This window comes from Mercenaria mercenaria, chromosome 7 (assembly GCF_021730395.1).
Source record: "Mercenaria mercenaria strain notata chromosome 7, MADL_Memer_1, whole genome shotgun sequence".
NCBI classification, from domain to species: Eukaryota; Metazoa; Mollusca; class Bivalvia; order Venerida; family Veneridae; genus Mercenaria; species Mercenaria mercenaria.
Window position 1 is genome coordinate 28,177,435 of NC_069367.1, and position 60,948 is coordinate 28,238,382.

Here is a 60,948-nt window from a genome sequence, read left to right on the forward strand (position 1 = left end):
CAGTTAGAAAGATGTATTTCCTCGCAAAAGCATCAATGTCATCAAAGGAAGCAGTTAACATATAGTTCATATTATGTGCCAGTATCTGTCAGATATGTTCTCATATATCACAGAACAGTTTTGATCACATTACATCCACATAAAGTTCTATTTGAATCGTGGAGTTACAAATATCAAAGATGGATGAAAATGTTAAATTGTGCTCTTAAAATGTGTGAATAGAATCATAATTAAAACAACAGATTTTACTAACCTGAAAGGTATTCACATTTTACTTCAAACTAATGTGTGCAATACGAGATTGATATTTGTGCTTTTTAACCTTTATCATGCTGGATGCTATTTATTTTGCCTGCACTGTTCGCCATTCAATCTGTATCTTTTTGGTATGCAGTGATACACCCCTTTTAACAATCATTGGTACTGTCCAAATTGAAATATGGACAAGTTCATTAAAGAAATTTAGTAGGGAAAGGGTTAAGAGAGTCAATTTTCTGTTTGAGGCTTGATGAAGTGTCAAATATTAAAAGAAATTTTCTGGAAACAGATTACGCACATTTCCGACCATAAATTGTCCAAAATAAACGTGCAAAAATGTTATTTTAACCTTTTCTGTAGAGCACTTTAGTTTATTTGTTGACAATTCTTGGTATTACCTTGAAATGCTACTCCAGTCCAGGCATAATTTCAGGCAGTAAAAGAATCAAGGTGAACGACATTCCGTTTCCTACGATCATTGCCATCTTTCCCGATGTAGCACCAACGCATATATGCTAATATGAGGCATAGGTTGAACCAGGCCCCATCAAAAATAATATAGTTTTCCAAGAACGGTACACATTTTCTGATACCGCCTCCAGAAACTTGCCAATTGTTTGTTGATATGTGCAGTCTGGAACTGATAAATCCTGCGTTTTTTCCTAATGTTACATGGTTAAACTTTTCCAGAGAAACTGTACTTGGCTGACATCTGTCTTTATGTTCGTAAACTGACTTTTGGTATCATGAGAGCAATGGACTCAATAACTGCAGGTGTTGCCGTAGCAGGTCGTTCTCTTATACTTCATGAATTCCACCGATACTGTTCTTATCATGACAGATATGTGGTAATCCGATTGCAGACATTTTATATCTGAGCTTATTTACCATATTTTTCATTCTCTTATATAAAAGATTGATATCACTATGCTCTTTAATTTGTCAACTAATTTCGCTGATTAAAACCAAGTCTTTTTTAACGAATGCACATGTATCTGCAAGATATTGTAATACTGAAAACAATATAAATTACAAATGTTGAAATTCTCCTGCATTTCACTCAGAAAGTTGAATTTCAAAGTGATATAAATTGAATAACTTTCATTTTAGTAAAACACTGCTTTTAAAGGGTGTCCTAGCGATTGTTACTTCAAACTGATAAAATATTACAGATAAGTTTGTTTTTAATGTTCCTGTCTTCTGACAAGTAACAAGAATCTAGTCTAAATGAAATCTACAGTAAAAAAAGGAAATAAGTCCCTGGACGCAATCGACACACCAAGACATCACAAAATAAAGACACTTCCAAGTCGTGCTCAAACGAATAAACGTTTAATTGTTTACAAATATAGCTCTGTACTGTCATGATATAAATAGTTAATAAATGTATTCATTAACAAAACAAAAAGATAATATCAAACTTATAACGTTTAAATTTCAAACATCTTTGTTTTCAAATGATTCGCATGGGATATAACCAACTAATTTTCAAAATAATTCATACCAATCTATCAAATGGTTCAGCAAGTGGCAAATATGGATTTTTAGCTATAAGTTGTTATACATCTCTTAATGACCCTTTTAAGCTTCCTCGCCTCAAAACTGTATATATAGAGTGGGGATGGCTTCTCTAATACTAACTTGCTCCGGTCAGAAAAAGAGTTCAACCAGAGAAGGGTTTAGAATTAGACAGAAATCTAAACGGTTTGATTTACTTGACGTTTATACAGACTAATGAAACATAATTTAACGTAATTAACATTACTCTATTTTAGAATGAACTATAACGTGTAAAACATTGCTTTCATTAGAATGTCAATAAGTTTTGCATAGAGAGGGAGTGGTGAAACTTTTCTAATCCTAACTTGATCCGGACAGAAAATCTAATCAGTTTGATTTACTTGACGTTTATATCCATGTACTTGTGAACAGACTAATGAAACAAATTAAAAAAAAAAACAAGAAACAAAAAACATTAATTTTATTTTAGAGTGAACCATAAATTCGTAGAATGTAGCTTTGTCGTATATATTTGACGTGTCCGATTATTCTTTAATTTCTAATACAAGACTGTATTGGTTCCCTCACATATTGCAAAGTAGAGTTCCTAAGTGGCTGACTTGCTCCTACAGGTGGCATATCTTCCACAGTTTCCAATAATAGCAATTCAAATTCAGGTCTTGTACATCTCCCAACATCCAAACTTCGTCTCAACACACCATCTGTAATGCAAAAGGAGCTTTTACACGGCATAAATATAACGCATTCAACCATATGTTATTTTTCTAGACTTGTTAGTTTTAAATCTTCAAATACTTTTTGTATGATGAAAATTTTACGACAAGAAAAAGAACAGTTATCGATGTTGCTCACTACAGACCTGGAGCCGTCATTCTACGCATGTCACAAAATCATCATCGTCGGAGCGCACGGCAAATAAACGCAAATTATTGCATGTCCGCTTGCATTTAGTGTATAATATGCATAATATACTGACTAAAGGTTAGGATAAGGATTGCCATGACTTTAAAGATACTAGACAATTGCTTGAATCCGGTATATACCGGAATCTGTAATTTATCACAGGCGCTCCAGGTCTTTTTTTTAGTAATAGTTCTTAGTTATACCTACCACCAAATTCCTCAACCGTAAACCCACTGTATCCGAGTATAGGTGCAAGTGCTGTGGAATTGTGACCAGTCACTTCACTTAGAATGCGATCAAAGTTTCTATTTTGACGACCAATGTCCCATTGTGGAGGTGGTCTTCCGGAAAACAGGTGCAAAGTAACACGCAAATAACATTCACCATCTGCTGTAAATATAAAGTAAAATGAAACTTGAATTTTCAAAAACCAATGCCCTTACACTTTTTGTTGTATTAACGTTGTATGTTTACGTGGTTTTACAATTGATTTAGAAATGACGAATTTTCTTTTATCTAGATACTGTTAAATCAGTATCGACCATAACGAAACATTGCAGCTTGTTTCCAATAGTTGCATATAGATTCGGCAACGTCATTCCCATCTTTAAGAGGTTCCTCAAAATCACGAGCCGAACTAAGGAACCATGGTGCGAAATCCGGCAACTGACAGTATTCACAGTATATATGATAAATAATATTTGGGCAATTTTAATAATTGGTTTTCAAAACATTATTTGTATTTTGAAAAACTTGTCAAATGTACCAGCTTTGTCTCAGTGATTATGAGTAACTTTTGTTGCCTAAAAACATATCAGACATGCATATATTCTGTACCCTGTTTTTAATGATAACCTGTACATTAAGAACTGTATGAGCTGGTTTCAAAACGGAATAACTAGGCACTGTCTGAGCAATGGAAAAAAAACATATTGCCAGCGAAGTGCCATAAACATCATATAGTATCCTTATAAGGAAAGCCAACATTTAAAATGTTTCGAATGCAAATGACCCGTGGAAAATGTGTCATGACTTTTATTCACGTAACCCTTGGAAATTTTCAGGGAATCAAATAACAGTTGGAGAATTTAAAATCCGCACATTAAACATATTCGCCAATCTGACTACAGTACATGATCTTCTAAACGAAGATCTGAGAATGACCAATTCACATTCGTCTTCTGTATATTCTGGATATCCAATATTGCTATTTTTATTTTCGCAATTCTATTTTATTTGAACCAGTCAGACGACTTGTTCGAATGTCAGAGTAAGAAAAATGTGCAGTCAGTCCGGGGCTCAAACCCGGTACCCCTCGCTTACAGAGTAAGTGCCTTACCGACTGAGCTAACCGGCTATCTGACACTTTACGTCATAAGAATTGTAAATATGAAAATCCAGGCGAAATATAGATTTGCAAAATGTTGTAAGTTAAGCTCTGATTGGCTAGCGAAAGGGTCGTCAGAACGAGGCTATCAATAGCTCGTCTTCAGATCCTAAGCGTAGCGTAATAGGAGATGTACTTTAGTCAGATTGACTTATTCGCTTAGCAGAATTTCGCCACTTCACAGTCTGTTCAATGTAAATGAATTAACTGTAGCGTATAACATGATTGAAACAGTGAAAACAACATACTGATACGCCTGTAAATATTTTATAAAGACACGAGTTGAGGGGACATCTAATATTTTATATTATGTTGTTGTTTTTGTTGTTATGAGATTCAAATTCAGATTGATGTTGTCAATTCAGTATTATATATATATGCAAAGATTCAATAAACTGCAGTGCAATTCGGTGGTATAGTGGTAAAAGCACCTGTTTCGAATGCTGGTGAACGTGGGTTCGCTCCTTGACCGTATTGTACAAAGGACATTAAAAATGGTACCAGTAGCCCCCTTGCTTGCGCTCGACATTATAAAATTCTCTCATACCCTCGTCACGATGGTTGGAAATAAGCTGTCGAGACAGATTGAAATAATCTGAAGATCTTGAACTGAATAAAAATTTGTTTATAAACTAAAAGTGCGGTGTAGAAGTTTTGTACACAGTAAACAAACGTGACATATTACTAATTAACGTGCGCAGCTGGAAACAATCAAATTTCCATATGTCAAAATGTCACGATTTTGACATATTGAGAAAAGGCAGAGTTCACTCATGTCTTACCTAACTGGTCGTAACACTGCCTACGCAAACAAGTATTATTGAATGTTTCTCATTGCAGAGTTGGTGCAGCCGTTCGGCGCATGCGCGGAATTATTATCAAATGGAACGCACGGCAAAAATACTCATTTTTTTGCATGTCCGCATGCATTTAGTGTATAATGTGCATAATATATTGACTAAAGGTTAGGGTTAGAATCACCATGGTTACAAAATATATACATTTAAGGTATTTTTGTTCAAATTTATTTAATCCGGTATATACCGGAGTCTGTAATATATCACGGGCGCACCAACTCTGTATTTAGTCACAGCCATAATTATTGTGGTCTGTTGTTTGTTTATTGACAAGTTAAGGTTTATCTTTTTTAATTAAGTCGGATGGATAAAACGTTTTATAGATCTAATCGTTTTATAATCATTGCAGGTGTGTGGTGCAACACATATGTGTACGTGCAACTATAGCAAATGTCTATGCCCACATATAGAGACAATGCACTCCAGAAGGAAACTACAGAAATTCACTGTAGTGGAGCATATACTGCTTGCGACATATTCCATGCATTAGTGTGATAGTGGATACCGAGAAAAACAATTGCCTCGACTGGAGCTATGTGTCAATGGTTCAAACTTTAACTGACTCATATGCTTACACCAAACTAATAAAGAAAAATGTATATAAGATACAACATTATTTTTATTCACCTTAATTTTACCAGCGGTTGTATAAGACTTTTCATACACTCAGACAAATACATGTGAGGCATTATAATTATGGGTTTTTAACTTTGTATCGGGAAATATGCAAGCTTTCTCTAGCGGATATATTGCGCGACTTAAGGAGCCCAATATGTTCTTCCGCTAAAAAACGAGTGCATATTTCCGATGCAAAGATAATAACCTTTTTATTACATACATACGTATCTACATATGTATACATTGTACGTACATATATGTAAATATCATGAATTTGTTCAAGAGCCAGAATACGATTAACAATACAGAAGTAAATAAAAGAATTAATGCAACGACACACATTAAATTATGTCACGCACCAGATATGAAATTCAGACAACAGTATATGGAAAAATATTGACGTTTCCGGTTCCATTGTAACTTAACGGGGAATAGAAACGAGTATGTAATAAGTGTGTTGAATGTTATGATTTTATGTAAAATGTTTGAATAATTATCATAACAAAAACTGGGCCCGGTTGTTCAAAACTTTAACCGGCTGTTAAACTAATGGTCGGTTAAGTTTTGATTAAAAATATTGGTATTGTGGAAAACACTAATATGATGTAAAGACTTTTAAGTGGTCAATATACTTAACTTCAGAATTTGTTTCACTTAGTTTTCTAACATGTCGAAATATAACCCTAAAAGTTAATCGACCGTTAGCTTAATCACCTGTTAAACTTTCGAACAACTGGACCCTGGTTATTTTTCGTCATGTACTGTAAACATAACTGTGTTGGCGTCAAGCTATCGACAATCCTATGTTTGGCCTAAGTGTTTGAAAGAGAGAATATTTCCGATTTGGCTATAAATCAGACAATTTTGACTTAAGGGAAAAGTAACTAAAGATTCAGGGCTTCAATGAAAAAGTTCGTACCTGCTAGGTAAGCTGTTGTGACTGCTACAAAAGCTATTAATGGAAAGCAAAATGATTTAAGTCCCATTTTAAGGCGAAATATTAAAGTTGTTTATAATATTTCAGTTTGAGATAAATTATCTAATTTGTGACTGACCTAAATTTTGTTCGACACATATAGTAAAAATGTTTATCTTCTGAACTTAATTCAGACTTATTGATATAATATTACATTTATATTAGCTATATTTAGTATATTGTACAGTGTTTTTAGCGGACAAGATAATGAATGTGAATAAAAAGGACCTTGAGCGCCTGTGATAAATTACTGACTCCGGTATATTCCGGATTCAAGCGATTTGAATGTTAAGTATCTTTAAGGTATTAGGCCCCTAATAGTGATGTTTAAAAATGGCATTTGCTTGGTATATTCTATGTTGCAAATTTTTAAAAACTTTTACCATGCCTTTTTTTATAAATTTTATGTACTTTATGGTTTTTCCCCAAGCTCAAGTAGAGACAAATTTCAAAGTGGCAGCCTTCATCCAAAACGTTTGCAGAGAATTCATTATACCATTATTTTTTATGAAAGAAACATCAAACTATTGATAAACAATTATAAAACTTAAAACAAAACAGTCAATATCATTTTTTCTGGGGTACCTCAAGTAAAGGGATTCAATGAGACAGAATTCTAATTTCAACATTGAAAAATTAAGGTCAAATCCTGCGGGTCTGTTTTGAATTTTGCTCACTTTATTCAAAAATACCCTTGGGGCAGAAGTAAAACCTACATTTCTTTCTTAATATGTAATCTAAAGAATGAATGCAAAATAGAGAACTTTTACCGCATGTAACTCAATATTTTTAAAGATGTCTAGCTCTGCCCCTTCTGTTTCAGAGGTAAATTCACTTTGAACAGCAAGAAATCGCTTATCAAAAGATACTTTTGTACAATAAGCCAATATCAAGTATTGAAAGAAGTAAAAAGTTACTAGAAAAAAAGAAAAATAAGGGGAAAAAATTTGGTCCTAGTGGGGCTTGAACCTACGCCCCCTGAATATTGCAGTCAAAGTAGGTTTATTGAAGGAATTGAATACTCTTCAAAAAGGAGGTACTCTGTTATGGGCCTAATACCTATGTATATATTTTGTGACCATGGTATTCCTAACCCTAACCCTTTAGTCAGTATATTATACATATTATACAGTCAATAAATGAATGCAATAATTTGCGTATTTTGTCGTACGCTCTTATTGATAATCACTCCAGGACATGCGCAGAAGACCGCTACAGGTCTGCAATGTGCCACACCGCAAGTTAATACCTTGCGAAGCCAGCAAATAAGTTATGTCAATATAATACAAAATAACCAAAGCAACAAGCCATAGGGCTTTATTTACAGAAATAGTATAATTAATAACACTAAAATAAAATATTTTTACAAAACTGACTAAGCAATCAAGTCACTTTTTTTAAAGACGATTACATTGTATGTGAAAATCCCCAATTTAAAGAAAGAAAACAATGGAAATTAATTCATTTAATGGTCACCTAAGAACAACTGAAAAAAAAATTATGCAAACATTTCTTTATCTAAAAACGTTATTGTTATGTTAAATACATGCACAATCTTAATTAACCAGTTTCTTCTTTTCTGAAAAGTACCTCCTATTTTAATAAAAATATAGCTTACGGCATGAGGAGAAAAGGTTGAAATTGAAAAAAAATATCTTTAAGTTTTTTAATTTTGCAGTAATATAGCATCTTTTCTCAAAAGTTTTAAACTATCTGCCTTTGATAAAACTCGGTTTTTATATTAATGAATATAGTTTTTGCTTAAAGATCTCCAATGCGTATCATTCAAACAAAGTTAATTTTTAGATACCATTTTAAATGTAGAAAATCCTCTTAAAATTAATTTACATTTCAATTGTTGTGGTATTACACATTCATACAGTGCTCAGATAAACATGTGCTGTGTGATTACTGCTTTTAAACGTAACACATAATACTATTTGTACACATAAACATGTTAATTTAATTTGGGAACTATGAAGTTATTTTTCATAACTGCATGTATAACTTCGGATTTATCTTTTAATCAGAGATAAGTTTTGGTCAGGTGTATCTATGGAACCACCACAAGATTACACTTTTTGAATAGGGTTTTTTCTTTGAAAGATGCTTCCAATGTTTGCAGGGTGCTATGCATACAACTATGTATTCCTTTGGTTACATTATTATAATGTATATTTCAACAAAAGCGAACGTGAGTGAAGACACATTATTAATTAGCAAATGATTCAACGAGCTGACAACTATAAATTAATAGCCAACGACGACAGTTTACATCCATTTTCAACCAAAAGAGAGGTATTTTATTCACTTTTGATATGGTAAGCTAGTTAAAAAATCAACACGCGAAACAAGCACGGAACAAGACGTATTATCAGAAATAGCAAAGATGCGGTACAAACATTTCAATCTAACCTGCCATTCTATTTTAACTGCGGACGAAACGGCCGCCACTCCTCCAACTAAAAAAATCACTTTGGGATTAGAGTCACGTGTATGAGTGCTTTACACTTGAAGCTTCTGAAAATGAAACGTTTTCAGTATATCTTGCACTATGACTTTGTTGATCCATCTTGCTAAAGGATCCCGTCCTTACCTTATTACGCTGTCATGTATCAATACATTTGCATGTAATTATAATGAAATGTTTGTGAGAGGGTCCTTACAAAAACAGCATTATAAAGTTGTTGATATGTATGATGCCTTATATCAAAGGCACATTAAAAATGACACTTACTATTTTACCTTAAGGAACTATTTTGTATTAAGAATGATACTGGTTATAACTTATAACAGATTAGTTTACTCATATTTTATACCATATTTTTTCAACATTTATACATAACATGTAGAATAACAGATCATATATTGACAATCATGAAAAAGCCTCAAATAGGTCTGACTTTTAACCTGTAGCCTGCTAAATTTCTAAAATGGACTGGTCCATCATTCAATTTGGGCAATACCATTTATTATTGGAAGGGGTGTTCACTGAAAATGTATTGACTAAATAGCGAACAGTGCAGACCATGATCAACCTGCACGGATGTACAAGCTGATCTTGGTCTGCACTGGTCGCAAAGGCAGAATCACTTGCCGCCAGCAGGCTAAAGGTTAAGTTATGCCAGCATACCAACTGCGTTAACATCATGTCTATTAAACATATGGCGGAATCTATTTTCAAGTGGAAGATGGATTTAAGAACAAAAAAGGAAAAATACGATTGTTTGAAGAATGGCCGAAAGTAGGGAATATTGCTTTTTGTTCGAAGACAGATCGACCTAAAACTACTCGACCTCCAATGCGTTATCTGTTAAGAGTAAAAAACTGGACAGGAGACATAGGAAACAAATAATTAGTAAACATCCCTTCGAATAGTAAATGGTACAGCCCAAACTGAATGATGGACCAGTCTATTTTAGAAATTAAGCAGGCCAAAGGTTAAGTAAGTATTAGGTTGGTTTGCTTTATGTATGCTTGCACTTCATAAAATAGTATTTAATTTTCTGCGTCATTCAACTTAGCTGCACTGAGTGCATGAAAAGTGCGAGTGTCGCCTTCCATTTCTCAATCTGTCGCATGATCATGCATCATCGATTCCTTTGCCACAGTGACAGTTTGTGTTCTTCTCTTTTATGATTCGAAAAGAGGGTCGTTATTAAAATTGCGAGTTTTGGTTGGATCGTCTTTTACAGATTTCTGTTGACGTAGAAAGACGGATAGAAAAATAGAAAATGATGTCAACAAAACATGATATGCCAAATCATATGCTGACAAAGCATCAGTTGCGCTTTACATGGGGAATAGATAAGAACAATTAGTCATTCGAAAAACAGACTTTATCATTCAGAAAGATGCCATTTTGGTGTCACTCCGGTATTGAAGTAATAGTAATTCCGGGTCGTTGTATCCTAGGAAGTAGTTCTTTGAAATTTTGAAGTTCCCAATTTAACGCTATCCCTACTTTGACATGTTAAATTCCAAATGTATTTATTGATACTGCGTACATTTTTTGTCATTTCTGATGTCTTTAACAGTTGTTTTATGTGTTTTTCAGGACTACATTTCTGTGTGGAAGGATTAAAAAACTACCCCAGACTGGCGGCCATGACAGATGTCAGTGGGAAATTTAAACATGGACTAGATACTTTGATATGTAGCAAAAAAGTTCATTGTCGATGGTGGTGTTTTTCTGTGATATATTGACTGGGATAGTATTACTCTTCAGAAATACAGAGCTGTCAATACTGCAATTTTGTTGTGAAAATCACAATCCATGTCCAAAAGTGCTTGTTTTACTATACAGCAAAGGAGAAATTGTACTGGGCCGACACCATTTGCTTCTGATGCAAGTAATATATTTCTTCAGACACTCAACTTTAGTATTCAAGCCATTTTATTTTAAACTATTAATGTGTTTAAAACAAAGCATTTATGCATCATAATACGGCCAGCATATACATGTACCAAATGTTACCGAGAGATATCTGTCAGAATGCACCATATAGTTGATATAAAGTCGTCTCATCATCGTTAACACGCCATTAGTAAACACTAAAATATAATATCATAAGTGATGAACTGACATTAGACGTATGCACGTAAACCAAGGTGTAATAAACCTGCCAAGCTCACGCCTAATACAATGCTGCACCAACAAATGGTACCAAGTGAAAATTTAACCTTTACCTTACTAATTTCTGAAATGTACTTGTCCATCTTCCAGTTTGGGCAATGACACTTATTATTCAAAGGGGTGTTCGACTGCGAACTGTGCAGACCATGATCAACCTGCACTTACGTGAAGGCTGATGCCACAAAGGCAGAATCACTTCCCGCCAGCAGAGTAAAGGTTTAACTTTTTGTCCTTGTCTCTAATTTTCTGTTGACAGAAAAGATGACTTGCACATTTTAAACCATACTGAAAACAAGTACTCAGTACCTCGCTTATACTTTATTTTATTTGTTTACCTTTTGAAAAAAGAAACACAATTATTCCAGACTTTTCACTTTTGTAATTCAAGATGAATGAATCAGACAAAGAAGAAAAAAAACAATAAAAACGCATTTAGCGGATCAAGCAAGAACAAACTTTAAAGAAGTTCAAACGGCTATGAGATTATGGTCAAAGTAATTAATTATGTCAATTGTACAATGATTTATTGCGCCTTGCTAAATGCACCAATATGCATGAACTTCTATAAATGACATAAATCACAATTAATTCAGTAGTTACTTCGCAGTAAGCGTATATGATCTAAACTGAAGGACGCAGACGACATTGCGAACAATGCTTGTGAGTTTTCTGATTTTGGCCGTGTTTTTGGCGGTTACAGATGGAATTAAACCCCATGGGAATCATGCTTCGGCGGGAACAGGTAGTCTCAATTTATGTCTGTTTTTGTAAATTTCATGTTAACTGACTGAAGCATAAAAAGTATCAATGGACGGCTAACTTACTAACTGTATGAAATAATCATAATTTAAACATAAGTGACTTTTAATGTTTTGACTTTCATTTTCTATGTAAAAAATCGATCTTAAAATATAAATAACTACTACACAGTGAGACATGAAATAAACACGCTTGTATGTTTAACAGTACAATGCTAGGTTCAAAATACCTAACATTTGGATGTATATTCAAAAACCTAACATTTGGATGTATAAACAGTACAGTGATAGGTTCAAAATAACTAACATTTGGATGTATAAACAGTACAGTCCATAAAATAAACTTGTTTGTAAACATGGACGGATCCGAATGGAAGTGGAAGAAGCATCTTATAGAAATATTACTGACGAGATCTGAAAACGCAACGAACATATGCCTGAATATATTTTTACTACAAAAAGCATCACCTTGAAATGTTCAACACATACACATCTCGATACTCTATACCCATTGTGTTAATTTTAAGGTTTGTTGTGCTGATTAAATTTGAACACAGTGGTATAGAGTATTGAGATGTGTATGTGTTGAACACAACCTTCTGCGAACCGTCATTCCTCAACCCCTTAACACAATTCAATGAAACTTCACACAAGTGATCAGTAACAACAGTTGTTGTGCATGGTGCATGTTAGGTTCTTTCAGGAAAAAAATGCAAAATTACGAGACATTTTTTTTTTTTACTATACTACATGTATATACATAGATCCTCAATTCACATAAGTGATCAAAAAATTCTGCACAATTATGGGACTTTGTTTTTTGTTAACATACTATATACATACAGTCTGCATATGCTATCTTGTGCGCGCTTAATCTTCCGAACCCTTGCACACAATTTAATGAAACTTCACACAAGTGATCAGTACCAACCCTATTTGTGCATGGTGCATGTTACGTTCTTTAACATAAAGATTCTGCAGAGTTATGGACATTGTTATTTTTTCTATACTATATACATAGAGTCTATATACATACAGTTCACATAATTATGCAATCTTGTGTGCGTCAAATTGCAATGTACTGTCGGGTAAATTCATCATCTTTAGTGATAGCTCTAGTTTTCACCGGTTCTATACCGATACTCTTATACACTTTCAACTGACGCATTTTCATATATTTTACCTGGCGTGTGTAAGCTTTATTTGGACGATCTTGTCTCAGTTAACTCCATATTTATACGTTAAATAGAACTTTTTGGGATATTTCAAACAAGTGGTTTGTATGAACATGTAACTTACTTAAACTACGAAGTTTACATATACTTGCCACGGATTTTCTAGATTAAAATCTATACTTGGTGATATTTTAAATACTTTATTAAGAAGTCGTGCTTAGCACAGCTTTAGGAAAGAAACGAATTCTATGCAAACAGGGTGTTCTTTGTACAGTTTAACATCTGCAGAGCAGACACATATGGAAATACTTACAATCATTATTTTACGGGGGATGTTTGCTGTGGGAAGGCAAATTTACTGAGAACTTTATATGTTTTGATGGGAAAGAAAATACCTGCTTATATAGAGTGGTGTTTACTCTTTTGATGTGTATTGAGCATGGATTAGACTGTCTTCTTAGAATATGTTTTAGACATTGCTTTTTCGTAATCATACTAATTTTAACCAGTGTGTGTAACCTACCGTAGCGTAACGTATTGCTCTGGATGCCTTTTGCGATATTATATTTAAACATTTCATCTCTTTTTACAGAAGAGTTTCAAATAACATACCAGAGCACCAATGGAAATCTAGAGTGGACAATAAATGGCAATAGCGATGTCGCGAAAGCTATAAAAAATCACAAGTGGGTAAGGTTTCTTTTCAAGTTGTTTCAATGGAGAGAAAATAAAACTTACAGTCTATGAGAATTGTATTTAGAAATAAGAGGTATCTTCTAACCTTTATGATACTAGCCACATCAATGTTGTTTTATATATATATATATATATATATATATATATATATATATATATATATATATATATATATATATATATATGATTGAAATATTATGCAGCAATAGGAAGGTATATTTCACCCATAAACAAGTATTTTTGCTATAGGCCACAAATAACCCCCAATAACCCCCTCTCCCATCCCCAATAGGGAGTCTAAACAATAATTTTCTGAAAGCCCCTTGTCTTTTTGATAAGATATGGACGTTGGCGTTTTTTTTCCGTAAAAGCCATTTTATTTATGACTGTTTCAAACAGGAAAGAACGATCACGTCACTGTGTCCAAAATGGCTGCCATTTCATTAAATTGACAAAATTTAAATTGCCATATCTTTTTGTATGTAGTCTGATTTTCATACTTTTTTCGCCAGTTTATATTTTTTATTAAACTCTTTCTAAATATATATATTGTCAAATGTTGAATATTCCCCTTTAAGTGCTGTTATAGATAGAAAGTTTATTCAAACAAAAGGCAACATGCCCATGAGTTTACAACATGTAAATAAATGCAAACATAATATAAATACATGAAAAACATCAGTGGTATAGACTGACATCATCATAGGGTGGAAGATTTCGCTAGTGTTTGGATATGACGGCAGCGTTTACTATTTTTGGCATTCGTATTCAATTATACATCATATCCTACTTTACGACACTTAACTAGTTTACGATAAAATGTGCAAAGTTACTTCCGTGTTTATGTTAAATGGATTTAGCTTTGGAAAATAAGCTGTTTGGTCTGCACAGAATGTCTATCATTGTAATTATATCTATAATACATTTAATATATACTGATTTAATATCATGCTTTATGCTAGTTGTCATCTGCATGGGCTGATGTAATAATCATAGAAAGTTTGTGAGTTTCATTTTGTGTTTTGGGTAGGACCTAACACTAACTTCTACGTAGGACAAGATAACTCCTACCTCCTACGTAGGACCTGATTGGGCGGGCAAGTGGGTAGAACCACCGACCTTCTGTAAGCCAGCCGGATGACTTATAGCAAGTCATGCGTAGAAATGAGCAAGTAATGCGTAGAAGTGAGCAAGTCATGTGTAAAAGTAAGCAAGTCATGCGTAGAAATGAGCAAGTCATGTGTAGCAGTTAATAAACAAGTCATGATAAGAAGTGAGCAAGTCATGCGTAGATGTTAGCAAGTCATGCGTAGAAGTGAGCAAGTCATGCGTAGAAGTGAGCAATTCATGCGTAGAAGTGAGCAAGTAATGCGTAAAATTGAGCAAGTGATGCGTAGAAGTGAGCAAGTAATTCGTAGAAGTGAGCAAGTCATACGTAGAAGTGAGCAAGTAATGCGTAGAAGTGAACAAGTAATGCGTAGAAGTGAGCAAGTTATACGTAGAAGCAAGCAAGTAATGCGTAAAAGTGAGCAAGTCATGCATAGGAGTTAGCAAGACATGCGTATGAGTTGGACAGTCGTAAGCAGGACTTGCTCAAATATCTGTCCTGCAACCATTGAGCTTCCAAAGAATACCCATAATGAACAGTACAAGTATGCAAAGTTGGACTCCTTAACCAAAAACAGACATGTCTACACACTTATATAAGAAAATTGACTAATGTTAAAAAACATTTTTGTTCTTTTCTTACAGAACATAAAAACAGTTCCTTCAACAGACACAGGTTACCGGGGTTACATAATTAAACACATAGCCAAAGGCAAACCATTGCATACCTGGCAGCTCGTGAAATGTGAAAACCCAAGTTTAGAAATAGGCATCCTTGAACAAACTGCAGATATAAAGGTGGTCCGCAAGTATCTTAAGGTACTGAAGGCGGCATTGAACACGTGCACAAGGAAGGCGAAATCAAAATAACAAACAACATCTGAAAATGTATTCTTCTCAGAGATGTGAATTGCTAAGCGCTGTCCTAAACTATACTTAATGACTTTCTTATTAAATTATTGAAGCAATGCCTTCTGGATGTACACTACCATGTACGTCAATTTTTCGAATGCTAGTCATTTTCCAATCATTAAGTGTTAAAGATGTTCCAAAAAAAATGTCTTCTTAAATATTTTAATAAATGAACTATGAAAACAGTGACGTTTTATTATTTTTTCTGATTAACCAAAAACCCGTTAATCAGAGATTAGTTTTGAGGCAGTAGAAAGATACCATGTGTCTTCTTTTGTTCTTTTCAATCTATACAGTGTATTTTCTTGAAGTGAAAAATGAAATAAAGTTTGTAAGTATTAAATTTCAGCTGAGTTATCTATCTCATTCAGATTTAAAGGGAACTACGTAGTCCCACTGTTCTGTCTGTCTGCCTTAAATCATTTAACCGCCTCGATAGCCTAGTGGCAGTGCGCCCACTTTAAGTGAGTGAGGTCTTTTGTTCGATTCCAAGCCGGGTCAAACCAAACACGTAGAAAGTTGTACCAGTAGCTCACTTTTTTGGCGCTTAGCATTACAAGTGAAACTGGTTTTCCTTCAGTCACATCCAGTGGCGATACAACGCAATAAGTCCTTCAGCTAATTTCACAAGCGATCTAACATTAAACAGTGACTGAATGTTCAAAACCGGCTTCAAAATTAGAAACTTGTGAACAGTTCAACAATTTATCGGAATGGCAGCTATATGTTTCAATAACGATGTGTAATGACGGATTCTATTTGATTTCAAACATTTGTTTAAATTGTATTTCCTGAATTCTGAAAACCGACTGATTGACCTTTTCCAAGTAGAAATAAAGAATAATTCATGCTTATAATATACACATCTTTGACTCATTAAACTATAGGATTTTTTTCTGTAAAGATATTTCAGCAATGTGCATTAACTCTTAAAATGGTTGCCTTCACAGGTAGCCATTTTTTAAATATTTTTTCAGTGGTGGACCTATTAAAGTAACTCTTTCAGTGTTATGGAAGGCTCGGCGATGATTTATATATATATATATATATATATATATATATATATATATATATATATCAACTACGGTAAATTTAACTAGAGTAATTGCTTTGTTTGCAAAATAAGAAAAGTTGAAATTGCATTATCTGTAATTAAAAGATTAAAGAAACTAACCCACATAATTATATGCGAAAACTAATTCTCTCAAAAATTCATATAAAGTGAGCACTCTGAAGGTGGATAGTGGTAAAAGCGTATTGACATATAAGATTTTTGTTCCTTTTGGAGGGCGGACAAAGCTAAAATTCGCTGTGTTTCGAGTAATCCAAGGGCCATAATCCAAGAGGGCCTGGGGTGATTTGGGTGGTTATCGAACTTGTTCGAGATATTATGCCCAAATACATTGTCATCAAGTTTGGTGAAGATAGGATGACAACTGTTCGACTTAGAGAGCGGACTAAGTTAAATTGGCAGTTTTTCGAGTAATTCAAGGGCCATAGTCAATGAGTGCCTGGGGGCGATTTAGGCTGTTATCCTATTTTTGCCGATATATTATGCCCACAAACATTGTCAGCAAGTTTGGTGAAGATCGGATGAAAGCTGTTTAACTTAGAGAGCGGACATGCTTTTGGACGCCGACCGCCCTCTGCGGCGGGTGTTCACATAATACGTCCCGCTCTTTCAGCGACGTGCGTATTATAAGCAACACGAGAAACTAGCATGGAACAAGACATATCATAAGAAGTAGCAAGGATGCGGTCGGCTGGACAATAAACAAATATTTCAATCTAACTGCTATAATTTTGTTTTAATAGCGGATGAAGCCGCAACTCCTCCAACTAAAATAAATCACTTTGGGATAAGAATAACGTGTATGAGCGTTTTACACTTGAAGCTTCTGAAAATGAAACGTTTGCTCTATATCTTGTACTATGACTTTGTTCATCCATCTTGTTATAAAGAATCCCGTCGTTACCTTATCGCGCAGTCATGTATCAATACATTTTCATGTTATTATAATGAAATGCTTGTGAGAGGGCCCTTACAAAAGAACATTATAAAGTTGTTGATATGTATGATGCCCGGTATCAAAAGCGCATTACAAATGACATTTACTATTAAACTTCAAGGAACTATCTATATTAAGATAGATAGTTGTAACTTACAACGGATTAATTCAATCATATTTTATTGCATATTTTCATTTCAACATTTATACACAACATCTAAAATAACAGATCATATATTGACAATCATGAAAAAAAATAACATTAAATAGGTCAGATTTTAAGTTATGCCAACATTATAGTATAGTACCAGCTGTGTCAACATCATGTAGATTAAACATATGGCGCAATCTACTTTCAAGTGAAAGATGAAATAAAGACAAAAAAGGGAAAAAACGAATGTTTGAATAATGGACGGAAGAGATATCATTTTGTGTCCGAAGTAAGACAGACCGGCTCCAATGCGTTATCTGTTAAGAATTGCGAATATTCTCCATACGGAGGGAGGCGGGAGGCAATTACTCAAGATGATGATGATGATGATGATGATGAATGAGAAACTTAACATGGGGCATAGGAAACAAATAAATAAGTAAGTATTAGGTTGCCTTGCTTTATGTATGCCTGCAATTTGATTTTTCTGCATCATTCACTTTGCTGCACTGAGTGCATGAAAAGTGTGAATGTTACAATATAGCTGACGCCTTTCGTTTCTCAATCTGTCACATCATCTGCATTATCGATTCCTTTGCCACAGTGGCAGTTCGGGTCTTCTTTTTATGATTCGAAAAGACAATCGTTATTCAAACTGGAAGTTTTTGTTGGGTCGTCTTTTACAGACTGATGCTGATGACGTAGAAAGACGGATAGAAGAATAGAAAATGATGTCAACAAAAAAACTGATACTGGTACTGATGATAAACCCGAACAGATGATAAAGTCGACCACCTTGGAAATATTCGATTGCAATCGGTTATTTATAAAATTGAACACACCATCTAATAATTTCCACTTACAGCAACAACTGGTGTAAACAAAAACAAAATTGGTAAATATTCTGTATAAATAAATGACTTACATTTATTTGTATAAAAAATATTTATTTAAAATTACTGGGGAAGAGGGTGTTTTTTGCACATGCTCACTGTCGAAACAAGAAGGCCTGACATTGGGTCACTTTTCATTACTTGATCAGGAATGACTGTTGCAGCATTTTGGGGAAAGTTTCAATATAATAATACGAAGAAAATTTTGTAAATGACAAAGTGGTCGAATTTATCATCAGTCAACGTTCATACAGGCCCCATTTTACAAACCCCTTTCAGGGCATCACTTCGTGTGAGTTTGCTTACTAAATATAAATTTGAATTATGTAAAGTTTTCAGCAAATGTTAAGCTTTATTTTGATACCGACTGTTGATTACAATTTGCAGAAATAAAACAGTTACAGGTAAAAAACCTCATTTTCTGTTCGGGTTTATCATCAGTACCAGTATTGGCTACTTATCCCCATATGTTGACAAAGCATCAGTTGTGCTTTATATGGGGAATAGATAGAAACAGCTGGTCATTCGAAAAATAGACTTTGTAATTCAGGAAGTTCCCATTTTGCTTTTGATGCAAGTAATACATTAAATTTTCTTCAAACAATCAACTTTAGTATTCAAGCTATTTTATTTTAAACTATTAATGTGTTTAAAACAAAGCATTTATGCATCATATTGCGGCCAACATATACATGTATTAAATGTTACCGAAAGATGCCTGTCATAATGCATCATTTAGTTGATATAGAGTCGTTTCGTCAGAATTAACACGCCATTAATAAATACTAAAATATAATATCACAAGTGATGAACTGACATTAGACGTATGCACGTAAATCAAGGTGTAATAAACCTGCCCAGCTCACGCCTAATACAATGCTGCACCAACAAATGGTACCAAGTGAAAATGTAACCTTTACCCTGCTAAATATCTCAAATGGACTTTTCCATCATCCAGTTTGGGCAGTAGCACTTTTTCTGACAGAATAGCGAACAGTACAGACCAAGATCAACCTGCAGTTACGTGCAGGCTGATTTTGGTCTGCGCTGGTCGCAAAGGCAGAATCACTTGCCGCCAGCAGAAGGCAAAACGTTAAACTTGTTGTCCTTGCCTGTACTTTTCTGTTGACAGAAAAAAATTACTTGCACATTTAAACCGAACTGGGGAAAAATCTGTCAGTACCTCGCTCTTATGTTATTTTATTGTTTTACTATTAAACAAAAACAACACAATTACTCCAGACTTTTCACTTCAAAATATGTTATTCAAGATGTTTGAATCAGACAAGGGGGAGAAAAAAACAATGAAATTGTATTTTGTAGATCAAGCAAGAACAAACTTTATAGAAGTTCAAACGGCTAGGAGATTATAGTCAAAACAATTAATTATGTCAATTGTAAAATTTATTTATTATTTAAAAGTATCAATGAACTGCTAACTTACTAACTGTTAAATTAATCATAATTTAAACATAAGCGACTTTTAATATTTTGAATTTAAGATTGACAGTAACATTACCTAGAAACATGCATGTGTCTCATTTGTGTCACTTTCCATTGTGTTGTTACCTAGTTTTAGAGCCACAGATTACTTTTTTATTTCTAAGCCCATTGACTTAATTGGTGACACTGTACGAAGAAAACAAGGCTTCTACTTTTTCTATTCTGTTTTAGCAGCTTTTCATAACATACTGTTGACATGTCAGCTTGTTTGAATAAAGAACTTTTAAAGGCATTTTTACTGCGATTTACAGCGATTTCGGCATTCCTTGGACATAGCAGGAAAATCATCCTTAAATAATAACCGGAGAACACCGAAATCGCATACAAAGAATACGTGAACTAACGAAAATGCCGAATTACATTACGGATTCATGTCGAATTACATTACGGATTCATGCCGAATTACATTACGGATTCACTGACTTAAAAGTGTCACTTGTTATGTGATGAATATAAATCTGAAGTACCACAAACAAGTTATGCAATTGTTACAGTAGTATGTCATGAATTTTAGCCATATTAGTCAAAAATTGCAAAATAACATTTTAAACAACCAGGTATCAAAAATTGAAGGTGTGTGCCTAGTAGTGTGTGTCTAGTTCATATGCAAATTAGTTTCGGTATGTAACTCGGGCTCGATTAAAAAGGAAAGAAAGCAATTAAATCAAAATAAAACTTTCTTCATCGGTTCTATACTAAAACATTTACTTATAGTTCCAATACACTTTCAACTGATTTAACCTGACGTGTGTGAACTTCATTTTGACATGCTGAAAGCACAGAGATCTTGTCTCAGTTAAGGCAATATTTATCTGTTAATTAGAATTTGTCAGAATAGTTTAAGCAAGTGTTTCAATCATTTACGATATACTGCTTCTTGATTTTACATGAAATTTACTAAGATAACGGAGTTGGTTACATATATTTGTTACGGATTTCTAGATTAAAATCTATACTTGGTGATAAAATACTTTATTAAGAAGTCGTTCTTATTACAGATTTAAAATAGAAACGAAGTCTATTCAAACAGGGTGTTCTTTGTACAGTTTAACATCTGCAGAGCAGACACATGGAAATGCTTACAATCTTTATTTTACAGAGATGTTTGCTGTGGAAAGGCAAATTTGCTGAGAGCATTGTATGTTTTGGGGGAAAGAAAAGGCCTGTTTAAATAGAGTGGTGTTTGCTCTTTTGATGTGTATTGAGCATGCATTTGACTGTCTTCTTAGAATATGTTTTAGACACTTTTTTATTTTTAGTAATTTAACTAATTTTTACTAGTGTGTGTAACATAATGTAATGTTACGTAACGTAACGTACTGCTCTGAACGCCTTTTAAACATGTTATCTCTACTTAATTGACAGGACAGGCAGAAATGTTTCAAATAGCATACATGGACACCAATGGAAATTCAATGTGGACAATAATTGGCACTAACGGTGTCGTGAAAGCTATGAAAGATTATCTCATTGTCAGTTTTCTTGTCAAGTAGTTTTCATGACGACAAAGTAAAATTATACAGTAGCTATTAGAATCGTATTTAGAAATAAGAGCGATGTTCTAACCTTTATGATACTACCCTCATAAGTGTTATTATGTAGTCGTGCGTGGGAGGTATCAAGTCCTACGAGGTGTTACTAAACTCCTACGTAGGAGTTAGTTAAGTTCTACATAGGTGTTTATTTATGCAGTACGTAGGAGTTAGTAAGTAGACAGTCTTAAGTAAATTCTGCCCTGCAACAATACCGCTTCCAAAGAATTCCCACAACGGACAGTACAAGTATGCAAGTTTGGACTCCTTAACCAAAAAAAAAAGACATGTCTTTATATACATGAAGATATGAAAGCTGACAAATGTTAACACATTTTTGTTCTTTTCTTACAAAACAGAAAATCAGTTCCGAAGTTTTCAACAGATAAAGGCTTCCAGGGTTACATAATTAAACACACAATCAATAGCAAAGCAATGCATACCTGGCAGCTCGTGAAATGTGAAAAACCAGGTTTAGAACAAAGCATTCTTGAACACACTGCAGGAAAAACGGTGGTCAACAAGTACCTAACTTCTTTGAAAGTGACATTGAAAACATGCACAACGAAGACGAAATCAATATAATAAATAACATCTCAAATGGGATTCTTCTCAGAGACGTTGTGCGAAACTATTTTTTATGTCCTTATTAGTCAATTATCTAAACAATACCGACCGGGTGAACACGATCTTGTAATTCACTTTTTCGAACGCTAGTCGTTTTCCAAGTGTTATAAATGTTCCAAAAAATATCTTCATAAATATTTTAGAAAATGAACTATGAAAACTCTGACGTTTTATGATTTTTCTGATTAAGCAAAATTCCTTTATCAGATATTAGTTTAAAAGCAGTTGTTGAAAGATAACACGTGTCTTCTTTTGTTCTTTTCAATGTACACAGTGTATTTTCTTAAACTGAAAATTGAAATACAGTTTGTAAGTATTAAATTTCAGTTGATTTATCTATCTCATTCAGATTTAAAGGGAAATGCAACGTTCCACTATATTGTCTGTCTGTTTGTTTAACCGCCTAGATAGCCTACTGGTAGGGCGTCCGCTTTCAGTGAGTGAGGTCTTTGGTTCGATTTTCAGCCGGGCCATACCAAGGACGTGGAAAGTTGTACCAGTAGCTCACTTCTTTGGCGCTAAGCATTGCAACTGAAACTGATTTTCCTTCAGTCACACCCCGTACGATACATCGCAACAAGTCCTACAGCTAATTTCACAAGCGAGCTGAGATAAACTAGTGTTAAATGAAGCATTGACTGAATGTTCATAACCGGCTTCAAAATTAGGAAATTGTGAACATTTCAACATATTATCAGAATGGCAGCTATCTGTTTCAATATCGACATGTAATAAAATAACGGATTCTATTTGATTTCTAAAGTCTGAAAACTAATTGATTTACCTCTTCCCATCAGAAACAAAGATATATTTATGTTTGTATGCATGAAGGTAGCAATTCTCCTCTGTGGTCCACTTGAAAGTAGTCCATATCAATATATAGTGCAATATTCGCTCCTGGTAAAGGCCCTTTTCATGCCAGATATAAGCTTTATTGTTACTCGTTTGTGAAGCGTATTACATATCAGCATTTCTGGCCTTCCACTTCCTGCGAGACTCCACTGTGCCGCTTTGTTAGCGAAAATAAGAAAAGTTGAAGTTGCATTATCTGTAATTAAAAGATTAAAGAGACTTACCCTTATATTTCATGCGAAAACTAATTTCTCTCAAAAAAATAACTGTGAGAACTGTGAAAGTTACTAGTGGTACAAACTTATTGACATAAGACTTTTGCAAGGTTTTATTATAAATAACCAAAAATATTATTCAGAAGATAGTAAATCGTTGCAACGCTTTTGAAATAATGCAGAAAATTTACATTCATCTTGCATTATTACCGGTATCTAATTTTTATTTTCGCCCGCTTTATTATATTCTAGTGTCATATGAACATTCCATGCTAAACATGGTGAAAATGCACATGTTGAAAAAATTTCACCCAAACTATGGGTTGGTAGCTTTAATTCAGTTCCTTTAAACAGTGGCGGTTCTAAGCGTTATGGCGGAGATATTCATTTAATAAGGTGGAGTTTGATTAATAAAATCAAATTTTTGGTCGGGATCCATACTTTAAGAACAACTCAAGCTGATCATCAAGAAAGTTTGCCAATTTCGCAAGACTACAATTCAATCAACTTGTTTTTTTTAATTGGAAAGCGTACAAACTCATTTTTAAACTCTCAGTTTTTAATATATCAGTTTTTAAAGCTTATGTTAAAAAGTGCTAACCTGAAGATTTTCATGGGGAACGTTCTACGTTCTAAGTCGAGCAACAGACAGATGGCAGACAGATGTACAAAAAAACAACACATAAACACGTCAAACTGTGACAGGATTTTTAATAATAATCTGATCTTATATACTGTTTTTTTTCTTTTTTTAATCATCAGATTTAATGTGTATCGTACAACAAGTTCAGATTTTGACCACTTTAAGGTAGTGGACCCGTAATGACATTCGGCAATTTACGTTTGTTTACGTATTTTTCCGGAAGTGATTTCGGCATTCTCCGGTTATTATGAAAAATATTTATTTGTTATGCCCGAATGTTACCGAAATCTCACACGGAGGATACGTGAGCGTACGGAAGTAGCCGATTATCATTACGGGGATATTACCTTAATCTTTCTCTTTTTGTAACAAGCATATTAGACAGCTTTTAGTTTATGTTTTTTTTATTAAACGTTGTTTTTTGTTTTTTGTTGGTTTTTTTTCAATTTAAAATTAATGTTAAAAGTACAGAATAACATTACTAGAGTAATTTCTATAACATTTGTAAGATGTCATAGTTGATAATATTTGTCTGACTGAGAAGACTTGCATTGTTGTGAAACATTTTAACGGTATTATTTGAAAATTCATCCTTTCCGTAAGGGCTCTTAAGCTCTTGTCACAGTTACTGTAATGTTTGTCAATTTTTTCATGTAAAGTGTATGTTTTAAAGAAATTTGTCGTTAGTAAAGTCATATTTCTGGAGTATGGCTGCGCAGGAATTATACCACCGGGGTAGGGGGCAGTTCAATTGATTCAATAATACGCATCTGAACGACAAACAATGGATTATTTAAGAGCAAATCAAGTAACACATTCTGATAAATGTTAATGTAACACACTCAAACTCTTTATTTTTATAGAGTTATACTTGTCATGTTAAGGGACGTTAAAAAACCCTAATACTTAACATTTTAGAACGTTTTTAATAGAGATATATCTTTTGTTCGATCATAAAATACAGTTCGTATCATGATAAAGAAAATATATAAACATATAATACATAGAAAAACACATCTATTGAACACAAAAATTGGGAAATGTTAAAGTATAAAAAGACTTTACGTAGAGATTAATGGTAATTTATAAATGCTAATATTGAATGTTCAAGAGCTAGTCCATCATATAATTGTAAACAAACATACACAACAATAATACAGTAAAACATACTACATGTATATATTTATCGATATACAGCTTCTTTCTGTAAGAAAATGTGTGCTAAATATATTTGGCTGAATATCCATTAATATATTAATCATGAATGAATTTTCATTATCGTCTTTTGGATATTGCATTATAATTAATTCAACAGTATAACTTACACGAAACGCAAGATGCAAATGATGCAGAATTAATTAGGTCAATCCCCTCTCCACACACACACACCTAAAGAGCCCGGAAATACATCTGCGACGCACCTCAAACAGAAAACACTGCTATTCTTTTTATACAAAGGCACTCAATAAACACTGACCATTACATAAATATTGATGACATTGTATCAAAGATGCAGACTTAGAGAAGATATTGAAATAAGATAAGTAAATGTTTCTAATAGCCCGGAAACACTTAACGTACTGTAACTACATGAATTAAGTTTCGTTTTTAGCTCCACTATTCGGAGAATAGGGGGGCTATACTACTCGCCCCGGCGTCGGTGTCGGCGTGACCCTTCTTGGTTAAAGTTTTTCGGCAACCTTTGTTTTTCTGTCATATCTTTGTTACTATTGTTTATACCTTACTGTAACTTCACATAAACATTGTCCAGTATACAAACAATGTATGTGTAGGGGCTGAGCCCATTATACCCAAGGTCAAGGTCACCAAGGTGTTATACTTAGGTTATTTTTAAGGTTAAAGTTTTTCGGCAACCTTTGTTTTTCTGTCATATCTTTGTTACTATTGCTTATATCTTACTGTAACTTCACATAACATTGTCCAGTATACAACAAAGTATGTGTAGGGGCTGAGCCCATTATACCCAAGGTCAAGGTCACCAAGGTGTTATACTTAGGTTATTTTTAAGGTTAAAGTTTTTCGGCAACCTTTGTTTTTCTGTCATATCTTTCTTAATATTGCATATATCTTACTGTAACTTTACACAAACATTGTCCAGCATACAAACAAAGTATGTATAGGGACTGGGCCCATTATACCCAAGGTCAAGGTCACCAAGGTGTTATACTTAGGTTATTTTCAAGGTTAAAGTTTTTCGGCAACCTTTGTTTTTGTGTCATATCTTTATTACTTTTGCTTATATCATACTGTAAGTTCACATAAATATTGTCCAGCATACAAACAGAGCTTATGCAGGGGCTGGGTCCATTATACCCGAGGTCAAGGTCACCAAGGAGTTATACTTGGAATTATTTTCATGTTAAATTTTTTCGAAAGCTTCGTTTATAGACATATCTTTGGTACTTTAAAAGATAATGATTTGAAATTAAAAGTATGTGTTTATAATCATCTGCATGTGTGGCTACATACCCCATAACTCTTAATTGTGTTTTGACAGAATTGTGCCCCTTTTGTACTTAAACTTTATTGCAATCTTCGCTTTCTGGATATTACTTTAATGCAATATAAGATAAAGACTTGAAACTTAAAATGTATCTTTATCATCATCATCTGCATGTGTGGTAACAATCCCCATAACTTTGTTTTGTATTTTTGACCGAATTATGTCCCTTTTATACTTAAATTTCGACAAACTTCATTTTCTGGACATAACTTTGGTACTATATAAGATAATGAACTGAAACTCAAAATATATCTTTATCACCATCATCTGCATGTGTTGTAACAATCTTAATAACTCAAAATTGTGTATTTGATGGAATTATGCCACTTGGTGTACCTTCCTTTTAAAGTACAGGTCTCTTATTCAGACATATATTCATTTTACTGTCATTCCTCGAATAGTGGAGCGCGCTGTCTTACGGACAGCTCTTGTTCAATAAGCACTTTAATGATGGCCTAATCTAGAAAGTCGAAAATATTAGACAACGTTATACTCTTGTCACAGTAATGTTTGTCAGTTTTTGCATGTATGTGTATGTTTGTAAGAAATTTGTCGTTAATAAAGTCATTTTTTCTGGAGTTTAGATGCCAATGAATTATACCATGGAGGGGCAGGTGCAGTTTAATTGATTCAGTAATATGCATTTGAAGGACAAACAATGGTTAAACAATGTTAATATTATACACTCAAACACTATTTTTATATAGTCATACTTGTAATATTAAAGAACGTTAAAACAAAAGAACCTAATACATTATATTTTAGAACGTTCTTCATAACAGTTATGTAATTTGCAAAAATCTAATCTTGGCCTCCATATTGATGTGAAGGCTTGTTCCCGATCAAAGGTAAGATATCAAACCATTTACATGTTTAGTGATTTGCTTGTAGGGCGATCAACTGGAGCTCGAAACACTCTGGCGAAAATAGTTTGATATCTTATCTTTGATCGGAAAACAAGCCTCTATATCAATATGGAGACCAAGATTAGATTTTTGGAAATTACATTTTAACTGTTATTAAGAAGGGTTTTCAGTTTGTCTTGTCACCTGTTGTTGCACCAAGTTTTTGTTTTCAATTGTGCTAGATGAATAGATGAATAGATGAAAACACTGAAAAGGAAAATAATTTTATAATCAATCAAGGCAATGCTATACCACTTTTGTTTTCACTACATCTCTATGCCACCTAGCGACTATTCAAGTTACAATACATTCACCCAATTGGACCGAAGTCATTTTTGTATCGGTGGAATTAAAGTAAGATCCAAATATTTCAAATACATTAATAAAATGGAGACAAATTTAAATCTAAGGACTTCAAATTTAAAATTTAAAGATGCTGTCTGATTTTAACTGTATTTGTGAAGTTCAATTACTTCCAGAGGTCTTTTTGCCAAATTTGGGAAATATTTTTATCGTTATGAAAGGCAGCGTTCTGGAACTTGTTGTGTAAACGTCAATTGTAAGAAACAGGTGAGTAGATACCATCTTTTCAAAAACATATTTGTAGTCAAATGTTGGACATGAATACAATTTTCTACTTACACCTGACAGGAGAATGATGGCTCTTTCCTTCGGGGCATGATTTTTCTTCCAGATACTGACATTTGATTATTTATAAAATTTGGACGTATACTGCAATTTCGTGTCTTCTTAAAATCGAGTGAGATCGTGACTTGCATGAATTTACATACAACGATGGTAGTTTTCAATGACACTGATAGAAATCAGATATTTTATTAATCAAATTTTAATTTTTAACAAAAAAACGCAAGATTATAAAACATGACATTTCAGAAGTTTGAGATATATTGTCAGTATTATTTTCAAGTATTGCAACAGAATGTTGCTTGAAACGTCTTAATCTTATACATGTATATTATTTTTCTGTTTTATTGCACAAGGAAATTCTGGGAAAAGATAGGTGCCAGTTTTAAAATGAGATTTTTCATATCAGTAATGAATGTAAAAGTTCTCGACTTCAATTATCATTAACTGCTAAAACATGTGTACTACACATTTTAGACTGAATGATTATGATAAAAAACGAAGTCAATGTGGCAACTTTAACTTACTGAGCAGGCAATACCTCCGCATGTTACTTACTCTCCTACTTTGAGAAATCCGTAAGATTATGAAAATAAATCGTTTTCGAAGCAGAAGTTTCACAGAATTCATAACTACACACATATTGAATGGTGTGCCGGTAAATACCGTAGTCCCTTTGCTCGGATGTCCTTCTGTCTTGACTTTTCAAGTTTTGATTACAATGTTGAATGCAGCTCTGATTGTGGAGCGATTTTTTATAAGACGTCGTGTGATATTACATGAACGTATCGTAAAACTGCAAACTAATGATAAGGTAATATATTTTTTTTATGACTTATCTCTAAGCATTTTTGACCTAGGATGCATAATCGCGCCATCCAATCAGCAGTCTCGTTACATTTCGATAAAATTGAGTTGTTGTTTTTTTCTGAGCTCTTTTTTTTTGATATAGCCATAAAACGAAGCACATACTCTATGATAATATCAGTTAATTTCCAAGTCTCGGCCTCAATGAATATCACATTGGTCCAGTCCAACAACTGTTTAATGACATACATTTTTGTGTGTATTCTAACATGCAAATCATACGGGGAAACAAATAAAGCGTACGACTTCTAAAGTGATTAAAGTCAAAAACTGGAAATAACAAATAACAAAATAACATTGCCAGTATATTTGTGTTTTTTGTTTATTAATTACTACTTCCCTCTATTAATTCATTTTCCAAACGAAAACAAAAATGTTTAATATGCAAGAATACTGAAAGATGTATGAGGTAGAACACTTGATTAATTTGTTGTTGTTTTTTCTTTCAAGATTTAATTGCCTCATCTGACAATTCGTGTTTAAATTTCCTTCTGACGAATGTATATACAATGGTAATGTATTATGCTGGGCACACGGTATAATTAATTCCATTTCTGTTGAGAAAGAATGACATACGTCAATATTTGATGTCTTAGTATGAAACAGTTTGCTTGACGTAAAACAAAGGGTTGTTTAACATATTGTGAAGTAGCTCTGAATCTATATAAATGTTGAATATCTCTGTAAGCGAAGTAAACATATGGTTTTGCTTAATCTGATATTATGCTTGTTAAACATGTTAACTTAGAACAATACAAGATTACAAAGATGAGGGTTTTTCGCCAACACCAAAATCTGGAAGGCCGCCAGACAAATAAAAGATAGAAAGTTTGACTTCGTGGCTGCTCAAACGAAAGCCAGTAACAAATAAATATTTCACCCAATTACTGAAATATGTGCAACGAATCCGCCTTGGTTTTTGCAAGCAAAGAAACTGAATTCATTTCAAGACATCTACCGTGCACGGAGACTGGCATTGCATTGCTTGGCGAATTGATGTGATAGACATATACATATGCATACACATTAGGCAAATCATTTTCATCATAACTTTCTTTACGATAGACTTAACTGAACAGTGCCTTTTCATTGTCCTGCTTTTATACATTAGTATGACGTTGTCCTGCTTATTTGTCTTGTCTTAAAGCATTGTAAACGCAACATAGTTCTATAACATATTTTCCCCATGGGGTGCATTAAGCTTGAGTTGGCTGTTACGCGGTGCGGATGTCAATTCGTCAAGTACTTGTACCATTTTAAGGTGTGACCCATGTGATAGTGTACCTCCTTTTAATGAGTATTCATTTCCTACAACAAACCTACTTTGACTTAATTTTTTTCACGGGACAACTGGGACCAATTTCCCCCCCCCCCCCCCCCCCCCCCCCCCCCTTATATTCCTTTTTTTCTAGATAGTCTTTACTTTTTTCGAGACTTATTTATTGTACAAAAGTGAAATGGTTTCATTTGATAAGTGATTTCTTGCTGTTCAAAGTGAATTTACCTCTGAAACAGAATGGGGGCAGAGTTAGACAGCTTTAAAAATACTGAGTTACATGCGGTAAAATTTCTCTGTATTGCTTTTACTCTTTAGATTACATATTATGGAACAAATGTAGGTTATTAAATGTTACTTTTGAATGAAGTCAGCAAAATTTAAAACAGTCCCACAGAACTCGACCTTGAGTTTTCAGTGTTGGAGTTTGAATTTTGCCTCATTAAATCATTTCACTTGAGGCATCCTAGAAAAAAATGATATTCACAGTTTTATTTCGATGTCCCTGATTGTAAATTTGAAATTTGGAAATGAAACAGATCAATCAATTGTACAACAAATATCTTTTTAAGACTTTTATTGTTTTGTTCATTTTTATACAAAATGACACATTTTTATCGGCCCTCATGTATAAACTTAACGCTAGATAATGTAAACGTAAACGTCAAAAAGGTTAATATATATCGTATTCAGAAAGCGCTTTATGCATAATTTTGTAAAGATGATGAAGTTAGCGGCAGTATTTCTTACTTTTTCTGTATTTTTATGTGGTGTTTTTACACAAAAGGGACACGTACATGCAAACACTGGAGGTAAGTTTTTTTTAGATCTCGTCTATGCATTTTTACATGATTCTGCAAATAGTAAATGGATAAGTTATAATAATATGTCAAGAGATTAAGGAGGAAGGATTGTTGAAGAAACTTTTTCGTTGATAGTTTGTTTGACGAATTACACTCAAAAACTGTAAAACCTGATTTAATCAATAAAATGATTTATTCCGTCTTTTTTCCAAACGCGAACATTCATATCATTATGCATGAAAATATTCATAGTATTTTTACTGTGGTAGATCTACCTGTTGTGAGACTACCTCTAGTGCCATTCTGTCGTAGATCACTTTAGAAATAATAAATCTCATGTAGTGATTTGTCGCTGAATAGATCTAAATCATTGTTTGGAGTTCAGATGCGAAGGAATTAGATCTATATCTTATATCTCGAAGGCGCAGCCCGAGTGATATAATGATACGCATCTGAACGACAAACAATGATTTTATTCAAGAGCAAATCTATAAATGAGATATATTATTTCGATTCTAACATGTTACCAAGGATTTTAAAAGACATCCTTGACGACATTCATTAAATATTTGCCCGTTTTCAATTGGTTTCTTTTCCAGCGCGCCGCTACGCCGTTTGACGCTATGACGTAATAATTGTGACGTCATAAAAATGATTTGTTTTATAATAATTTACTGTTTTCAGCCTTCTTTGCTTAAGGATGTACGATCGAATTTTATCTAACGTTAAGATTTTTTCATACTCTGTGTGCTTGAAGAACATTAGTTTTCAAGACAAACAAGAGAAGAAAAAACATAGGTCACCGAACTCGTTTTAATTTTATAGGGCATTTTCTACACCCACTGTTTAAGCATTTCTGAAATTTTGTAAAATTGAAAAAATGGTTGTACTTTATAAAACATATAATATCCCATTTAATGTTATAGGGATTTCAGGTCTTACAGGTTAATATGAATACAAGGTGATGTCAGTATTATATAAGCATAAATGTCAAAAACAAATCTCTTTCATTTTTACATGTTGACATAATTACCCCACCCACTTTATTTTCAATGGAAAAAATGTATTTAGATCTACAAAAAAAAATCTGACGGTAAGATTTTAAAAATATTTTGCAGCTTTAATGACGCACAAGAATGCTTTAAAATGGAAAGAAAAAAAGTAGGGGTCACCGTGCATTTAAGAGATTTATTAAGAAAAAACTGTCAAAAACTGGTGAATTTTGATATTTTGTGTTCTTTTTTATTCAATTTATATTTTCCAGATAAAAAAAGAGATATCTTGAAACATTTTATTACAGTTATAGCTTATCATTATATGTATCAGTCAGGAAAATATCAAAACGAAACCTGATCTACTTTCATAGATATTTGAAATTACCTACCCCTACCCCGTTGTAAAACTTACGTCAGTTTTAGACAAATGCCAGCCAATATAAGGGTGAAAATTTATTTTTCGCAAAAAGCAGAATCTGTTTGCTTAAATGGTACTTTATTAGCCATATTTAAATGATTTAGCATTAATTTTCGGCAAAACTTTTGTTGGAAGGCAATAGATCTATTTGAAGAAACATTTTTCAAAATGGCGGATATCCTGAAAAAAACGCTCGTACATCCTTAATAGGAAAGTGAATCGGATCGTGTTAGAAAAATAAAATACACGATATCTTAAATGAAATAATTATATTGAGCAGAATTTCCACTTGCTTTGCGTGCCGGTGATGGTGACGTAAGTAATAACGTCATATAGTAAGAAATGGACTAGATTCTATACCACAATTTGTTCGGTATACTTTCGGAGACTCCCGCATAGTGTTTGATCTTGTGGCATAATAACGTTTCAGCAGAGGATATTAGAGAAGATCTTACCTTTGCCGAGAATTAAAGTTGATAACGACTGAATAAGAATACGCGTGACCGTACTGTAACTCATGTCATACAAAATTCACAGACAAAAATTTAATGTTTCTCATGGTTAAGTTGATTACAAACTCATGAACAATATTTCTTTTAAAAATTCAAACCGATGTCTGTTCTGTATAGACTCTTATCCTTCTCAAAATTAGACGTTTCTCATAATATTTCATTGAAACACTATAAAGCGACAATATCAAACACCATCCAGTTATTTCGGTATTGGAGAGTCACCGAAATTAAACTGGACATACTGCGACTCCCGGGTACCACTTTTAATGCAGACACGTGAATGTTTTGAATTACGTCAACGTTAGGTACGTTAGCGTTTTGCATGGTAAAAATAAACTTTACTTTATTATCATTTGAAAAACTGGTCAATTAATTTATCTTAAAACTTGCATGTCTTAATATTGACTGCAAAGGTATTAAACTATCTGTTCCTTGTCAAGAACATATTCTATCATGTAAAGCTATGTAATTGGTATGAACTCTGGTTTCCATGAAAATATCTATTTCCTAACAACCCTTTATTTGGAAAAGGCATTGGCATGTTTTATATGGAAAAAGATTTGAGTAATTAGCTATAGATTTCATTCTGTCTTTTAAGTCTTGCTAATGATGACACATTCATTTCAAAGTATTACACAATACAAGGTCTTGTGGATTTTGGACGCCTATGAAAGTTTATTACATGATTTAGGTATTGTTGTGTTTTTTTTTTGTTTGTTTGTTTTTATTTTAACGCCGTTTTTCAACAGAATTTTAGTCATTTAATGGCGGGCGGTTAACCTAACTAGTGTTCCTGGATTCTGTACCAGTACAAACCTGTTCTACGCAAGTAACTGCCAGTTCGGGTTGTATGACATCCACGACAACACAAATGTTGAGCACACATGTCTGTGTGTACATTAGGTTCACACTACTACACATTGATATATGTGAAAGTTAACACAATATCAATTCGCCATGCCACTGACAACTGTTTTTTTTTTCACGTATGTATGTTACAGGATATGATATTTCTACCCAGGTGTCCGATCTTGTCTGATACAAAACCCAAAGACGCACTTGGAGGTCTCCCTCTGCCAACACTAGTTTGAAAATTCGTCATATGGCCTCAGTTGTGGCGATGTTAGTCTAAACCCAGCAATAACAAAAACGATACAACAGCCAAGCTAAATATATATATTTATAAATATTTAACCTTTAGCCTGCCATATTTCTACGACGGACTGGTCCATCCTTCAATTTGGGCAATACCATTTATTAACTGAAGGGGTGTTCACTAAAATTTACTGACTGAATAGCGAACAGTGCTGACTATGATCAGACTGCACGGACGTGCAAGCTGATCTTGGTCTGCACTGGTCGCAAAGGAATAATCATTTACTGCCAGCAGGCTAAAGGGTAAATGAAAGTTATGATGGTATAAATAATGATATGCATTGTACATGTTAATGTTAAAGCGATACTTATCTAATTAATTATCACAATAAGGGTTTATGGTTTTGAAATACGTTATTACATCTGTATTTAAAATGCACTAAGAATATTTTAGGCATACTTTACTGCAGGAAAAATCTTTGCTTACATTGTAGCTTTTTTATCTTTCACATTTCAGGGGAATCTTTTAAAATCACCGTTAAAGACACAAAAGATCCCAATCCCCCGAGCTGGACCATATCTGCTGCCGACATTGCAAAAAGCGCATTTGTTTTCAACATAACTAAAGCTTTAACAATATGGGGACATAATCCTGTAAGTAAACGTGTTATGTAACTATAAAAGTAAATGCCTGTTTCAGTTTTCCATAACAAAGGGGTTTTCTTTTTTTTCTTTTTTATTTGAAATTATTTCTTTATAACTCAAAATATATTTCAATGTCTTTTATAAAACAGCTTTGAGGCATTTTAGGGTATTTTAAGTAATCAGTTTAGCCATCCTTTTGGTCGTAACATTTCGAGCAAATTCCATTTTGGCTGCATTAGTCAACTGATCCACATGAAACCTGTACGATATTTTCTTATACGACATTGCTTTGTTATTCAATTTTTAATCATGCGATATTGATCATAGATAAATAAATATTTGTATCATAATTACGTGCATATGTGTAGGTATATAAAACATCAGTTACCTAATAACGTAATTAACACAAATTCTTTAAATATTAAGATGATAGTAATTTATTTTTCAATAAAATACTTTTAAAAAGCAATATATCTTCACATATATTGTTTGTATTCATATGCTCCTAGGTGTAGAATCAATTGTTGGGATAGTTTAGGGGACCAGGTCTGAAACGTTTAGATTAGAACATCTGTTTTGTTCTCTCATCTAACTTTTCGGCCGAAACTTCGTTTTCACAGAATAAAATGCTTTTTTTTTCAGTTGTTTAAAAACAAATATAGGCTTCTCCTTTATTTCCCGCTTTTGAAAATGCCGGTCTTGGTCTAGTAATGTGTGAATGATTTAGTTCGTATTAATTTAATTCTTCATCTATGATATAATATTTATATTGCGAACTTTGTACCCTAGCGATCTCACGTATGAAAGTACATTTCGAATATAATAATCCCTTAACGCAAATACTTATATTAAGTACCTCGACCCAGTTAACTTTCAAGAGAGAAAATAAGCTCTTGTCATCAGTTATAAAGGCCTAAAAGTCATACTGTTTGTAGACATGAAAACAAGATTTGAAATATATATGCAAATGTTGAACCCAGTAATTGTAGTACCATTCGGGCTGTTATAAGCAGTATCGAAATAATCTATGGTTAGTGGACTTGCCTGTGGCATGTGCGTGTCGTTTGTTGTAGGCGCTTTGCCGTAATGTCTGGTATATTGTGTGGTGATTTAGTTCGTATTAATTAATTCTCTCTACTATATATATATATATATATATATATATATATGTATATACACACAAATACGACATTTTATACACGAGGGTAACAAGAAGGACTACTTTATCAAAATAAGGCATGTGAAGTATGATTAAATCATATCTGTTCATTATTAACTTAACCCATATCCTGCTAAATTTCTATAATGAACTTATCCATCTTTCAATTTTGACAGTACCATTAACTGTTAAAAGGGGTGCAACCAAAAAAATACTGCCTGAATGGCGAAGAGTATTCATGATCAGACAGCACAGGTGTGCTGGCTGATCATGATCTGCACTGGTCTCAAACGCAGAATCAATCGTGTAAAGGGTTAAAATTATCAATATAATCTGTAACAGTGTTTTTATTTATTTATTTATTTATTTATTTATTTATTGGAAAATTGTGATAGAATTTCTTTTCTTGAAAATAATACATTGTATATTTTTGTATATGTATGTTAGTTTATGCCATCGATTCATTTTTCAGTCTTACGTATCTTGAACAGGAACAGTAACATACGGGCTTCTGAATGGCTTTTACATTTGTACATTTTTTTATTATATTATTTTCTCTATATTTTCTGTCTGTTCTGCTTGTTCAGCGTGTTAGGGCCTACGATCATAAAAATGTATTACGACCAATACGCCGCTACAAACTACACTTTCTACATATTTCTATATCCATTTAGGTAATGAATGAGCTATGTGTCTATCGAGCGGCAATAGGTCTTTTTAACAATAGTACTCAGAAAATTAAGGGAAGATGTCGTTTTTACTGCCAGCCATTCTAACCATTGTTAATGCCTTAATACAAATAATACGTGGTACCATTTGTCTAATAAGACAAATAATGACAATAATTTTTCTCAATTTTGTTAATCTACAAAATGGAATTTTAGTATCCTTTGGATCTATCCATGCTGCTATCAGAGAATTTATACCAGCAGACGATTATTTGTTTTTGAATGTTGAATATGTTTTTATCTTGATAAAATTATTGATATCAGGTGATGTTGAAGTAAATCCTGGTCCGATAAACAATGAGAACTGTCTGTCGGTCTTTCATCAAAATATGAGAAGTATCAGAAAAAAACTCGATTTTGTAAGAGACAACTGGTTAGATTTTGATTTGCTCTGCTTTACCGAAACTCATTTAGATATTTTAGTTGACATAGAAATGTTGAAGTTAGAAAACTATAGTGAGCCTTATCGCAAAGATAATACCAATCATTCAGGAGGCCTTTTATTATGTGTCACAGAACATCTTATATCTAGTAGAATTTTTGATCTTAAAATAAATAAATCCTGAATCATTGTGGATTAAAGTAAAATGTCGGAATGAAATATATTTAATTGCTACAGTTTACAGACCGCCTAATGCTACTGTCGATTTTTGGGAGAGACTTAATATTTCTATCGAAAAAGCTTTTGATTTAAGCAATAAAATCTTAATTGTAGGTGACATCAACGAGGACCAACTAAATTTGAATACTCATAAATTAAGAGATATACTAATGTTAAACGACATGGTTAATGTTATAACAGAACCAACGCGAATAACTCCTCTTTCTACAACTCTTCTTGATCCGATTGTTATTTCAAATGATATATCAGTTTTGCACCAGGGTACATTTGATACTCCGCCAAACATCAGTGATCACTTAGGTACTTTTATTTACATAAGATTTGACCGACCCTCCTCAGTTCCGTATAAACGGCGTGTCTGGAATTATAAACGTGCAGATTTCTGTAAATTAAATGACTTGATTAGAAATACTGACTGGTCATTTATAAATTTATAAATTCAAATACTGTTGATGAGTCGTCATGCCAATTTACTAACAAATTTATTGAACTTGCGAAGAACTGCATTCCAACCAGTTATATCACAATAAGACCCAATGACAAGCCATGGTACGACTCTGAAATTCGTCGTGTGATTCGTCAAAAAGACCGAATGAAACGAAAAGCTCTTACTACAAATAATATATCTGATTGGAAACAGTACACTAAATTACCCAATAGAGCGAGTAACTTAATTAAGCACGCGAAAGAACAATTTTTCAATAACTTAGAATTTACTCTTAATGAAAATAATTCAAGCAACCCAAGGTTTTATTGGAAAATGGTAAAAATGCTAGTTAAACAAAACAAAGGTAGTGAAGTTATTCCTCCCCTTGAAGTATACGTTAACAACAACACTTTATATTTTACATTTGATGAAGAAAAGGCAAATTGTTTAAATGTTTTTTTTGTTTCAATCTCTGTCGACAGTCGACTCTTCTTAATCTAAACTTCCTCAATTTACATTGAAAACTAGGAATATACTATCAGAATTCGTGGTAACTGAAGAAGAAGTTACTGATATTATATCAGTTCTGTTAGTTAATAAAACGTCAGGCCCGGATGAAATTAGTCATAGGATGTTAAAAGAATGTAAGAATACTATTTATAAGCCATTAAGTATGTTGAATAACAGGCCACTACGCGATTGCGAATGCCCGAACATATGGAAGTCGGCTACAGTTATGCCGCTTTTAAAAAAAAGGTAACAAAAATACACCCTCCAACTACAGGCCAATTTCGCTTATCAGTTGCATTGGGAAAATCATGGAAAGAATCATGTTTAAACATCTTTATAACCATTTACATCTAAATAATTTATCATACTCAAAGCAGTCAGGTTTCATACCAGGTCATTCGACAGTGTATCAGTTAATAGATATTTACAATCAAATTTGTCAGTCATTCGATTCTAAAATACCAACATGTATGGTGTTCTGTGACATATCAAAGGCGTTTGATCGAGTATGGCACGAGGGTCTGATTTTCAAACTTAAACAAAATGGTATTAATGATAATCTATTGCTATGGGTTAAAAACTATCTTAAAGAACGTAATCAAAAAGTGTTTATTGGATCATCTTTTTCTGATTCGAAATATGTTACAGCTGGTGTTCCCCAGGGCTCAGTGCTTGGACCTCTCTTCTTTTTAATCTATGTTAACGACATCACCGAAAATTTATTGAGTGTTACACGTTTATTTGCTGATGATAGCTCGCTAGCTGTTTCATCATCAGACATAAAATTTATGCAAAATACTTTAAATCCTGATCTTCAGAAAATTAGTGACTGGTCCCAGCAATGGCTCGTTGAATTCAATCCAAACAAAAGTGAAGTAGTATTTTTTACCTTAGGATCAGAACGCAAACCTTCGTTGATATTTAACAATGTTCAACTCGATTTTGTCGAAAGTCATAAACATTTAGGGCTGACATTTAGATCAGATGGAAACTGGCATGATCATATTAATAACATCATCTCATCAGCATCGAAAGTTCTTGGATCTATGCGAGCTTTAAAGTTTAAAATAAATCGGAATTCACTAAATCAGATATATATTTCGTACTTGAGATCCATATTAGAGTATGCTTCTGTTGTATGGGATGGGTGTACTGAATATGAGAAGCAATCTCTAGAAAAAATACAGTATGAAGCTGCGAGAGTTGTTACGGGACTAACCCGATCTGTCTCCATTGAAATATAAATAACAGAAATAGGCTTGGTTTCATTAAAAGACAGGCGTATTATTCAAAAACTAACTACTGTATACAAAGCAAGACAAGGAAAGCTTCCAGATTATCTTGCTGATTTATTTCCTGGAACTGTATCCGAATCAAACTCATACCGACTTCGTAATAGCAATGACTACATGACATTAGCCCGCCGCACCCAGATATATAATTCATCTTTTATTCCTTCTGCTACTTCTCTATGGAATAATCTTGAAATAGATATTAAAAACTCAGACTCATTGAATATTTTCAAAACCAGATTGAAAGTGAAATACAAATCAGATATAGTTCCTAAATATTTTTGTATTGGTGACCGAAAATTTTCTGTATATCACGCACGCATACGCAACGGCTGTAGTAACCTGAATGCTGATCTTTTTAACAATCATTTACGCAACAATTCTTCATGTGAATGTGATCATCAAAACGAAGACGCCAATCATTTTTTCTTTAACTGTAGAAATTATCATACTCAGAGAACCGTCTTGTTTCACGAGACACGTAAATTTCATCCGCTAAACCTACAAACAATTCTGTTTGGGAATGATCGATATACGGAAGATGAAAACACGTTCATCTTTCTACAAGTTCAAAAATATATAAAACAGACAGGCAGATTCTAATGACACTTTCTTATATATGAAAATATCTTAACTAATAGACGACACTTTAAAATGCTGGACAAGCCCTAACTCTCTCTCTCTCTCTCTCTCTCTCTCTCTCTCTCTCTCTATCTATCAATTAATTAACAAATGATTTCAATATTATTAACACAACTTCGCATATTTATTTTGTTTTCTCCGCCGAGTTATATTATGTTATTTCTATTGGGAAGGGCCGTTTCCTGATGTTGTGAGAACTTGTGGCCCGACCCATTTGCTTATTATCTTGGCTGTACATGTACATTTTTAATGTTTGTTGTTATAAATGTAAATATTAATAAGCAATAAAATATGATTAAACTTAAGAATGGCTTTTACCAAAAGCTATTATAATCTTGTATACTGGTAATATATAGTGGTTTTAAAGAATATTTTGTCTGTATGAAATAAAGAAAACTAAATTCCCTCTGTTTAAAGTGTTTTCCAATTATATTTACAGGCAAGATTCGGAAAATCACAAGCGCCATTTACCGGGCAAGGTTACCAAGGGTTGGAGATAAACCATGTTTACAATAACGGCAATAGTACCAGTAGTCACATACTACACTTGCCAAAATGCACGAAGCGTTCTTTGGGAAAGGCGATTATTGAATATACATCGGGAAACAAGCTGGCGCAAAAGGGACTTTATAAAAATGCAATCGATGCATGTCCTACGAACCGCTAAAGTTGTAGTGACATATGTAATATAATTCGCATTGTTTTAAATGTCAAAAGTTGTAAAACTACATATTATTAACTGATTGAATAAATACGAGTAAAATTTGGCACTTGTATTTATTTTTCAATGCTTTACGAGTTAAAAGTACATGCCACGAGATGAACTTTTTAAACAGATAACAATTGAAATTAGACGTAAAAAAATGAAAAATCCAGTTTTGGTGAATATAATATTTAAATGTGTATTAAACATAATATAGCGGAAATGCTATTTTACATCAAATTTCTATAGCGTAGTCAAAGTTTTTGAGAGATCTCTACATAATATATTTTTACTTTCGAGGGGCCTCCTTGGCCGAGTGGTTAAGGTCATTGATTTCAAATCACTTGCGCCTCATCGATGTGTTTTCGAGTCTCACTCGGGGCGTAGAATTCTTCAAGTGAGGAAGCCATCCAGTCGGCTTACGGAAGATCGGTGGTTCTACCCATATGCCCACTCGTGATGAAATAGTGCACGGAAGGGCACCTTGGGTCTTCCTCCACCATCAAAGCCGGAAAGTCGCCATATGACCTACAATTGTGTCGGTGCGACGTTAACCCCAACAAAATAAATAAACTATTAAACGTGCTTTTGTAGGTAATAGATAAAAAGTCTCTAAAACGAGCAGAAACAATTTATATATCATTTTAATTGGAAGTACTAACTAGTGAACGCAGTTTCTAAATTTTGAAAACTCTGGAGTCGTGCAGCACACAGTAATAGTATTCTGTTGTGTTTCCACGATGGTAGTTATAATTACCTTGCCTGGAACAACAACATTTTAGAGGCCAACGCGAGATCTTTACCATATAAACGTTTTATTTGTTTAATGCAGCAGTTTCACAATACTTAAAGCCCTGCTCCGCGACTTTCAAATTATATTGTGTGTATGCAACCCATGATTACAATAGGTAACAGTTAGCGGCCACGCGCCACACTTTAGCACCCAAAATCATAAGTAGTTTATATAGAATTTTATATAAAATAGACTCCATTTTGACAGGCGTCACTGTTCATAGCCAGGATTTTCATGCTTTTTCAGTGACAATATAAGGTTAAAAAGTAGGACTGGAGCAGGTCTTTAAGTTTACCACACTTTGTGTTTACAGTGTAAATATATTAATTAACTATCTTTATCAAAACTTTAAATATACCGAAACAAGAAATATCTTTAAAAATGATGGTCGGCGAATTGTAATAAGGAAAGAAGTTTATGAATTTTTCATCTAACATTCATCTTTCATCTAACATTTTTCAAATTGCAAAACTAAACACAGCACTTTAACAATTTAAATGGTTCTCATTTAATTTTTCGCAAAGGTTTCGTAGGGTTGCAACTTTGTTTCGTTTATCCTTAGACAAATAATTACACGTAGTTTGATGAAGATTCATGAAGCGGTTCATGAGAAGAGGTCATTAAATGTGTTTATATTTTTAGCTAAATTGGTCCCTATCCCCATTTGTAACAAAATAGCAGGAGACCTTACGATATTGTTACACATCGAGTTTGATAAAAATCCATTACATTTTAGTGGTTAATGCGAAGAAAGGCATATCTACTTTTAGCTATAGTGGTCCCTAATAGGGCCCAAGTTCCTATATAAAATTTGGAAGAGGACCTTATAATGATGCTCCAGACCAAGTATGACAAAGATCCACCAAGCTGTTCATGAGACGCTGTATAAAGGCATTTCTAGTTTTAGCTCTAGCAGCCCCTAAAAGGGGTCAAATGTCCCAGCTGAACAAAGTTGGTTGCGGGCCTAATAAGGATGCTACAAATCAAGTTTGATAAAAATACATGAGAAAAAAATCAATTAAAGGATTTTTTTTAAATTTATTATTATTATTTATTTCTAAAATAGGCCAACTGATCCCGCTTTAACAAATGCATATTCACTATTCATGAATCTTTGGACAATGACGTCACACCTATAAAAAAAGTGAAGGTCAAGCATAACATACAATTGTAATTATTTCAATATTTCTGTTTCTTAAACAAAGTTTCACCGTAGTCATATCACATAGATAAACTGTATGCAGCGTACCTTCTTTTCAGTGTAATGAGATTCAGTCATTATATAGCATATATATAATGAAACAGATTTCAACTGAGTTCAATATTTGCATACCATACTAAAGAAAAATATTCATATATAATAAATCAGTTAAATAATTTATAACAAATATATCAAAGCAAACAAGTACTCATTTTAATATGCAATCTGAATAAGTCACAAAAGCAAGAAACCTTTTCATATACAGACGACAATTGTAACAAGGAAAATCTTTTTAAAAGCACTTCTCTACATAAAAGACTCTTATCACACCCTTATCAATGTGATACGCAGACCGTATTCAGCTGTTTCTTTAATTTGATATATGTTGGTATTTGAACAGGTTTTTATCATATTTATTAAACTAACTTATCATTTTGGGATATATCAATATTCTTGCTAAATATACTGAGCCAAAGTTAGCTTTAAAACTGTGAACAGCGTCGTTTAGGATAAACGCTTTGTCTACATTTCACTCAGCGTAGCACAATCAACAGAGTGAAAGAAATTGACACTCTCGTCCAATCAGGAAGAGTGTTGTATAAATCTTCCATTTTGATAAATTATCTATAATGCGTTATCAAGTAGTTTGATTTGCAAACTGAAGTCACGTGGCATAGGTAACGAATTTAGACGGTGACAAGAAATATCTTTAAAAATGATGGTCGGCAAATTGTAATAAGGAAAGAAGTTTATGAATTTTCATCTAACATTCATTTTCATCTAACATTTTTCAAATTGCAAAACTAAACACGCACTTTAACAATTTAAATGATCTCTTAATTTTCGCAAGGTTTCGTAGGCTGCAATTTGTTCGTTATCCTTAGACGATAATTACAGCAGTAGTTTGATGAAGATTCATGAAGCGGTTCATGAGAAGAGGTCATTAAATGTGTTTATATTTTTAGCTAAATTGGTCCCTATCCCCATTTGTAACAAAATAGCAGGAGACCTTACGATATTGTTACACATCGAGTTTGATAAAAATCCATTACATTTTAGTGGTTAATGCGAAGAAAGGCATGTCTACTCTTAGCTATAGTGGTCCCTAATAGGGCCCAAGTTCCTATATAGATAAATCTGGAAGAGGACCTTATAATGATGCTCCAGACCAAGTATGACAAAGATCCACCAAGCTGTTCATGAGACGCTGTATAAAGGTATTTATAGTTTTAGCTCTAGCAGCCCATAAAAGGGGTTAAATGTCCCAGCTGAACAAAGTTGGCTGCGGGCCTAATAAGGATGCTACAAATCAAGTTTGATAAAAATACATGAGAAAAAAATCAATTAAAGGATTTTTTTTTAATTTATTATTATTATTTATTTCTAAAATAGGCCAACTGTTCCCGCTTTAACAAATGCATATTCGCTATTCATGAATCTTTGGACAATGACGTCACACCTATAAAAAAAGTGACGGTCAAGCAAAACATACAATTGTGATTATTTCAATATTTCTTTTTCATAAGCAAAGTTTGACCGTAGTCATATCACAAAGATAAACTGTATGCAGCGTACCTTCATTTCAGTGTAATGAGATTCAGTCATTATATAGCATATATATAATAAAACAGATTTCAACTGAGTTCAATATTTGCATACCATACTAAAGAAAAATATTCATAAAAAATAAATCAGTTAAATAGTTTATAACAAATATATCAAAGCAAACAAGTACTCATTTTAATATGCAATCTGAATAAGTCACAAAAGCAAGAAACCTTTTCATATACAGACGACAATTGTAACAAGGAAAATCTTTTTAAAAGCACTTCTCTACATAAAAGACTCTTATCACACCCTTACTAGTATTCATGTGATACGCAGACCGTATTCAGCTGTTTCTTTAATTTGATATATGTTGGTATTTGAACAGGTTTTTATCATATTTATTAAACTTACTTATCATTTTGAGATATATCAATATTCTTGCTAAATATACTGAGCCAAAGTTAGCTTTAAAACTGTGAACAGCGTCGTTTAGGATAAACGCTTTGTCTACATTTCACTCAGCGTAGCATAATCAACAGAGTGAAAGAAATTGACACTCTCGTCCAATCAGGTAGAGTGTTGCATAAATCTTCCATTCTGATAAATTATCTATAATACGTTATCAAGTAGTTTGATTTGCAAACTGAAGTCACGTGGCATAGGTAACGAAAACGAATTTAGACGGCGTCGCCGAATAAAGCTGTATCACCGTGCTCAACCGGTAACACCAATTTGCGGAAATGTGGCGTAGTGTACAGAAAAGGAAGCACTTAATATCGGTTTAATAAATGGCGATATCAGCGGGTTAGACATCCTTCTAATATCGGATCTATTTTATAGAACTGAAAAGAAAGCCTGTTCACATCCCGTTGGAGAAAGGATGATATTACCAAATAAAGGTAAATATCGTTTGACTGAATAAGGGCTGTTGTTACCTTTGGCCAGTGTGTTTGTGCGTTTTGGAAAATTTGACTGTTAACACTCTATGGGTCATAGTTTTAGTCCAACGAAGATCAAACTTGGTCAGAAATGTACACTTAATAGAATACTGGATGACCTTGTTACTGTATTATTTGGGATCAAAAGTAAGTTCACTAGGTCAAAAGATAAACCTTGTTGTTGATAAAACTTTACTAGAATGTCTTCATAAAATCTAAGCCAGGTTTAAAACTTAGTTATTGAATATTAACAAAAACAGGTCACTATGTAAAATCATAGAAAATCATTGTTAACACTTAAGAGGAACTTCATCTTAAATCTTAGTCAATATGTAAGCCTCCAGACGGGTTACCTGAAGTAAAAAAACTAGGTCGCCAGATTTAACCGTAGAAAATTTGCTTACATTCTAGAGGCCACATTTTCTACCTCATCTTCACAGGACTTTGTCAGAATGTTTGTCCCTATAAAATCTAAGATAGATTAAAAACTATTATTTGAGATTAAAAGTTAGTTCACTAGGTCAAAGCAAAGCTTAAGAAATATATTGTTAACACCCAATAAACCACAACTTTATATTTGATCATTATAAGTCCTTGTCGGACTGTTTGGCTTAATGAACTCTACAAGAGGTTTAAAAATGGGTCACCTGAGGTCTTAAAGTAGGTCAATTAGGTCAAATTATAGAAAGATATTGTTCTCGTACTAGATGCCTCATTTTCTTTTTGATCGTCTGTCATCTAGATAAATCGTTGTCAGAATGTGTGCCTCTAGATCAAGTTTAGAATTGGATTACCTGAAGTAAATGTAAAAGATTAGACTAGATTAAATCTTAGAAGAAGAACATTATTGAGATTCTAGGGGCAACATTTTCTACCTCATCTTCGTAAACCTTTGCCAGAATATGTGTCTTTATCAAATCTATGCCAAGTTCATATCATAAAAAGGACATTTTAGCATTCTAGAAGCCACATTTTCTACCTGATCATCATGTTTCTTTGTCAGGATGTTTGTTTCAACCAGATATTTGCTTAGTTAAAAATTGGATTACCTTAAAAAAAATCTAGGTCACTTTGTGAATTGTTAATACTTTAGAAGCCGAATTTTCCATTTGGTCTTCATAAAACATAGTCAGAATGTTTGCCTCTGTGCAACGTAGGTCAAGTTTATGATTGGGTCATTAGAAGCCATAAGTAGGAGGTAACTTATTAATATCCTGGAGGACACATTTCCAATTGATCTTAATAAAACTTTGTCAAAATATTTGTCCCTACCAAATCTTGGCCGAGTTCAAAATTGGGTCAAATCATGAAACCGTTGAAATGAAACTGAATAAAAAGCAAATTACGAATCTTTAAATTCTGAGCTCAAAACAAACAATATTCTTTTTATATCATGTAATTTTAATGTTTTTACCAAAATTATACCAGTTTTATGCGCGCAACGTCAAACGCATTTTTGCACCGTCACAAGCAAAAGCGTAACGTCAGAATGTAACTAAGAGATAAAGGTAAATAATTCTTTGAGATTTTTGTAGGAGGACAGAGACGAATATTTTGAAATGATAAACATCTTTCAACTGTAACAGTCACGAGTAATAGCGTAAAATATGCTACAGCTTATATTAGAAATAATTATGTGTCCACATATTTCGTTTGCACGTGGAAATCGTCTTTTGTGAATATGAACAGACAGTCGTGAACATATTGTTGCTGTTTACTCATACACTTTACATACTTTTCACTATATTTCGACCTTACACTTCAACAAATAAAGTTTAGTACTCTCTTTATACACGGTCTTCAAGTAGACACCTAAATCTACGAAAATACAAATGTATATAAAAAAATTTGTAACGCGTGCCTAACGTTTGCACAAAGCAGGTCTTAATCCTTTTAAATTAATGACAACGAAATTCATTTTTAGAGGGGGGGGGGGGGGAAACAACATTGTGTTTGTTTTGTTTGTCAGTTAATTGTGACGTTTGTGGATTACAGCCGACATTAACAAATGGGCTAGTCAGATTCTGCATAAAAACGTCAGATTAACGTCTTAAGTAACAATTAAATGGAATATTTTTCTTACATTTTCGTAAAGTTTCTATATATGGGAAATTACATAACAAATGTACATATTAGACCCTTGAACTGTCAAATTGGACATGCTGACAGCTAACTTTTGAAAATAATGTTTGCATAATGTTTTTAAACATGTATTGTTCATGCGCATCCTCTTTTTTATGATCATAGCTACATAATGTTTAACAAAATGTACAAAAGTCTGAACAGTTAGCAGTTCCTTTCTAGTTAAATATATGGCGAAATTATTTGATACTGCTAAAATGCTGTATTTTAAAGCATGAAATAATAAGTACAGAGAGAGTTACACCCCTTGTTTTCACTGCTCCTAGTAGCAAACAAAGGAATTTTAATCCTCTTGAAACTTTTGCGCTGGTTGAAATTTTCGGGGTGGCGTCGGATGTGGCTGAACTCTGTTAGATGTAGATGTGTTACATTCCCATTTCAAGGACTTAAATTGTCCCAACATATGACATGAATATGCGAATCTGTATTGTTACATGATCAATAAGCACGCTTCTACGCGAATTTGCTTCTTTACCAGTGTTGTTAACCCGTCCTCTAAACCGTATTATTTGATCAGATGCTTTCTTTATACAAGCACATTTTCAATGGCGTTACACAATAAGTTTTAAAACAAAAACGTCTTTACTATATATTTCAATAATTACACAATACACAGAGGATATTACATGAGTGTCTTTTCATATTGAATTTATTAAACGAGCCGAATAAAATGATTTATCACTTTTATTCAACGAGTTTAATAAATTCAAGGTCGAAAGGCACAAATGTAATATTCTTTATATATATATTTATTTATTTATTTATATATATAATAAAAAGCACCAAAAAGTAGTGTGTTGATGTAAATTATTCCATTGTCTCGGGCCTACAATTGGTAAGTAAAAGTATCAAAATGTAGTGTATTTAGGTATATTATTCCATAGTCTCGGATCTACATTTTTCAATAAAAAGTGCCAAAACAAAAAGGGTACCAATATACCAAAACAAAAAAGTACCAATGTGTAATGTCGTTAGGTATACTATTTCACAGTTTCAGGTCTACGTTTGGTAAATAAAAAGTGAGGTATATTATTCCATAGTCTCGAACCTATATATTTTGGTCAATAAAAAGTGACAAATTTTAGTGTCTTTAGATATAGTATATCACAGTCTCGGGCCTACATTTAGTCAATAAAAAGTACCAAAATGCAGTGTCCGTCCTGACGTATATTATTCCATAGTCTCTAACCAATATTTGGTCAATAAAAAGTACTAAAATGTAGTATCTTTAGGTATACTTTTTCCACAGTCTCGGGTTTACATTTTATCAATACAAAGTACCAAAAGACAGTGTCCTGTGCTATGTAATGCCATAGTCTCGAACCTAAATTTGGACGACAAAAAGTACCAAAATGTAGTGTCTTTAGGTATACTTTTTCCACAAGCTCGGGTTTATATTTTGTCAATACAAAGTACCAAAATACAGTGTCCTGCGCTATATAATACCATAGTCTCAAACCTAAATTTGGACGACAAAAAGTACCAAAATGTAGTGGCTTTAGGTATACTTGTTCCACAAGCTCGGGTTTACATTTTGTCAACACAAAGTACCAAAATACAGTGTCCTGCGCTATATAATACCATAGTCTCGAACCTAAATTTGGACAACAAATAGTACAAAAATGTACTGTCTTTAGGTATATCATTTCACAGTCTCGGACCTACATTTTGTCAATAAAAAGTATCAAAATGTAGCGTCTTAAAGTATGTTATTCCACAGTCCCTTGCCTACATTTGGTCAATAAAAAGTACCAAAATGCAGTATGTTTAGATATATTATTCAGCAACCTCGGGTCTACATTTTGTCAATAAAAAGTATCAAAATGTAGTGTCTTGGATTTATTCTTCCACAGTCTCGGGCTTACATTTTGTCAATAAAAAGGATCAAAATGTAGTGTCTTTAGGTATATTATTCCACAGTCTCAAGCCCACATTTGGTAAATAAAAAGCGATTTTGCTCACTTCAGACCTGGGAGAGTGGACACAGTGGTCCAGTGGTAACGTTGTCTGACTACGAAACCAGGGGTCGTGAGTTCCCGCTCCTCCAACTAAAAATTACTAACACTGGCATAATAGTCCCGTGTATGACACGCTAAAGAACCAGGGGAGCTTCTGGAATTGGTGCGTCTTCTGTAGTTTTCACTACCCCCCGACTAACATTACTAACAGTCTTCTGGAGGAGTCGCCCATATGGGTTACCGGTGGCGACTATAAATGAGCTTACATACAGTTCAGACCTGGAGCAATCATTCTGCGCATGTCGGGAAGTGATTACCATCGGACCGCACGGCAAAAATACGCGAACTATAGCATGTTCGCACGCATTTAGTGATTAAAATGTATTTAATACTCGTTTAGGTAGCGATTACCATAGTTACAAATATCATACATAGATACCTTTATCGTTCAACCTGGTTATCAATCCATATAATCAATGCCGCTAATGTCCTGGTTATTGTTGATATAACAGGGCATTTGAAAAACACTTAATAGAGCTATGAATAAGTACCAAACAATTTATTTGCATTCACATCAATGCAAATGTAAAGTAGCAGTTGTGTATGTTCCACAGCCTTTCATGTCAATTACATATGTATCAAATAGTCGAGGTTTAGGTTAGGATTACCATAGTTACAGAATATATCATTTGGAGTCTTCATTAAAATCGCTTGAATCCGGAATTTACGGAGTCTGATTATATACACAGGCGCTCCATGTCTGTTTACAGTTACATTCAATAACAAGTATCAAAATGTAGTCACTTTAGGTATACTATTCCGCAGTCTCGGGCCTATATTTGGTCAACTAAAAGTACCAAAATGTAGTGTTTTGATGCATTATTCCACAGCCTCGGGCCTACATTTGGTCAATAAAATGTACCAAATTGTAGCAGCTTGCTGTATTATTCCACAGCCTCGGGCCTACATTTGGTCAATAAAAAGTATCAAACTGTAGTGTCTTTAGGTATACTATTCCACAGTCCAGATCGTACATTTGGTCAATAAAAAGTGCCAAATTGTCATGTCTTGGTGCATTATTCCACAGCCTCGGGCCTACATTTGGTCAATAAAAAGTACCAAAATGTAGTTTATAGGTGTATTATTCCGCAGCATTGGGCCTACATTTTGAAAATGAAAAGCATCAAAATGTAGTGTCTTAGTGTATTATTCCACAGCCTCGGGCCTACATTTTGTCAAAACGTCAATGAAAAGTACCAAAATGTAGTGTATTGGTGTATTATTCCACAGCCTCGGGACTATATTACCAAAACGTCAATGAAAAGTACCAAAATATAGTGTATTGGTGTATTATTCCACAGCCGCCTCGGGACTATATTTACCAAAACGTCAATGAAAAGTACCAAAATGTAGTGTATTGGTGTATTATTCCACAGCCTCGGGACTATATTACCAAAACGTCAATGAAAAGTACCAAAATGTAGTGTATTGTTGTATTATTCCACAGCCTCGGGACTATATTACCAAAACGTCAATGAAAAGTACCAAAATGAAGTGTATTGGTGTATTATTCCACAGCCTCGGGACTATATTACCAAAACGTCAATGAAAAGTACCAAAATGTAGTGTATTGGTGTATTATTCTACAGCCTCGGGACTACATTAGCAAAACGTCAATAAAAAGTATCCGTATGTAGTTTCTTAAGACTCAAATTTTGTATTTAGGACAATTTTGAAACAAACGCTAAGTCAAATATACTGTGTCAGACAGTACGACAGCTAGATTTGTTCTAAATTTGTATTAAAACACCTGACACGTGAAATAATTGAAAATAATGTCTTAGAATTAGCGAGAAATGTGCGGTTCACTTTAATCATGGGCAAATATCTTAATATCCTAAAATGATTTACAACTGTGAGAAGTTTCATTAAAATCTACATTGTAGAAAAAATTCTATACGCGAAAATGTTATGAAAGTATATTCTGAAGTTTTGAAAAATAAGTGTTTAATCAAATTCTACATTGTAGAAAAAAAATTCGACCCGAATGTGCATAACTATCTTAAGTATGTAGTGAGCCACGAAAATTAACAGTTACGTGTGGATTATCCGGAGGCATGGGGAACATCTAATACAGTGAAAACCAAACATCGCAAAGCTGGCCAGCCACAAACTGTGTAGCTGAAAGATAGCAGGCGGGTTGCTTCAAAAATCCATCAAAGAGTATATTTTAGTTATATGCTAGATATAAAATGGTGATGGTGCAGAAATATGGGGACATCAGATGTCTGTGGTAAAGCGGACAGGAAGTATGAATTTTCAATAAGGTGACTATTCCAAAAACGCAACCCCTCTAGAGTCACAGTTTTTGCATAGAATCGTACAAACAAGTTCACCATATCGAGCGTGTTTGGAGTTTTTCTTGCCGCATGGAGACACAGACATAGTCTATATGGTTTGGTGGTTTTATGTGGATACCAGCCAGGCTTGATGAGTCTTGCCTAACGGTTTGTCACAGACTTCACGTTTCTTGTTCTTTTTATGCCATTTTTTTTTTCTCATTTAAGTCATTTCTCTTTAATTTCTAGACAGTCCTGTCAGCAAAGTCTAAAAGCGTTTTTATCATAAGTTCACAACGGCAGAGTTCATGTCAAACGGAGACCTCAGGCCCACCCCCTCACCAGCAACAGCCCTCCCTCTCCCTGTCGACATAAATTCAGACACGGATGTACATTCCTATAGATGCACCGACCGTCTGAAAGCCAGCTGGCTGACTTTTACACATGACGACTCAATGGGGGGTTCGAACCCAAAGACCAGTATGCGTATAATCTATATCAACAATAATATTGCTGATATGTAAGGAGATATTACACATAAACAATACGTTTTACCTCATAAAATACAAAGAAATGAAACTTTCAAGTGCATCTAGGTTTAGATGGAGTTATCCGGAAATGACGAAAGCATGAACAGAAAAAATGAGCGGATCATTTTGACCACTACAGCTATGGTTATTGATAAAAATTATTTATAGATATAAGTTACCCTAAGCTACTAATTTGCACAAAGTCAGACACACATATATTAAGACTATACTGTTATCTTTAGCGGGCCTCCGTGACCGAGTGCTTAAGGTATCTGACTACAAATCATTCGCCCCTCACCGATGTGGGTTCAACCCGCCCGCGATGAACTAATACTTGGAAGGGCAACTGGGGGTCTTCATCCACCATCAAAGGTGGAAAGTCGTTACAGGACCTATAATTCTGTCGGTACGACGTCAAACCAAACAAAAAATATACTATCTTGTCTAGTCATAGTTCACGTAATTATATGGGACTAACACACCAACGACTCTTTATTTAACAAGTTGTCTTAAGTGCTAGTATTCCTTAATTATAAGACTGTGAAATTCATTCAAGATTTCATTCGGAATTATAACTAAAGGGTCGTGGTGCGAAAATATTTCTTTGTTAGTACTCGATTTGTTTGAGTAAAGCACTTTGATATTTTATGACAGTGAAGGACAACTTTAACATGAATTAAGACGAAACATAAAAAGTACCGAAAATACGAGGAAAAGCACTTGTACCAAGAAACAAAACAACACTCAATTATTTTTATTATAACTTACCATTTCCTGTTTCATTGACCTTCGACCCCATTGCATACGTAAACAACGTTCACTCTTTGCTTAAAGACGAATAGATTATAACTGGAAAACGGAAAACAACAAACGATTTACAATGTACCTGCATACGGTACAACTTTGAAACACTATAATTAAAGTGTTGCTTATGTATGTTGCAATAAAAATGTCCAAGTACAACAACGGTACATCAATCACTGGCTCTTACATATGTTCGTTTTTGACGTGAACGCCTACTGACAACGCGCTGACAAGCGTAAAGGGGGACGGTTCAAAAGTAACAAGTTCTGTTAAGGCAATTTTAAGCTTGAAAGAACGAACAAACAGATAGTGTGAAGCCGAAATAGCAGTCGGTAATTTCCGTGATATTACATATTCTTGTATGACGTTTCGATTTTCTCCGGAAATATCCGAAATAGCAGTCGGTAATTAAAGTGATATAACGTATTCTTGTATGACGTTTCGACTTTCTCCGGAAATACGTCGTAACCGAACGGAAACTACCGATTATCACTAGGAGTCCGAAAAAAACATTGGACAAGAATGTCATAAGAATCGCTGATAATAAATAAAACAGGTACAAAGAATGTCCAATATAATTGATATATATCTTTTTTATTTCTAGGGGCGATTATTAAACATAAAAATATATAAATGTTACAGGAATTACTGAATGGATAGTGCAGTATCAAATGTTTTGAATTTCTATATACGATAATATTTTGTGTTTGTAAGAGACATACCTATGACCTAAAATTGAATGGCATGGTAAACCGTGAAAGAGAAAGACATCATGTACTTCTTACACTACATCTATAAATATCACCCTTCATCGAGTGTTCAGATAAGATATATGATTTTGAAGAAGTCTTCTAAATCAAATTCTGTGCCGCACAGTAACTGAAAGCATTATCGAATGTTCACGATAACATACAGTTGAAACTCAATAACTCGAACCAGCTTATTGCAAAATTCTGGCTATCTCGTAGACATTTTCAAGTCCCGTCACGAAAACACATGCACAAAATAAGATTTTAAGCCGAATTACGGTTATCTCGAAGTAATACTTTTGATCAGTTAGAATTCGAGATACCAAATTTCTGTACCAGAGTAATTGCAGCCGAGTTTGTTCTACAAACATCAAAAATGGTTGTAAAGTAACACCGCGTTATTAGCAATGTTCACGTGATTGGTAGTAATTTGATGAAAATGTCTCCTTGTCGATGCTAGTTCGATTTCTTGCTTCAGCAAAATTAAGTTAATAATTGTGGTATACCACCAATTATATAAATGTTACGGCTAAAGCAAGTAGATTATCGAACGTCATTCATGCAATTAAGTTGTGTTTATGGTGCAATTTTTCTTTACGTGCCTGCGTGTATGTATAAAATTATACGTGCATGTGTTAATATATACACTCATGAATACATTTTTATAACTGCTCGCGTAAATATTTACATGCACGGATATACGGGCGTTTGCACATGTGCGCACGTACATATCTACATGTTGAAATATATATGTTGCTACTTGTGAATCGCCCCCTGTATTATGTTAATTTGGACTACAAATGCAAGACGGTATATCAAAAATTGTAAAATTCTGTAAAGATGGCTGACGCAGGAATATTATTTGTAATTGTAGTTATTTCTTGTGGTGTAATTGAGGCCGGACCATTACACGGGAACACACCGCACGAACATACACACACACATAAAGTTAAAGGTAAGATCGAAATTATTTTTCATTCTCAATCGCCTTTTGAAAAATATCTCCAGAAAACATGAGTATGACTGATTGATCATTTTACGGCTGTTCTAGTAGTTTCAAGCAAGTTGCCGACAGATCAGTCAATTTTTTCAACCAAGTTTGACATAAAATGTATATTCCATATAGTACCATACTGAAGAATTATAAAGTAAGTGAAGAATCTAGATTTTCTAAATATTATTTGAAAAGCGTTGCAACGGATTTCTCCTTACAATATTTGGTATTTTGTTATGATATCTTGCAAAAATCATATCCCAGTAAATTTATTGAACTGTTTATTTTCATAACATCCCTATTTTATTTAAGAGAGAAAAGAATTCACAAATGTGAGTGGCATCAAACTTATATTTACTAAAGTTTATTCGTGGCATCTCTATGAACATTGTCTATTCTATACAGAATTTTAACAGGAATTAATATTAAGGCCTTTTGAACATGGACAAAAACTGAGACTTGTCCAGATATAAGGTATATGAGCCGCGCCATTAGAAAACCAACATAGTGCATTTGCGACCAGAATGGATCCAGACTTAGATAAGTGGCTTACATTTGTCAGATTTTAGCCTTTGTTAAATTTGTATAATATCGTATGTGTAAGCAATTCAATGTACTTTCCCTTTCACAGAATACCAAATTACAGCGAACGTGAAGTCAGGTCAAGCTGATGATCCAAGCTGGTTTATTTCCGAGAAGGACCGCAAAAAAGGAGTGGTCAATTTGATTGCGAGAGCCCTCGACAGATACACCGCTCTAGTAAGTAAATATGCCTTTTGATAATTTCAAACTGATAAATATCAAAGGCAAATTTCATAAAAGTATAATTAGATATCGTACGGAGCACTTCTAGTGACACACTCAACACGTTTAAAAGACTGAAAACCGCAGTATCGCTACAGTTTATTTCATATACAATCCATTTAATTGATATATATAATATATATTATATATATATATTTTTTTTTTTGTTGACATTTTCTAGAATTTCAAATTTTAAGAGCCTTAAATTATCTTAAAGATCTACTATAGAAGAAAAAGAATATGGTTTTTATTTAAGAAAGTTACGATCCAATAATTGAACCGCACCGTGAGAAAACCAACAGTGTGTTTGCGACCAACATGGATCCGCGCAATCTGGTCAGGATCCATGCTGTTCGCTTACGGTTTTTGTAATTGCAATAGGCTTTGAAAGCGAACAACATGGATGCGCAGGCTGGTCTGGATCCATGCTGGTCGCAAAGCCACTATGTTGGTTTTCTCATGGCGCGGCTCAATTATACTGTTTTTATACTCGAAGTTCACAGTTTACTAAAACGACAAGACTAAATGACCATAAATACTATGTATTTCATTATTAAATTCAGATGAGGCCTTTAACAGCAATATTTTCGGTTAATAAATACGACTTCAGTCTGTTGCACTATGATCTGTACAAGAAAGGCTGATCTTGCACCATCATCTGTAAACTTACAGATGTGTTAAAAGACTTGTCTTGATCTGTTGTCTAAATGACTAAATGTATATTTTTCGAATAAATATCTCCCTTTGCTTCCAATTGAAGTTCGAGCGCTGCCGCATTGTTTTGCCACAGTATAGCGATAGCGATAGCATTCGCACATATATGCTCTTACCACCATCTAACCCTTACTCTGCTGAATTGCTTTAATGGACTTGTCCATCTTTCAGTTTGGATAGTACCATTAACTGTCAAAAGGGGTCCTTACCAAAAAGATACTGACTGAATGGCGAACAGTGCAGATCATGATAAGACTACACGAATGTGCAGTCTGATCATGACCAACACTGGTCGCAAAGGCAGAATCAATCGTGTCCAGCATGGTAAGGGATTAAGTACAAATTAGAACTGTCACAAAACCTTTTTACATTATTCTATTGTTTGAGAAACGTGTATGATTCAGAAGTTGCTTAATTTCAGTATGCGGACGGTGCGAAGCTGGCTTATTCGCATGGCTACAAAGGATACACAATACGCCACGTGACGGAGGGGAATAGAACCGTAATTAGTTACTTACCGAAATGTAGGATAGCAAGGCTGGAACAGTTACTGCTCGACTACACAGTACCGGCATCAACCCCTGTGGATGAATACGACAAACAAGTAATCACATGCACGCTGAAAAATTGCAAGAAACCAAGAGTACCATCAGAGTGTTACGCAAAAGCAACGACTTCCAAACCCTAAGACTGAAAACTGAAAACTATTCAGAGCTTTTTGAAGCATAGTCCAGTATGTGCTGAATGGAATGATTATATATACGAACATTTACGAACATTTTGTATACATCCTTTTTTCTCTAAAGGATAATGTTAACTCTGTGAAGTACTTTTTTCTTAAAAGTTTATATAGCATTTCTATATTGTTTCTTTCACTCGTGCAAAAGCAGATTGGTCCTTCACCGTGTTGAACACATGACTGTTAAGGTTGAACACATGTTTGTTCAGGTTGAACACATGATTGTTAAGGTTGCCAGTCACATTTAAGAAATATGTTCACGACATTTTTCACTTTTCCCATATTCTATTGGAGATTTATTTATTTTATGCCTGATTTTGCCTATCTATGTAATTGTTGCCAAGATAGTTGAAAATAAATGAATTTCCAAGCTACATACCGTTTAAAAACTTGGTTTCAGATTGTTGAAATATCCCATCATGTATCAAATGCAAATGAAAATTTAGCAATAACATTATAATAAAAAAAAAGCAATATTTTGAAATACTTCAGTATAAAAGGAGGTAATTACAAATTTTATAAAAGTAGTAATATGATGCCAAATTTCACAATCTCGCATTTCTAATACCGTAAAAGCACGTATTTTCGCTGGGTCAAAAATTCGCGAATTTGAAATTTAGACTATCTTCGCGAGGTTTAATATTCGCGAAATTGTAAAAATGGTATCATACTTGAGTTTGAATGATACTAATGATCCCTTATTTTGATGGAACTAATTCGATTTATGGAAGGCCGTACACGCCATAATGTTATAATGGAAATCTATGGGAAAACAAAAAGTGGTGTTTTACCATAAAACATGAAGATGTAGTCATTCTCTTCATTTTATGTACAAAAAAACAACAACATTTTAAAGCAAACATTCTTCTCCCAATTTCGTTTTGAGGATCCCTCCTACATCACAAATAGTTTGACCGGCTGTCAAAGATTGAGCCAAAATTTAATAATTCTTGAAAATAAACAAAAAAAAACATGTTAAGCAAGAGGGCTCCTTTTAAATGAATTTTGAAATTCAATATTTGTTTGCACACACCGTTTTTTTTTTTTTTTTTTTTTTTTTTTTTTGCAAAATGCTGAACATGTATGTATCTGTGGTAATTTGGAACTGATTAAGAGATCCTGGCGGTTGAGTCGATATAGACATAAACGCGTTTATTATTTATATCTATCGTTCCTTAATTGATCTGTCAGTAAATAAAGTGATTATTGATTGGTTCACTCATTTACATATATATATAACAAACGTTTTTACATCCGATGTTGCTCATTGTAGAGATGGAGCGGTCTTCTGCGCATGTCCGAAAGTGATTATAATTCGGAGCGCACGGCAAAAATATGCAAATTATTGCATGTCCGCACGCATTTAATGTTTGATATATACTGACTAAAGGTTAGGGCTAGTATTACTATTGTTACAAAATATAAAATACTTTTCATTCAAATTTATACCGGAGTCTGTAATTTATATAGTCGCTCCAGGTCTGCAGTGAGTCGCAGTCTTTTTACTTCGAACTGCTGAAGTGTCTCTCTGTACTAAATGATAAGTAACCCCGAATGCGCTCTTGTGATACCGAAACAAACCTTATCTGACAACATTAAAAGTTACATTCCTCCAAACCATAAAAAGAGCATCATCGCTAGAACGAGCGTCGTTTTGGGAAAAATTTAAATGTGTTTACCGTAGAGCGGTTGTTGCTCTGGAGAACTTAATTTACGTAGACTTTTGTCCGATTGGAAGGAAAATACATGTATATCTTTTTTAGAGGACTTCGCTCCGCCGAGGTGTCATTATAAATGGTTATACTATATCAATATTGTAACGGTGATAATTCTATCATTAGGATATGAAGTACGGCTTTTGTACCATTTTGCAGACTACACGCGTGCTTTATAAATAATTATTTCCTCCTGCTGAATGACGTAGTTGTCAGTTTTTATTTACGATGACTGTACAGTATGACCTCGTTTAAAGACACCTACAAGGAACAAGCTCCTCTGTATAAAGGCTGATATTTTCTGAGCCAATAATTAGTAAATTAAATATTCCAGAACATCTGTACAACAAAAATCAAAGCCTTGAGATGTCTGGTGGTTGCGGGTTTTGCTAGAGTTATTTTCATTTTAAATGCCAGTCAATAAATATACATGTATAAGAAACAAATACTAATGTGCCTCATATCTAAGATAAACTCTGCCTGACCTTACATGAACAGCTGGAAGTCAGTGATGCAACCATGGACTGGAATACCCAATCATTGATAAATCTTATATAATCTAAACGGCCAGTGTGAATGGATAGAGGATGAATCAGTACTGCTTGATCATTGATAATTCATCCGCATTGTTCATGAATGGGACTACTTTGTGTAGCACATGAACAAATTCCTTTGGCTGTGATTTGGAATCAAATAAAGATGCTACATGATTGTCAGAAATACACTTAACTTTGGTAGCGGGATAAACCAGCAACCAAAAATATTTCAGACTTCCCAGTGGTGTTCGTTCTATGGAAGTTCCAATGAATATAGCAACTGAAAGATACTTTCTGCAATTCAAAACGTTAAACATAAATCCTATGAATTGTTATTGTATTGATCTACTCTCGCCATTGGCTGTGTGTTGATTCAGTTTAACTTTTGCAGTAAGGTAAGTTTCTAATGCAATAACCAATTTATTATTTGATAAAACGGTAAATACCACTTAATTAAACAGTGTCCAATCGTTATCTTGGAGAACCCGGATCATGTGCGGATCAGTAACGCGTGGGCTCGGAAACTCTTCTCTGTTTTGTTTAGAAATTATTTTATTTTCAACTATGAGTCGGAGTATCACACAGCGCAAAATGTGCTCCCCGCATTGCGAAATACTCGTTGAAAAAACATTCCTGTTACAGTTTATGACAAAAAAATGGTGGATTAAATTGTATGAACTGATCGGTAACGCAGCAGCAAAACGAACGGCGACTACAAAATGCAGTAACGTAGGAAAGCCGGATTTTTATTATGTGTCCGTTTTCATCCATCATCAAAGGAAACATACTTTTATTCACTTAATTAGAATATCAAAAACACTGACGAGTATTGTCTCCAGTTAAAATTCCAGTCTAAACAGAAGTGTCAGGCGAATGATCTTACCTGAATAATGTTCTCCGTTTTCGATGAAACTTTAAAGAAAACAATAACAAAACTATAGTTAAGCCACTGATATAATTTAGTCCCTGTAAGGATCTTACATGCCTGCCTTTGTAATACCGGGTTTCTCTACCCTAGTTAACCTGGCTCCATGGCTGCATGGTTGTTGTTTTTTTTTTTTTAAATACTGCAAACCTTTCATAAGTTAATTTTTAATACTCTAAAATAACACATTTTATCTGATGGCTAAGACAATGTTCGGAGCTAGGGGCAATAAAAATGTCAATACAGAAACAACCTGCTAGAGTTACTACCACTGTTAATGAAGAAAAATATGGGACGGGAGCCAGTCTATACCCTAGTCCAACTCGTCATGTAATTATCACTTTCATTTTAATTCGGCCTGATAGTACAACTCGTGATGTAATCATCAGTTACAAAACCATTGTAAGCACAGAACGCAACCAAGCAAAATAACAGCATACTCGGTTTCGGATCGAGTCTGCTTATAAAACCTAATGAATGCAACACCCAACACTCCCTCTGGCACAGGCTTACGCGGTATTC

At 33.8% G+C, this 60,948-nt stretch overlaps 4 protein-coding genes across 6 annotated transcripts; 3 read left to right on the forward strand and 1 right to left on the reverse strand.

Annotated features, from left to right (window-relative positions):
* Positions 1 to 2,226: 2,226 nt before the first annotated feature.
* On the reverse strand, positions 2,227 to 53,406 carry LOC123554488 (uncharacterized). Of its 3 annotated transcripts, none has more exons than XM_045344690.2 (3): positions 53,215 to 53,406; positions 2,890 to 3,072; positions 2,227 to 2,480 (listed from the first exon to the last, which is right to left on the reverse strand). In XM_045344690.2, the coding sequence occupies exons 1-3, from the start codon at positions 53,243 to 53,245 to the stop codon at positions 2,311 to 2,313; spliced, it is 384 nt and encodes a 127-aa protein (XP_045200625.2). In that variant the 5' UTR covers positions 53,246 to 53,406; the 3' UTR covers positions 2,227 to 2,310. The 3 variants fall into 3 exon arrangements, with proteins under 3 accessions (XP_045200625.2, XP_053403867.1, XP_053403868.1); XM_053547892.1 differs by lacking the exon at positions 53,215 to 53,406 and adding an exon at positions 6,464 to 6,621; XM_053547893.1 differs by lacking the exon at positions 53,215 to 53,406 and adding an exon at positions 6,464 to 6,613 and having other exon boundaries at positions 2,890 to 3,069.
* Positions 11,739 to 15,990, forward strand: LOC123554489 (uncharacterized). Its single transcript, XM_045344691.2, has 3 exons — positions 11,739 to 11,898; positions 13,682 to 13,779; positions 15,538 to 15,990. Exons 1-3 carry the CDS (start codon positions 11,811 to 11,813, stop codon positions 15,760 to 15,762), a joined length of 411 nt encoding a protein of 136 aa, XP_045200626.2. The 5' UTR covers positions 11,739 to 11,810; the 3' UTR covers positions 15,763 to 15,990.
* Positions 31,075 to 41,062, forward strand: LOC123554487 (uncharacterized). The gene is made up of 3 exons (XM_045344687.2): positions 31,075 to 31,258; positions 34,787 to 34,923; positions 40,734 to 41,062. Exons 1-3 carry the CDS (start codon positions 31,150 to 31,152, stop codon positions 40,959 to 40,961), a joined length of 474 nt encoding a protein of 157 aa, XP_045200622.2. The 5' UTR covers positions 31,075 to 31,149; the 3' UTR covers positions 40,962 to 41,062.
* Positions 53,407 to 54,771: 1,365 nt separating the features above from the next.
* LOC123554491 (uncharacterized) lies at positions 54,772 to 57,626 on the forward strand. Its single transcript, XM_045344692.2, has 3 exons — positions 54,772 to 54,954; positions 55,625 to 55,752; positions 56,933 to 57,626. The coding sequence occupies exons 1-3, from the start codon at positions 54,840 to 54,842 to the stop codon at positions 57,197 to 57,199; spliced, it is 510 nt and encodes a 169-aa protein (XP_045200627.1). The 5' UTR covers positions 54,772 to 54,839; the 3' UTR covers positions 57,200 to 57,626.
* Positions 57,627 to 60,948: the final 3,322 nt, after the last annotated feature.

Coding starts and splice junctions, on each gene's coding strand:
- LOC123554488 (XM_053547892.1), bottom strand. CDS start 6,530: ATGGGACTTAAATCATTTTGCTTTCCATTAATAGCTTTTGTAGCAGTC. Junction 3,073..6,463: donor CACAACAGCTTACCTAGCAG/GTACGAACTTTT, acceptor TTATATTTACAG/CAGATGGTGAATGTTATTTG. Junction 2,481..2,889: donor TACGGTTGAGGAATTTGGTG/GTAGGTATAACT, acceptor TTTGCATTACAG/ATGGTGTGTTGAGACGAAGT.
- LOC123554489 (XM_045344691.2), top strand. CDS start 11,811: ATGCTTGTGAGTTTTCTGATTTTGGCCGTGTTTTTGGCGGTTACAGAT. Junction 11,899..13,681: donor TCATGCTTCGGCGGGAACAG/GTAGTCTCAATT, acceptor CTCTTTTTACAG/AAGAGTTTCAAATAACATAC. Junction 13,780..15,537: donor CTATAAAAAATCACAAGTGG/GTAAGGTTTCTT, acceptor CTTTTCTTACAG/AACATAAAAACAGTTCCTTC.
- LOC123554487 (XM_045344687.2), top strand. CDS start 31,150: ATGCATAATTTTGTAAAGATGATGAAGTTAGCGGCAGTATTTCTTACT. Junction 31,259..34,786: donor CGTACATGCAAACACTGGAG/GTAAGTTTTTTT, acceptor TTCACATTTCAG/GGGAATCTTTTAAAATCACC. Junction 34,924..40,733: donor CAATATGGGGACATAATCCT/GTAAGTAAACGT, acceptor TTATATTTACAG/GCAAGATTCGGAAAATCACA.
- LOC123554491 (XM_045344692.2), top strand. CDS start 54,840: ATGGCTGACGCAGGAATATTATTTGTAATTGTAGTTATTTCTTGTGGT. Junction 54,955..55,624: donor ACACACACATAAAGTTAAAG/GTAAGATCGAAA, acceptor TCCCTTTCACAG/AATACCAAATTACAGCGAAC. Junction 55,753..56,932: donor TCGACAGATACACCGCTCTA/GTAAGTAAATAT, acceptor GCTTAATTTCAG/TATGCGGACGGTGCGAAGCT.